Source organism: Pseudorasbora parva, chromosome 18, assembly GCF_024679245.1.
Source record: "Pseudorasbora parva isolate DD20220531a chromosome 18, ASM2467924v1, whole genome shotgun sequence".
NCBI classification, from domain to species: Eukaryota; Metazoa; Chordata; class Actinopteri; order Cypriniformes; family Gobionidae; genus Pseudorasbora; species Pseudorasbora parva.
Window position 1 is genome coordinate 9,513,257 of NC_090189.1, and position 72,089 is coordinate 9,585,345.

At 41.7% G+C, this 72,089-nt stretch overlaps 3 protein-coding genes and 1 long non-coding RNA gene across 5 annotated transcripts; 1 reads left to right on the top strand and 3 right to left on the bottom strand.

Moving 5' to 3' along the window:
• Positions 1–2,895: 2,895 nt before the first annotated feature.
• LOC137047073 (proteinase-activated receptor 1-like) lies at positions 2,896–4,933 on the bottom strand. Its single transcript, XM_067424615.1, has 2 exons — positions 4,498–4,933; positions 2,896–4,013 (listed from the first exon to the last, which is right to left on the bottom strand). Exons 1-2 carry the CDS (start codon positions 4,931–4,933, stop codon positions 2,896–2,898), a joined length of 1,554 nt encoding a protein of 517 aa, XP_067280716.1.
• A 1,921-nt stretch (positions 4,934–6,854) lies between these two features.
• LOC137046315 (uncharacterized) lies at positions 6,855–9,181 on the top strand. Of its 2 annotated transcripts, XR_010898934.1 has the most exons (4): positions 6,855–6,994; positions 7,270–7,414; positions 7,656–7,708; positions 8,653–9,181. It is a non-coding gene; the product is annotated as an uncharacterized lncRNA (long non-coding RNA). The 2 variants fall into 2 exon arrangements; XR_010898933.1 differs by lacking the exon at positions 6,855–6,994 and having other exon boundaries at positions 7,068–7,414.
• Positions 9,182–24,768: 15,587 nt separating this feature from the next.
• On the bottom strand, positions 24,769–36,464 carry LOC137046621 (proteinase-activated receptor 1-like). Its single transcript, XM_067423910.1, has 2 exons — positions 36,423–36,464; positions 24,769–27,054 (listed from the first exon to the last, which is right to left on the bottom strand). The coding sequence occupies exon 2, from the start codon at positions 26,978–26,980 to the stop codon at positions 25,973–25,975; it is 1,008 nt and encodes a 335-aa protein (XP_067280011.1). The 5' UTR covers positions 26,981–27,054; positions 36,423–36,464; the 3' UTR covers positions 24,769–25,972.
• A 17,219-nt stretch (positions 36,465–53,683) lies between these two features.
• Positions 53,684–60,095, bottom strand: LOC137046648 (proteinase-activated receptor 1-like). The gene is made up of 2 exons (XM_067423949.1): positions 60,012–60,095; positions 53,684–55,412 (listed from the first exon to the last, which is right to left on the bottom strand). The coding sequence occupies exon 2, from the start codon at positions 55,291–55,293 to the stop codon at positions 54,370–54,372; it is 924 nt and encodes a 307-aa protein (XP_067280050.1). The 5' UTR covers positions 55,294–55,412; positions 60,012–60,095; the 3' UTR covers positions 53,684–54,369.
• Positions 60,096–72,089: the final 11,994 nt, after the last annotated feature.

Below are 72,089 nucleotides of genomic sequence, written 5' to 3' on the forward strand. Positions count from 1 at the left end.
GGCCTGAGACGGGCGGTGGGGGTATGTGGCAGAGGGGGTGTGGTTCAGCGAGGTCTGCAGCGGGAGAGAGAGGCGGGAGGCGAGCGGTAAGTGAGTGGGTTGGACACAAACTACCAACACCTGTCTCTCATTCTAGTTATTGGCGCAGGGAGAGTATAAGAGCCATGGAGAGACGGAAGCCAGTGAGAGAGAGAAGGAATACTGACGTGTCCTCAGAGTTCCCGGATGATCACAACAAGGAAGTGATTACAACGAACGTTTTGATTTGAGCGTGCACTGTGGTGCAGAGAAACAGTTACCTTGAGTTTATTAATAAAACGTCAGTAGTCCAGCCGACCCCTGTGTCCTCTTCCTTACCCCACACACGATCCTCTACAGTTGTATTCTCGTTTCAGTCGCCATTTTGAATGGTCAGCACATGTATTTTTTCTGTGTGCGTTAAATTAGAGACGAATTATATCAAATTAATACATCAAGTGTAATGACATCTAATGTATTTTCTTCTGAAATATGATATTGAACACTTTATGGTCACTTGATAAATGTTTTTTGTGTTATACAGTGTCTAATTATTATTGTAAATTTATGTAAGATTCTAAATGCATGTGGACCTGCATATAAACATACATACATAATAATATGTACAAAGGCATGTTTTCATACACTTACTAAGTATTTTAATGGATTTGTTGTTTGTTAACTTGTCTTCCACCAAATGCACTTTGAGAGTGTTGAAGTTTTGAAATGTTGAATCGTTTTGAAGAGAAAAGAGATTTAAAGAGAAATTATCTGAGTAATAAACTGACTGCCGCTGTGGAAAGACATAACTGTTGTCCCTTTGTGTTTTTCACAGTTTATTCACCAATCCACAGTGCACACTGCCTGTGTATCATTTGCTGCCTGCCCAGATATCCCCTAGGTCTGAGGCTGTAAAAGCATAGTAAGCATTGGCTATTAATGCTTTTAAACCAAAATATTATAAAATGTTAAAAAATTATATAAAATTTTATAAAATGATAGCTATGTATTCATTTAGTCATCGTTAATCCCTTATAGTGCATTTTTTAAATTAATTTACATATATTCTATAAATACTGTGATATGTTTGATTATTCTCAAATGTAAGATCTTTTTGTGATTCTCCTGTGCTGTAAGATCAACCGGACGTGTTTTCCATCAGAATTGACGATGTGATTTACCTTGGTATCAAAAATACGTCTGCTTGCGCTTCTCCCAGGTTCATTAACAGATGATCCAGATCAGTCCGTGTGCCATTCTTCCGGCAATGTTTACTGAAAAGAATGCAATTTAAGTGTGTACAGTTTTCATCATGAATGTAAAGAGATTTAGCTCTATACTCACCGCCAGAGTCATGTGACCTCCCCTGGGACACGCCTTCCAGAACAGCGTGAACAAGCTTTGGTGTATCACATTTTGGTGTAATTCACTTTAGGAAATGCTTGATATCTAAAACGCATTAAACACAACGGCATATACTGGTATAAGCGCCTGCCAGAAAAATAAATGCTGATAGTTGTGTTGGTTAGACATATGGATTAACTCCATGAGCCACAGCCACTGTGTAATGGCAGAACCAAAATAATGTAAAATCAATGTTGAAATGGTAGGTATTACAGGTTTTATTTATTATGATTTATTAATATAGATGGATATGGGTGACACATTTTATATACACACACACATACACACATACAGTAGAGATCAAAATTAGAGAACAAAATATAATTTCCTAAATTTCAAGGTCAATTTCAGAGCTGAACACAGTAAGGATCTGTTTTGCCATACAGTGTCTTGTCATTTAAGCGAATTCAAACTGAATGCACACTCTGCAGTGACCAAACCTCTCATCAGCAGAAATAATCAAAAGGCTAGACTAACCTTTGCTGAGCAGCATGTTGTGTGAACAGAGGAGAACTGTTCCAAAGTTAATTTTAGTGATGAATGCAAGTTCAATTGATTTGTGTCTGATGGGAAACATGTTAGGCATCAAACTGGGGAAAGATTGAACCCAAAGTGTCCAAAGAAGTCAGTGAAAGATGGAAGAGGAAGTGGCATGGTTTTGGGGATGTTTCAGCAGCAGGAGTTGGGCCTGTTATACAGCTACATGGCAGAACCTCAGAACCTGTTTATCAGAACCTCCTTCGACAACACGTGGTTCCTTCACTGCGAGCATCTCCCAATCTGCCCACAATTTTTATGCAAGGCAATGCCCCCTATCACACTGCAAAACGGGTAAAGCAGTTCCTTGAACGTGAAAACATTGAAATAATGAAATGGCTAAGAACCCCACTACAGTTACCGAACTGTGGAAGAGACTGGAAGAAGAGTGGACCAAGATCTCACCGGAGCAGTGTGAGTATCTAGTGATGCCCTGTGGCCGCAGATATGCTGAGCTCATTCAATACTTCCTACTTAGTTTTGACTGCTGTAAGCATCACATTTTAGTTGTAATGTTTTTTTTTGTGGTGCATTGGTTATTGTTGTAAAATAAAGAAAAAAAAATTGTTTGACAAAATAAAGGTTTTTGTTGAAGTACCTTGGTATTTTGTTAAACATGCTAGCAGAACAATGTTATACCCACAGCTAATCTTCCTTCAAACTTAAAGCATGATAATATACAGATAATATTACAAACTCTTCTTTAAAAACTTCACTGACATAAGACAGTAGCTACTGTATATATTGGAAATATACGGCATGATATAGTAGTAAATAGAATAATATATGAGTGCATGGAGGGAAAATGAACATCTTACTCTAAATTGGTTACTGGCAGATAAACACAGTAAACTTGTCAAGCAAGAATATGGCAGTTGTTGTTGTAATAGAGATCCACTTCATTTTTGTTTTATTTGATACAGCTGTAAGAGCATTTTATGTGTTTGAAGATGTTTTCCCTCTTTTTGCCTTTCTGCACCAAAACAAAGATCTGATTTGCTTTCTGCACTGAGACGAGCCATAGTAGTACAGAAGAGGATCCAGAAAAACACTTGCGCTCCCCAAACACACAGCCAACAGGTAAGAAACATATGATGAATCTCCCTCACCTCCAGTAGCTAAACGAACACAGTGGTACAACAGGATGCCATTGGTTGGAGCGAAACACATCACAAACTCAACCAGCACGGCAATAGCCATAATCACAGCTCTCCTTCGGTTGCCTGAAGATGATGATGATGATGTTGCCAAGCGATTAGACTTTACACTGAGTACATATATGATAGTAAAGTAGCTCACTAAGGTGACAAGCATTGGCAGGAAGAAGTAGAGGCAGGAGAGGATGTAGAACAGGTACACATAATACAGCACTGAAGGGTCGTTACGGAGCAGTGCATCATGACAAGTGACGCCCACATCATTAACCTTGAGCGTTTGTCTCATTGAGAGAAGTGGCACCGTACCAGCGAGCGCCAGCAGCCAGACCAGTACACACACACACGTGGCTTTCCTTGGGCTCCTCCAGGTTAGAGAGGTGATGGGAAACGCCACGGCCAGCAGTCTGTCCACACTCATGCACATCATCAGCAGTATGGAGCAGTACATGTAGCAGTAGTAAGCTGCACTGAGCACACGACACGCCACCTCACCGAACACCCAATCTGAAGCGTTCAGCTGGTAGTGGATCTTCAGAGGCAGCAGCAGGGTGAAGAGCAGGTCCACACACGCCAGGTGAGACATGTAGATCACAGCTGGTTTCTTCTCTCGAATCCTACAGGTGAACGTCACCAAGGCCAAAGCGTTCAGGGGCAAACTAATGAGGATGATGAAGATGTAGAACGACGGCATAATGCGTGTGACCATCAAGCCTTTGAGAAAGACAGCAGATTTCACTGAGATGCCCAGTGTCTTGTGGATTACAGAGTTGTTTAATATCTCATGGATCACGGACGTGTTCGATGTCTTGTGGATTTTCGAGTAGTTCAATATCTGCAATATCTTGTGGGATATTTCAGGGATTTCCTCATATGCAATAAAGACGGTATTGATACTATCTGTAACCAGCACAAAACACAATGAAGGTCATGTACTACTAAAACATACAAATTATTAGAAAAAAATAGCATGAGATCCACCCCTAAACATTACTATCACTGGGGTGTAAGTGGAAAAATATTTAAAAAATCAGTATGAATGAAATTGTATGAATTTTGCAAAGAAGCCACAAATTTTGCAAAACACAAAGTTACAAATTGTGATGAGACTGTGTTGCATGTTACCTAAGTGAGGGGTCTTAATCCATATTTCATAACGAGGAAAACCTGTAATCAACATAAAAGACCATTAGTAAAAGCTCTCATAATACCACCAGAGAATTATTAAGAGACCCCTGAGATGTTTCTAATATATTATAAAAATGACATTCACACACACAATCAGTTACCCCACATAACATTATATATATTTACAGTACAGTTCTTTACTACAGTCTTAGCATTTTTTTCTTATTTCGAGTTAAAATGTCAAAGAATTCTTCACCACCACGTCCGTCTGTGACACCGCCTCCACTGCCATCTATGAGAGCGCCACCACTGCCGTCTGTGACACCGCCTCCACTGCCGTCTATGACACTGCCTCCACTGCCGTCAATGAGAGCGCCTCCACTTCCGTCTATGACACCGCCTGCACTGCCGTCAATGAGAGCGCCTCCACTTCCGTCTATGACACCGCCTCCACTGCCGTCAATGAGAGCGCCTCCACTGCAGTCTGTGACACTGTCTCCACTGCCGTCTGTGACACCGCCTCCACTGCCGTCTGTGACACCGCCTCCACTGCCGCCTGTGACTCCGCCTCCACTGCCGTCTGTGACACCGCCTCCACTGCCGTCTGTGACACCGTCTCCACTGACGTCTGTGAGAGCGCCTTCACTGCCGTCTGTGACACTGTCTCCTCTGCCATCTGGAAAGTTAAGCATTAAAACTTGGCTGATGTCTCTGCAGCTATATTTTATTTCCACCAAATAGCACAAATATTACTCCTATTTGGGAGAGAGAGGGAGAGAGAGTTGGACTGGGACTAGGCGGACACCCCTGAGCCTGAGACGATACCGAGTGGTACTGAAGAGTTTTACGCCCTCGTGCATGTTTGTGTTTACACGTTGTGTTTGAGAAATAAAGTTTCGCTAGTCCCAGCCATACCGACCCCGCCTTCTTCCTTCCCCACAAGCGAGTTAAAAACCACGAACCTGACTACAGCTATATTGTATCTAGGGCTTGTGAAGCTTTCAGGCTTTGCTTTATGTACTTCCAATGGTGTTGAAATCAGGAAAATATAAATGTATGGAAACCCAATTCCTGACCATTTGAAAGTCATTAAAATGTCAATGAACCGCACCATTTAATTTAAGTGAGTAAAAATTTGTTTTACGTCCATGGTTTTCACCTAACAGAGTTTCAGAATTGATAAACGTCTACGTTCTGCCAAAATAAGGAAGACTCGTTTGATTTGAGAGCCCTTGAGAGAACCTGGACACATTTGAGAAAAGGCTTTCTTTTTATCCAAAGCAAACTATAGTAGGGCTACTGAAACGTCTCAGGTTACTCACGTAAGTGTTCTCTGAATAGGGAACGAGACGCTGCGTAATGACGCATATGGGGTAAGACGGCTTGTCGGCAGTGCGGGGAGCTTGGCAGCATGCGCAGCGTCTCGTTCCCTATTCAGAGAACATAGGTTACGTGAGTAACCGGAGACGTTCTCTTTCATAGGTTCACTTTGACGCTGCATAATGACGCATATAGGGAACGGTATACATCACACGCCAAGCTAGAGAGCTGCCGTATCTGACACGAACGTCAGGTAGACCTGAACGGCTGGATTAAGCTGACAGAACATGCAAAACCGGAGCCATGTCAAGATCTAGACTATAAAATTTGTCAAAGGTATGCGGTGAGGACCATCCTGCCGCGACACAAATGTCCTCTAAGAGAGCCCCCTTGGAGAGTGCCAGAGAAGAGGCCACACCTCTAGTAGTGTGCTCTAATGCCCAGAGGTGAACGAACTCCGCACATCTCATAAGCTAAAGAGATAGCCTCCGTCACCCAATGTGAAATTCTCAGCTTCAACGCAGCAAGACCACGGCAGCCGGCTCCGAAACACACCTGCAACTGATTAGACTTCCTCCAACCACCCGAGCGATCAACATACAGCTTCAATGGCCTAACTGGGCAGAGCAAATGTAACCTCTCGTCCTCCGATGACACAAAAGGCAGAGGGTGGAAAAAATAGAGGATGGTGACCTGCGAGAGGAAGGATGTGGACAAAACCTTCAGCACATAACCCGGCCTGGGTCTCAGAGAGACCTTAACAAGGCTGGGTGCAAACTCCAAGCAAGCCTCGCTAACAGAGAGGACTTGCAAATCCCCCACTTGCTTTAACCTGATAAGCGTCACGAGGACGAGGACGTGCTGAAACTCTCTTTGCTTAAATTAGCTCAAAATTACTATCAGATGTAAGTAATTACCTTGACAAACTATACATCATTAAAAAGATCTAAGACTAAAGTTTAATTTTGTTACCTCTGTTTTATTCTCAAAGTCTTATAATGACCGTAATGTGTTAATATGTGCCAGGAGTTATGAATATGATCTTGGGCGTCGCTACCTTTTGATTGTAATATGCGCGTCATTTGCTCCCATTCATAAAAAACTCTTCTCTGGTCGTCATGAAGACACTCGACAAAACAACTTCCCTCAGGGCTTTTACTTCAAATGTGTGCAGATGTGGAGAAATATTGATAGATTCTCACATGTTTGAGTCAAATTTCTATACAGAGAAGTATTATTTATTCAATCTTTATCCAAAATCCGCGGATGTGTGATTATGAGAGCAGTCAATAATAACCAACTGCAGAACCGCAGAACCCATATACGTCACTCACAACGCTCTGAGGACAACAGCGCCATGCCACAGTCTCATGCCGGAAGTGGGCGGAGTTCACGAAAACTAAACAATCGGCACGGCGGAAGAAGAGAACACGGTAAACAGCTGTTTTGTGTTGTGATTTTAATCTATCAAGTTTATTTGTGTTGTGTATTTGATCCATCGTTGTTGTATTAACACTTTTTACAGAACGTGGCTCTATTTTTTTCTAATGTGCTCTGCTTTACGATGTCTATCGCGTCTGTTGATATGGTCTTGGTTTAAGTAACATAATTGTTTGTGATTTTATTTTGTTGTTGGCGCCGTATTTTTTATTTGCTTTTATCTGATACTGACCAGTGTTTTATGTGTTTTTCCCACTAATTTATTGAGGCATTACGATTTGGAGAGGATCAGCTTTACTTCATGTACATCAATGCAAGACATTCTGCAACAGTTTCTACTGCCCAGTGTTTTAAACTGACCAGATGGCACAGTACACCTTCAAATTCACTTCAAAAAGCAGCTGTCCATGGAGGTATGAAGGTTTTGAGTTATTTGTTTATACACAGTAGCAAGAAATAGTATTTATTTGTTGTCCCTTTTGAATTAGTTGGTAAAAAAGTTTCAAGTGTATATTATATATATATATATATATATATATATAGTGCTTAAGCTAACAAAATGCAAACACTATTTTATGTGTTTGAATGTGTCCCATTAAAATTAAATGAAGTACACAACCAAGCATTATATATATCTGTTTGATTTTGTTGCAGTAAATTGACAATCAGAATGTCACCCAGGATAATGGAAGCTGATCAAAAACAAGGTTAGTTTTAAAAGGCTCTAATAAAGACATAAGCTACTTATACAGATAGTGTGTTGTTATATGTCACATTTTCCAGGAATGTTCTTCTATTCTATAATGTTCGATTGTTTTAGACAGTCCCACAACAGTTGGATGGCTCTATTGACAGTAGGATCGTCATGTTAATGGTAAGAAAAAGAAGGAAAAGGTAATTTTTTTTTTTAAATACAAGCTTCCCTTCATTAGGATAAAAAACATTAGGGTTTTTCACACTTGAAATAGTAAACTCCGGGTATACAGAATCTTGGGTTATCTTGCTTCATGTTTCACACTGATCATCATTTACCTGAGATGAACAATTAATCCTGGGTATTCATACACTGCCGTTCCACACTGTACTTTAATAAACCATGGGATAACATATGTGCAGTATCAGGGTCACTGACAGACACTGCACTGCACACAATATGTTTTCATAAATGCTCAAGCTTTGCATGTCCTTGTATTACAAGTTTATCCTGAATGGACACTTCAGACTATACAATAATTTAAATGGTCTCTTCTTCGCTGCAATTGCGTTTTCTGTTTGCATTTGATGTTTTTCCTCTTCAATGCCGACTTTATTATTTATATTGAGTGCACAGTGTTTCAGTGACTGTCCAAAGCACGTAAATATAAAAGTGTGAAATGTTACTTTACCCGAGGTTAAAGGTGTGTTTAGAATGAAGATAAGCTCAGTGTGAGAAGCCCTATGAAGTGCTTGCCTTTAATTTCTGTATACATTTTGAACTGAAAATGGTTAATTAATTTGATTGTGACAGGGTATCATTTATGTCAGAAATTTAGACATGAGAAATTGAATTTCACAACTTTATTATACATGCTACATCCTGACTTCAACACACGATATTGTTAAAACACTTCCAACATTTCATCCTATTTGTTTGTACCCTTGTCTCATGAAGGAGCCACGGATCACAGAAGACCTCTGCACTGCAGTGTAAAGACTGTGGAACAACCAAAAGTTTTCAACAGTTTAGTGGAAGAGCCCTGATTTCTGAAATTTGAAAGTGGAAGACTAGGAAAAAGCCCTTCAACTTTCACAGGCTGAATGGTTGACCGACAGCTGGCCAAAGAGACAGTTGTCAATGTTTATAGAGGTTACATCTATTTTAAATTTAATTTGTCATGTACCTGCTGTGCAATTACTTTCAACTTAGCTCAATTTATTCCCCTTGGTCTGATTGTGTATTTTCTAAAGCAAACCCAAGCTAGTAAATGATGCCTTTGCTACTTAAGGGGATTTTTAAGGAACATTTTATAAAATTAAACAATTTCTGTGTGTTTTGGGGTTTGTTTGATTAATCTGAATCATGCATAACAGTGTAGAATTGTGTAATATATATTATGTACTATGAAAAAAAGGTTTATTCTGAGATGCTTGAGTAAAAAACAAATATATTGTGTCATAAAAATAAATGTTCAAATGCTCAATCTTTGTTTTCATTTTTTGTGTGTTAAGATTTGTGTTCAGTTTATCTAATATAATATTTAAGACATAATATAAATAAATAAAAAATAATAGCAACTTTTTACTTTAAAAACGTTACAATATTTTTTTTATAAATACATTTTTAACGTAAATTATTTTATGTTGTATTAATATCCAGTATTGTTTATTTTAAAACATATTTATTTGATTTAACTATGAGTGAGTATCTATCTAGCCTATCTATCATCTCTCTATCTATCTTCAATTAGAACTTATTAATTAAATACTTGACATTATTAACATCGTTTAAAATTTGGGCTTGAAACGCTCCAAATAGAGCAATGTATGCGAAGATAAATCAGCTCCGCCCACTTCCGGCATGAGACTGTGGCATGGCGCTGTTGTCCTCAGAGCGTTGTGAGTGACGTATATGGGTTCTGCGGTTCTGCAGTTAGACCTGTCTCAGAGCAGTAGACTGTGATATGCTGTGTTTTCAATTCATTCTGGCAGCCGGAGGGCGCTGGAAAGCTGTACTACTGAAAATTCACTCCCCTATGGAACAGATGAAGAACAGACACACCATGTGACATTCAGGAAGTATCTGACATGACCAAAGCTGCTTTCTAGCGATCGTCAGATGGCTATTTTATGCAGATAGACACGTTTTAAGACAATAAACACACAATCGCGGCAATATATGGTTGGTCTGTGTTCTTTATGCCATGTTGGGTGGTTTCATAATAGATGATATTTATAATGCAATGCTATTCCACATAGCTTTTAGCATTGTATATTTTCTGTCAGATTTTTTGACCCGAAGCTACATGAGATCACATATTGTTATATAAAACACTCGACTTATAAATTATAAAGTGATATGAAGCAAGTTTTGAATAAAACATGATTTTAATCGTATAAATTGTTGTTTTGCTGGTGTGCTAAGCTAACATGCTAGCTTGCCCTAGATGCACCTGCCACTGAGTAAATACTTTATTTTTATGAACATTTTCTAAATGTAAAACTACTGAAATGCTTATTTGGACGAAATGCATTCAATAGAGTCTCAGTGAGGGTAAAGTGAGAGGTTTGATTTAGAAATGAGGTTTGAATAGAACAGTTTGAATAGAGAATCGTTAGTAATTATAATGCAGACAAAAGAATAATAATTAGAGCCATAACCAGTCCGCAGAAGTGTGAATATGTGTTGGGGAGACAAACTGAATGGGGCAGTTTGCACCTCTAAACAATAGAGGCAAAATAGAGAATGAAAGCTGAGAAGATGTGGCAATAAACATCAGTTGATATTTCAGAGATATCTCAAAATAAAATCACATGAAACGATCTTGTAAAACGTTTAATAAAATTCAGAGTTTTAGACTGATCATCTTCAGATCTGAAATATAACATGGTCAGACTTGTGGCTTTAGCTGTAGTGCATTTCTAGATTTCTCCAAGGCCCACTTCAATTTTATTTTCATAAAGATATATCATACAAATACATTTCTAATAACTTTACAAAACTTTGAAGCTTATTATAGCTTTTTTTTTTATTATAAAAAATATTATCATTTTGACTTTACAGTAAACTGCCAGGTGTCTGCTTTCAAATGAGACCATAATTATGCTTTTAGTGCAAAGGATTCACAAACTGTATTTGTTTTAGTCTGAGTATACATTTCTTAGGATTTTTTCAAAATTTAGAAATCAGCTTAACAGGTTAAAGAAGTTAGAGCCAATAAAAGAGCAACTTTAAGAGTCAGAACGCGCTCCGGAGCTGCCTCTAATGGCTCAAAGGGAGCACTTGTCAAACCCTCCAGGATAGAGGTTAGATCGGGCTCAAAAAAATCAAGCCCGACCATACCCGAGCCCGTGCACGTTGTGTCTGAGCCCGGCCCGGCCCGACACATTAACTGTAATTATGAGCCCAAGCCCGATTTATACCCGACCATTTTTCAATACATGGGTGAAACCCTGGAGTATATTCAAATGATTGTGCTTTCCCCCCTCATATCCCCCTGAGACAAGAGATTTATGCATTTTATTTCTGGAAAAATTCCTCTTGTGACGCAAATTGACGATATTTGCGTCACCTTAGGAATGTTTGCCCAGAGGCTTAAGACTACAGCCAGCAGAAGGAGCCATTTCCTCATGTTTTCAACTCGCGCATGGGGAATGGAGATCACACTTACAGCACAGCTCAGCTACAGGCATTAATTTAAACGGATGCTGAGCAATGTAAGTGTTTAAACCTCTCAAATTAATTTCTATGAATGTTAAGCTTCCAAAGGCATGAACTGAAAACGCGTTGTGAATGTATGCCGCGAATGTGGTCGCGATTACCTCAGCTCTCATCACGAGAGCTCATCAGCTCATTTATGACGTTAAATGTAATCTGATTCCTAATCTGAGATAGTGCTGTGAGACTCACGAGGCAACTCGATCGTTATATTGAACACACACGTTCAGTATTTAATTGTACTTTCTGAACTCAGTCACTGTAATCCAGTAGCAGTGGCTTTGGGAATGGCCTCACAGGGCAGCGAAGCATTCTGGGAATTGTAGTCTTTCATCCCCATGAGACAAAAATACATTTTCTGTCTTTTCTCAGTCTAGAAGGCACCAAATTCAAAAATAGTTTCACATTGCTACTACATTAATGACCCAGTTTAAATACAGATTCATCTTCCCAGCGCTGAAGTACCCCTTTAAATGAGCTGATAACATCTGTTTTCTCCACAGCAACTGTACAGCTGAAACAAATTTTGTTGCAATATTTTCCTGTTTAACACTTTGAAGCTGCTTTGAAACAATCGTCATTGTAAAAGCGCTATATAAATAAAGTTGACTTGACTCCGCTCAATAATCCGCAGTCGCGCGCTCATGAACCGCTCAACGGTGAACTGATGTTTGCTCAAATCCAGCTCAGACATTTATCTGTAGCTTACTTTGTTGTAGTCATTAAACAATGTGTTTTTTCCTTCATATTTATGTTTAAATATTATAATATTATTTTTACATTTAATTTGATAATGATAAGTGAAAAGATGCGAGTGGGTCAGAAATTATTTTGGTGGTTATATTTAGTTAAATATTAAGTTTTGTTTTGTAGAAAGCATTTCTTTTGTTTTGTTTAATTGTAATTTTATAAAAAAAATTCTTAGGCCAATTGCCTGGATTTAATAAATAAAAAGCAAATAGCAGACTATAATCGTGACATGAAGTCGTAGGAGTGATGGCTTTAATTGCTCATGCACTGGAGCACGCGTCTCATAAATAAACCAAAACTCAGCAGGCTACTTGCCTCACAGACATGAGAAATATGTGTATAGAAAGCTTTAAATGTCCACTTTTAAACGAAACGATTCAAAGATATTTAATTACGCAAAGTGCAGTGTTCACGCGAGCAGCTTCTGTTTATAATGCTGCGCTCCATCACTGCAAGAGCTGTGAGTTTAACATGCATTTTTACTCTAATCCTGACTTGTGCAACTTTTTAGCCTACACATTTGTTTCTTAGTTGTTGTATTAGTTTTTACTTTGCTAAAAATATATATAATTTCTGATTATGGCATAGCTTTCTGCCCACCCAATTAGACTAGTAAAGTAGGCTAATGATAAATTTAAAAAAAACGCTTGATCAAGGGCCCAGCCCTACCCGGCCCGAGGATAGTGCCGGGAAATCTCGGCCCGACCGGGGCAGAGAATCTAAACTCTACTCCAGGGCGATAGATAAGTCCCAAGAGGGTACACCAGGGGAGCGAACTGGCCTCAGGCGCTTGACCCCTCTCATAAAAGAGGAGACTAAAGAAGGCTTCCCAAAAGGGTCTCATCCAACTCCCTGTGAGCAGCGATAGCCGCTACATACACTCTGAGTGTAGTAGCCGCCGCCCCGGCTGCAAACTTCTCCTGCAGAAACTTAAGAACTGAACAAATAGGGCAGTCGACTGGATTTCTACTGTGGGCCAAACACCATGTCCCCTAAAAAAGTGGTCTGTTGGGATGGTAAGAACACACTCTTAACAGTGTTCACAGGGCTGGGCTTGAAGCGGGCCAGACATGTCCTGATACTGGAAATCCGGGCAGGAGCCAGATGGGCCTGCATTGACATGGAATCCAGACAGACCCCTAAAACAAAGGTGGTCGGTCGGGATGGTAAGGGCACACTCTTGACGGTGTTCACTCTTAGGCCAAGGGAACAGACGTGACGAAGCACAGAGTCTCTGTGATCTTTCGCCATCTCTCTGGACTGGGCCAATAAGAGCCAATCGTCCAGGTAGTTGAGTATGCGGATGCCCTGGAGCCTTAGCGGGGCCAGAGCAGCATCCACACACTAAGTGAACGTCCTTGGCGCCAGAGCAAGGCCGAAGGGGAGCACCCTGTATTGGAAAACCGAAGGCAAACCTGAGGAACTTCCTGTGTCGCTGAATGACCTGAATATGGAAATATGCATCTTTCAGGTCTATCGACATGAACCAATCCCCTGCACGAACCTGGGCAATGATAGAATTCAGTGTCAACATCTTGAACCTCCCTCTGAGGAGGGAAAAGTTCAGACGTCGGAGGTCTAATATGAGCCGCAGACCGCCGTCCTTCTTTGGAACCAAGAAGTAACGGCTGAAAAATCCTCGCTCTACGTCCTTCATCACATCGCTCTCTTGAGAAGGAGGGAGGACAACTCCTGCTGTAGAACAGAAGTCTCTGGGGCACTGTTTTACTACAGTATGGAGGACCCCACTGAACAGTGTGTAGCCCAGCTGAATCGTGTGAAGCACCCAGGGTGACACTCCTGGAAGACGTTTCCACTCTTGGACGAAATGAGGAGTAGTGAAGTGCAGTGGGCATACCTGATTAGGGTGCCGATCTGGGGCTCCGTGGAGGGATCGTCTGGCTGCAACGGAAAGCCAACTGCGTCCATATGTGGCAAGGAGCCTGCGATGACCTGAGTGAGAAATGTAAGGTCCACTCACCACTGGAGAGAACAGACCGTCTCTCCTAGAAAACAGGCAATGGAAATGTGATCCGACGGAGAAAGCCTAAAGCGTCTCCATTCCCTGGCGTGGGAGTGGCGAGAGGTTGAGCCGACCCCGCCCCTCGAGATGCACTGGGCGGCAAGTGTGAAGGGGGTGGACTCGGAGAGCTGCCAGGGGCAGGCAAAAAAAAACCCTTGCGCAGTCTGACCCAGCCCCAAACGTTTGGCGCGACTCTTTTTCCTGCCCGGAGGGTCAGGAACAACTCGGCGGAGCAGGAGCGGAAAGCTACTGCCAGGCTGCTTCATCTGCAGGCGCCGATAAGGTCTTTGTCGTGGAAAGGGCGACCATGAGCTCCCCAAACCGTGGTAGGTGGGGGATGACTCTGGTCAATCCTACTTCTGGAGTACAATTTCTTTTTTAACCTTTTAAAATGTATTTTTGAAAAAAGCATTTTTGAATGGAGGGCGCTCTCTAGGCTGGGAAGGAGAGGTGCTAGAAGAAACTTTAGTTCTCCTAGGCATGAACTGCCTGAAACCACCGCTACTCTGAACTTGTCAACCACTTTGGTGTTGACAGTCCTCACCAAATAAATCCTCCTGAGAAATAGAGCGCGTTGAGGAGGAAAACCTTCTCCTTGTCGCAAATCTCAGTGAGGTTTAACCAAAGGTGGCATTCAGCGGCCACCAGATCAGCCATCGAGCGCCCTACCGTGCGTGTGGTGTGCTTAGTAGCCCGTAAGGCTAAAATCCTTGGCCATGCGGAGCTCTCTTACAGCCCTAGGCGTAACACCACTGAAAGATGAGAGGCCAGTGTGTCTTCGATCACCGGAATGCTGGAATAACCGCACTCCACAGTTAGTAAGGCGGGCGGAAGAAGGCTGCTTTCAGGATCTGGAGACCTAGTTGTGCAGATCGCTGAAAAAGGGCAGTTTTCTTATCACCGTGCAATTCGCACTAGCACACTTAGAATCTCTCATCAAGCTTACAAGATTGCGATTCGTAGGGAACATAAGGCCAATCGTTCGCAAGTCGACCAGCTCGGAGTAGGCTGCAAAAGGCCGCGCTTTTTCCTGGTCGCTAGACAGGAGAGCGTCGTCAAACGAGACAGGCCGTCGGACGCTGTCGTAAGCAAAATGTCAGCAGGGCCGAAAGAAACGATCTCACCTGCTTCCGGGCATGCGCTGGGGAATGATAGAGAAGGGAAATAGCCCGCTCACACTAGATGTCCTACAGCTAAACATCTGAACCCAAGGCCGCGGTCGAGGGAGGCCTGGCCGAGGCCGCCTCACGCGTGTGGGCAGGTCCATATATATGTATAATAAATATATAATGTTTACTTACCATGCGGGTCGTCGCTCGAAATAGAGCAAGTGCACGGCGGGGCAATGACGAATTATTCAGGGTAAGACAAAAACATGGTTTGAAAAATAGATTCACATTCTCATTATATAATTTTTGTAAATCTTGAAGACAAAAAACACTTACGGACAGTAACTTAAATTATATTAAACTAATCTGAATACCTCTTAAAGGGTTACTTCAGCGATTAGCATATGGCTTTGTATCAGTAGAAACCCTGGAGTATATTCAAATTATTGTGCTTTTCCCCCTCATATCTCCCTGAGACAAGAGATTTATGCATTTTATTTCTGGAAAAATTCCTCCTATGATGCAAATTGACGATTTTTGCATCATAGGAGGAATGTTTGCCCAAAGGCTAAAGACTACAGCCAGCAGAGGGAGCCATTTCCGCATGTTTTGAATCCGCGCATGGGGGATGGGAGATAACACTCAGCTTGCAGGGAGAGCTCAGCTGGCAGCTATACAGGCACTCATTTAAACGGAGCTATGGTGTGCAATGTAAGACTTTTAACTTCTCAAATTAATTTCTATGAAAGTTAAGCTTGTAAAGGCATGAACTGAAACACGCCAGACTGAACTCGCGTTGTGAATGTATGCCTCGAGTGTAGTCGCGATTACCTCAGGTCTCATCACTCCTGTAGTTAGTGCTCAGTGCTGTGATACTCGCGCGGTGACTCACTCATTATATTGAACAGACACGTTCAGTTTTTAATTGTAGTGTCTCCTCTAGCTCAGTCACTGTAATCAAGTTGGTGGCGTTGGGAATGGCACAGGGCAGCGAAGCATTCTGGGAATTGTAGTCTTTCATCCCCATGGGACAAAAATACATTTTCTGTCTTTTCTCAGTCTAGAAGGCACCAAATTCAAAAATAATTTCACATTTCTACTACATTGATGACCCAGTTTAAATACAGATTCATCTTCCCAGCGCTGAAGTACCCCTTTAAAGGGGGGGTGAAATGCTGTTTCATGCATACTGATCTTTTTACACTGTTAAAGACTTGGAATCCCATACTAAACATAGACAAAGTTTCAAAAGTTAAGGTGGACGTTTGATGGGAGTATTTCTTTGTCAAAAATACTACTTCCGGTTAGTCATAAGTTTCGGCAAGTTTTTTGAGATCATGCGTCCCCTTTGACGTTAATGGGGGCGGAATTTCCTTGTATGGGCCTTACGGACAATTCTACCGGAAGCGCGTGAGAGAGAGAGTGGGAGAGAGCGAAAGCAACAGGCTACGCCCATCAAAGCGCTGGCTCGTAGGCTGCTGGACAGGGGATGTGCACATAACAATGTCACCAAAAAAGTGCGTTTTTGGTTGCCAGACCAAGACAGTCCTGCACAGATTCCCCAAAACCCCCGCGTTAAGGCAACAGTGGATGTAATTTGCTTTTCCGGATCAGCAACTGAGTTGCGCGAATGTTTATATCTGTTCGCTGCATTTCGGTGCCGACTGTTTCATAAACAAGGTGCTGAAGGATGGAGCAGTCCCAACGATAAAGGTCCCAACGTTAGAACCGCAGGCTGTGAGTAAGAGTGCTTCAAATGTCTATGCTCATCAAGTAGCCCAAACATGATCACGTATAGTTAATTGATCAATGGAGCATGCGATGTGTAGTGAGTGTACATTTGTTTAGCTGGCCACTATATGTGTAACTTTATGTTTGTGTATTGTAAAAGCACTCCAAACAACAATACACAAAGAGTGGGGAAATATGTTGAACTAAATAAGCACGCTTCTTCATTCAAATGCGCTACTATTCCGTGTCTTTCTATGTAAACACTAGCCTGCGGTGCAAAACCAGTCCGCTTACTAACGTTACAATTGTCTAAACCACGCGTAAACACACAAACACACGTGCACAACTGCACTTCCCACATGTACACCTTCAAAGACAAAAATACGACGATATAATTCAAGTATAAATATGTAAATAACACAAGCCGCTAAGCATATTATATAGTTAGTGTATAACTTGTACCATATAGAGACGTCCTGCTCTAGTCGTTTTTGCTGCTGCTCCTGTTCAACTGCAGCCTCTGGGTCTGATTCCGGATCATAGATGTATGGCTGTATCTGATTAAAAGCCATATTTTTATTTTGAATAAAGTTTTTTTCCCGCTGTTAGGGATGACAGCTTTACGACGCACTCGACTCAACACAAAAGCAGCAGCGCACACGTCATTATTTAGCTCCGCTCACACGACACGCCCCCACCCGCTCGGCTTTTTTCGGAAAGACTCGGAACAGCGCATCTTTCTTATATAATTATAAAAAAAATAAAGACTTTTCGGAGATATGCAGGATGTAATGCTACTCTATAGGTACTCAAGATTGACATGACACTGACTGAAACTGAGTGTTTCACCCCCCCTTTAAGCAAACTAACCCTGGATCATGAGCTGCTCCGGAGTGGGTGGTTGAGTTGAGTGGTCTCTTAATTTTTTCCCGAGCTGTATATGATAGTAAAGTAGCTCACTAAGGTGACAACCAGTGACAAGAACATTTAGAGGCAGGAGAGGATGGAGAACAGGTACACATAATGCAGCATTGAAGGGTCGTTGCGGAGCAGTGCATCATGAAGTGATGCCCAGTCGACCATATTCTTAAACTTGAGCATTTGTCCTAACACTTAACACATAACACTTACAACACATCAACACTGCTCTGCCCTGATGAAGACCAATTTGGGTCGAAACATGTTGGCTCTTGTATTTTAAAATGATTTAAGCCATACCAAATAAAGGCTTTTTAATTATTTCCTCATCCTTTACTTAACTGAGTGCCTTGGACCTGCCTTTTTTGCCATTCGTCTTTTCCCTTTCCCAAGAGCACCGATTACAGACTATTTAAACTCCACCAGAGCGCCGGGTTGAATCTGTTACAGTACATCTGCCAGACATTTCTAGTCAAAATGATCAGATTCTTTCTTTAAGGGCTCATTTTGAGCTGATGTACTCACCCCAGATTGCAGTGCCATTCTGCACAGCCGTAATGAAAAGCAAGACAGTTTTCATTCCCATGATTGCAGATCAGCTGACAGTTTCTAACTTCTAAATAATCAAAGTTACAACAAATTGAAATTATACAAATTCTGAATCCTAAACAGCCACAGCCGCACAGTGTCCTTCTTGATTCCTGAGTGTGAATGACATCACTGGTGCCTTGAGCCTCATTCAAATGAAATGATAAATTATGATAAATGATGGTGGTTTTGTGGGCGTGTCTCCTGAAGCTATTTTTTTTCATCTACTAAATAGTACTGAGTATTTTCTTTTCAGACATAATGTAGTAATAATTATAATAATAATTATAAGTCCATAATAATTATAATAAAAAAAGACTGTTGACCTACTTGGCTGGACATATGAATAAACATCGCCACCAAGATGATTCATTTATCAGAAAATCCATGTAGTCATTTTGATTATAAGCAAAAATGCTGAAAAGGTATAGACTAAAACTAAAATGAAAAACAAGGCATAAACCTATTCATGACAAAAAAAAAAACTAAATTCAAGATATATTTTCTGGGGAAAAAAATCTAATAAATTTGCTTCTCATGCAAAGTGTTTAATTACCAATTAAGACAAATAATAATCACTTGCCTGCAGACAAATGAGATGTGAATCCTTCATTGAAGGAAAGAGATCTCACAATACCTAATATATTTCTATCTTCTGAACACCTTCTCTATTAGAGATTCCCTAGACAGAACAGCGTTTACTACAGTGTTTTTTTAACCTCTTAACACTCAGTATCTAATGGAGATGTCATCAGATGGTAACATGCATCCTAGCATTTAATCACTAGACCTTTCACTGGACATTTCAGCCTCTATTTGGAGTCCATTTAATGCCATTACTCAACCCAAAGCGCGCATGGGAGAGGATGCTAATAACATGCATCACTCACAGCTCTGAAAGAGGCGATGGTTTGAGAGTGTACAAAATCAGAATTTCATGGTGATGTATCAAAATCAAAGATTTGATGTTTTTGAAAGAATAAAAAAAGAAAAGAAATGCAGCATAATAAAATGCAGAGCATCTCCAGTATTTTAAACAATGCATTTATCTAGAATGTGCTGACTATGTGAACATATCACAGTAGCTGTAAAGCATGTGAAAGTTTACCAGTTAGACTGTAAACCCAGCCTGATCTGCCAGCAATTTGCCCTGCAGCTTAGGCTGGAAGCCTGTTCATTAATTTATCCTGCTTCTGTTACACTTTTGCGGGAACCAATCACAGACTGCTTATCCTCCTGCCGTGCTATTGGTGGGTTTAACATAAACTCTGATAGAGAAGCTATGGATCCTATAATATAAAACCTATAATCCTATAAAACCTATAATCTCCTTATATGTTTTCTCCTGTCTCAATTCATGCAAACACCCTTTCTACGATTGTTGATGTCACGTTATATGAATGCATCGTCTCACCTTTAGTGTGTGTTTGGTTTTGTGAGAGGCGTGGTTTCTGATGACTTAACTCTGATCACGGACACCTGCTTTACTCATCACCGGGGCTATAAGACAGTGGTTTTAACCGTTGTGGACAGGTTTTCGAAAATGGTTCATTTCATCCCATTGGCCAAATTATCTTCTGCCAAGGAGACAGCAGTGGCTGTCATCGACCACGTCTTTCGTTTCCATGGCCTTCCGATAGACGTGGTTACTAATGCTCCTTACACACAGCTCCTTACTAATGTCGGCCACGGGCCTATCTCCATTTAAGTCTACTTTAGGGTACCAGACACCTATTTTTCCTGGTCTGGAATCCGAGGTCGCGGTCTCCTCCGCTCACGCCTTTGTCCAGAGGTGTCCCCAGACCTGGAGTAGAGCCCGCGAGACTCTGCCCCGGGTGGGAGAGCACACCAAGAACCAAGCTGATCGCCACCGTTCTAAGCCTGCCGTCTACGTCGTGGGTCAAAAAGTGTGGCTTTCTACAAAGAACATTCCTTTGCGCTCCGTGAGTAATAAATTAGCCCCCAAATGTATTGGCCCGTTCACAATCACCAAGTTTATTAGTCTGGTGACTGTCCGCCTCAAACTGCCTCCTGCATACAAGAGGATACATCCCGCATTTCATGTTTCCAAACTGAAGCCTGTTTTTTTATTCTCGCATTAACCCGCCTGTCCCGGTTCCCCCACCGCCGCATCTCGTAGATGGGGAGCCTACTTATTCGGTAAATCGAATTCTGGACTCGAGACGGAGGGGCCGCGGATTCCAGTACTTGGTGGACTGGGAAGGTTATGGTCCAGAGGAGAGAAGTTGGGTTCCTGCTAGGGACATACTGGATCACTCTCTCATTGATGATTTCAATAGACAGGTAGGTCCTTCCGGGAACGCCAAGAGGCACTCCTAGAGGGAGGGGTACTGTCACGTTATATGAATGCATCGTCTCACCTTTAGTGTGTGTGTGGTTTTGTGGGAGGCGTGGTTTCTGATTACTTCACTCTGATCACAGACACCTTTACTCATCACCGGGGCTATTTATACAGGGTTCTCATCATGTTCTGTTGTCAGATTATTGCAGTTCGTTTGGTTCCTGTCTGTGTGGTGTTTCCTGTTCCTGTGTGTCTTGGAAGTTCCGCTCATTGCTCTGGAGTCCCGTCTCCCGTTGTTTTGGATAGCCCATTCGCAACCCTGCGTGTTTGATCTATCTGCCTGCCCAGCTGGTGCCTGATCTTCAGCCTGCCTGTTCTATGGTGTTCCTGAGTATTCGTCTCGCATCTTACAGCGCACTGTTTATGTTCTTTCTGAACTTGAGTATAATAAATACTTTGATTCTCGCTACTGGATTCTCTGTCTCTTTTCCACCAGCAGACGTAACAGAATAATCTGACCTACTCATCATGGATCCAGCGAGAATGGCAGAGCTACAGGAAGATTTGATTGTTAGTAGTCAATGGATGGACCAGCAAGAGGGACTGGTCTCTGCTACTACTCAGGCAGTACTACCCAGCTTTCTACCCAGATCCAACAACTAAGATCGGCCGCTGCGCCCAACACAATGCGTGTTCCCCTCAACCCGAGGGACAGTTCCCATCAGCACCAGCCCAGGATCCCTATGCCAGAGAGATACTCGGGAGAGCAAGAGATGTTTTGGTCTTTTCTGTTGAGATGCTCGTTGTTTTTCTCACTCCAATCAGTAACATTTTCAATGGTGACATAAGTGCTGAACCAACTGTCTGGACGTGCGGCTTGGAGAGTGGCGGTGTGGGAGAACAAGGATCCATGCTGTTCCTCGTTCCATGCACTCGAGGAGGAGATGAGATGGGTGTTTGACCCGGACGGTGGCGGGCCGCAAGGCGGCCTGGAAACTGTCCGATCTCCACCAAGGCAGTTCTGCACCCTGGCCACTGAGTGCTGCTGGAACGAGGAGGCTCAGTGGGACCGATTCCTGCATGGGCTGGCTGACCGTATCAACGTGCGTTTGACCTTCCCGAGAGCCTTAACCATGGAGTTACCACTACGGGTCGATTCTATGCTGGAGTTTAATTCATAATTACAGCCAACTAGCCACACCTCTGACCTTATTGACCTCCTCCAGGACGACGTTCAGGTGGTCTGGTGTAGCCGAAGCTACATTTTCCAAACTTAAGAGCCGCTTTGTTTTGGCTCCCATTCTCGTTGCCCCTGATGCATCACGTCAGTTCATGGTGGAGGTGGACTCATCAGAGGTGGGGGTAGGGGCGGTGCTGTCACAGCGCTCTTCTTTGGACGACAAGATGCATCCTTGCGCGTTCTTTACACATCGCTTATCTCCATCCGAGAGTAATAACGACATTGGTAACAAGGAATTGTTGGCAGTTAAGCTCACATTGGAAGAATGGCGCCACTGGTTAGAAGGTTCGGGGGTTCCTTTTATCATATGGACCGATCATACGAATCTGGAGTACAGATCTGCTAAAAGACTTAACTCTAGGCAGGCTCGGTGGGCACTTTTGATCGTATTGTCCGGGTTCTAAGAATATCAAATCCGATGCTTTATTGCATGTTTTTGACCGATCCGAGCGCCCGTCTACTCCCGAGTGTATTTTTCCAGAGAAACTCATCATCTCTACACTCACATGGGAGATCGAGTCGAAGGTCAGGACGGCCTTAGAAGGGATAACGCCTCCGCTTGGTGGCTCACCGAGTCGTTTATTTGTGTCTGAGGGGGTCCGGTCCGACGTCATTCAGTGGGGTCATGGTTCCAATGTGGCTTGTCACACAGAGGGTTAATAGAACTAGATTTCTAGTCAAGCAACGGTTTGGTGGCCAGGGATGGCATGCGGAATTCGGGAATTTGTTTTGGCGTGTTCAGTGTGTGCCATAGGTAAAACTTCCAATCGTTCACCAGATGGGTTACTCCAGCCGCTGTCTGTTCCTTTAAGACCCTGGTCCCATATCACTCTAGATTTTATTACCGCCCTCCTGCCCTCCCAGGGCAAGAGAGTGGTTTTAACCGTCGTGGACCGCTTTTCGAAAATGGTTTATTTCATACCATTGGCCAAATTACCTTCTGCCAAGGAGACAGCAGTGGCTGTCATCAACCACGTCTTTCGTTTTCATGGCCTTCCGATAGACGTGGTTTTTGACAGGGTGCCCCAATTTGTGTCCAAATTTTGGCAAGAGTTTTGTAGATTACTGGGAGCTACTGTGAGTCTGTCTTTGGGTTTCCGTCCCCAGAGCAATGGTCAGACCTAGCACGACAACCAGGATCTTGAGAGGGTGTTGCGATGTTTGGTCTTCAAGAACCCTTCCTCCTGGAGTCAACAGATTTCTTGGGTTGAGCACGCACACAGCTCCTTACTAATGTCGGCCACGGGCCTATCTCCGTTTAAGTCTAGTTTAGGGTACCAGACACCTATTTTTCCTGGTCTGGAATCTGGTCTCCTCTGCTCACGCCTTTGTCCAGAGGTGTCGCCAGACCTGGAGTAGAGCCCGCGAGACTCTGCCCCGGGTGGGAGAGCGCACCAAGACCCAAGCCGATCGCCACTGGTCTAAGCCTCCCGTCTACGTCGTGGGTCAAAAAGTGTGGCTTTCTAAAAAGAACATTCCTTTGCGCTCCGTGAGTAATAAATTAGCCCCCAATTTTTTTGGCCCGTTCACAGTCACCAACATTATTAGTCTGGTGACTGACCGCCTCAAGTTGCCTCCTGCATACAAGAGGATACATCCCGCATTTCATGTTTCCAAACTGAAAGCTGTTTTTTATTCTCGCATTAACCTGCCTGTCCCGGTTCCCCCACCGCCGCATCTCGTAGATGGGGAGCCTATTTATTCTGTAAATCGGATTTTGGATTCGAGACGGAGGGGCCGCGGATTCCAGTACTTGGTGGACTGGGAAGGTTATGGTTCAGAGGAGAGAAGTTGGGTTCCTGCTAGGGACATACTGGATCACTCTCTCATTGATGATTTCAATAGACAGGTAGGTCCTTCTGGGAACGCCAAGAGGCACTCCTAGAGGGAGGGGTACTGTCACGTTATATGAATACATCGTCTCACCTTTAGTGTGTGTGTGGTTTTGTGGGAGGCGTGGTTTCTGATTACTTCACTCTGATCACAGACACCTTTACTCATCACCGGGGCTATTTATACAGGGTTCTCACCATGTTCTGTTGTCAGATTATTGTAGTTTGTTTGCTTCCTGTCTGTGTGGTGTTTCCTGTTCCTGTGTGTCTTGGATGTTCTGCTCGTCACTCCGGAGTCCCGACTAAATGTGAGCATACATTTACTTATCTCACTTGCACACACACACAAAAAAAAACTGTATTCCTAAAAATTATTTAAATCAGTCAAATGCACAATCAGAATAATACACAAACCTCCAATAATTAAATATATTGTATAAAACAAATAATTGAATGCAATTAAACTTTTTTATGAATTTAATCTCACATTATTGACCAATGTACTTGCTTCTGACCTTCGATGATTCAGTTAAACCATAAGCAAAAATGACTTTATGAAAGTATAGGTGAAGGTATAGGGGGTTGATTTCGGATTCAGCCAAGGAGAATCAGTGGAAACAGGATTAACCCAATCTAAATTTTGAGTGTCATGGAAAAGGCTGTGTGAAGACTTATGAGATTTTTTTTTTTTTTTTTTTACATTTATTCATTTATTTAATATAAATTTGCAAAGATTTCAAACAAACTTCTTTTACAATGTCATTATGGGGTATTGTTTGTATTGAATAATGGAACATAATAAATTTAATACATTTTGGAATAAAGCTGTAACATTATTTCTGCCAGAAAGACTCGGGAGAATAAATACTGTGACAATAATCCATTTATTAACAATCCAGCAAGCAATAAAGTACTTTGGCATAGGCCCCGTCCGTAGCTCGCAATCAGAGGGTATGGACTCTGCATATCCTGCCTGAAGACGAAGGCAGAGGCGCAGCCGACCCCCCCGTGAGGTATGGAAGGGACCATCCTGGTGGTGGTGGTGGGGTGGAGTAGGGAAGGATTTGACTTGGAGGTGGTGGGGAGGATGGCGGTGAATTGGTGCGTCAGCATCTGCGAACTCAAACATGGGTAAGTACCGATCTTTTATACCCAAGTATTAGAATGTGATTGGATAGATAGAAGTTGAAGTGACGTAACAATTAAGTCTTCCTGGCAGAACTTGCTAAAGCTTTCATGTATATTTGGAAAAAGTTGAACACTGTGAATACTTTCCAGGTGCACTGTAAATGTTACATTTTCGTCTCCAGCATCCCATTCTTCTGAGTTAAAGATGAGATAAAACAAACAAAAATAATGACTTTATTAAAAAAATGTGTCTAGTGCGTGTCAGTCTCATATGCTGTTTATGCAGCGTTCCTTCGGCAGTCAAATCTGAAGCTGTTCATGTGAGCAGCACGCGGACGCAGGAGCTGGCCAATATGAACTGTGTAGAGACTGACACAGACGTGGATACATGGTGGAATATTTAATAAGAATAATCCAAAATCATAGTCCATACCAGGCAGAGGGTCAAGCACATATGGTGACCCTGGACCACAAAACCAGTCATAAGTTTCACGAGTATAGTGGGGTAACAGCCAACAATGCATTGTATGGGTCAAAATTATTGATTTTTATTTTATGACAAAAATCATTAGGATATTAAGTAAAGATTATGTTCCATGAAGATTTTGTAAATTTCCTACTGTGAATTTATAAATTATGTATTATTAAAATGCACTGCTAAGGGCGGACAACTTTAAAGGCAATTTTCCTCAATGTTTTGATTTTTTTTTTACACCCTCTGATTCCAGATCTTCAAATAGTTGTCTCTCTGCCAAATATTCAGAAATAGAATAATATATAAGTTCATACAGAGAAATTGAACACCAACAGTTCATTCCAAATCGGTTAATACTGGCAGATAAACACAGTGAACGTGTTAAGAAAGAATATGGCAGTTGTTGTTGTAATAAAGATCCTCATAATTTCTGTTTTGTTTGTTACAGCTGCACAATCATTTTATGTGTTTGAAGATGTTTTCACTCTTTTGTCTTTCTGCACCAAAAACACAGATCTGATTTGCTTTCTGCACTGAGACGAGCCATAGTAGTACAGAAGAGGATCCAGAAAAACACTTGCGCTCCCCAAACACACAGCCAACAGGTAAGCAGCGTATGATGAATCACCTTCAGTAGCTAAACGAACACAGTGGTAAAACAGGATGCCATTGGTTGGAGCAAAACACATCACAAACTCAATCAGCACGGCAATAGCCATAATCACAGCTCTCCTTCGGTTGCCTGAAGATGATGATGTTGCCAAGCGATCAGACTTTACACTGAGTACATATATGATTGTAAAGTAGCTCAATAAGGTGACAAGCATTGGCAGGAAGAAGTAGAGGCAGGAGAGGATGGAGAACAGGTACACATAATACAGCACTGAAGGGTCGTTACGGAGCAGTGCATCATGACAAGTGACGCCCACATCATTAACCTTGAGCGTTTGTCTCATTGAGAGAAGTGGCACCGTACCAGCGAGCGCCAGCAGCCAGACCAGCACACACACACACGTGGCTTTCCTTGCGCTCCTCCAGGTTAGAGAGGTGATGGGAAACGCCACGGCCAGCAGTCTGTCCACACTCATGCACATCATCAGCAGTATGGAGCAGTACATGTAGCAGTAGTAAGCTGCACTGAGCACACGACACGCCACCTCACCGAACACCCAATCTGAAGCGTTCAGCTGGTAGTGGATCTTCAGAGGCAGCAGCAGGGTGAAGAGCAGGTCCACACACGCCAGGTGAGACATGTAGATCACAGCTGGTTTCTTCTCTCGAATCCTACAGGTGAACGTCACCAAGGCCAAAGCGTTCAGAGGCAAACTAATGAGGATGATGAAGATGTAGAACGAGGGCATGACGCGTGTGAACATCAAGCCTTTGAGAAAGACAGCAGACTTCACTGAGATGTCCAGTGTCTCTGGGATTAGTGTAGTGTTGTGACTATATGCAGCTGTATCTGACATATTGCCCGGCTTTTTTGGTGCTCGAGACGTTGAAGGAAAGGTTAAAAACCCACCAGTCAGAAGGCAGTCAGAATCTGTAACCATCACAAAACACAAAGCGTGAAAGTTATTTATTATTAAGACATACAATTATTAGGGGAAAGTAAACATGAGAGCAACCCCTATACATTACCGTCACCGGGGTAAAAACAGATCGGGCAAACACTTTAAATTTGTTGGGTGCTGACCCTTTAAGAACGTTGTTTCAGCCACAGGAAAACAAACGGAACTGCACTCAGAGGTGAGCTAGAAAGCCATGTTGATCTTAAAATGCAGATTTGAACTCTTAGGGTGCGTTCACACTTGTAGTTCGGTTCGTTTGGTTCGTTTGGTCCGGACCAAAAAACAAAAAGAAACATAATAGTCCTGGTCCGCTTAGCGTTCACACAGGCATTTTTAACAGCGAACCTAAAGTTACCGAACCAAAGGCACAGGGAGACGGTCACAACCTGATTGGTCGGCTTATATGACGTAGGAGCTCGTTTACCGAACATTCAAAACAATGCTGTGTGCAGATTACACGTGCGGGCATTTTATGCGTGTACATATGGCATTATTTTTTACCAGAGAACTCATGAAGAGCTCATGAAATGTTCACAACATTCAAAACAACGCTGTGTGCTGGATTATGTAACAGATGGTTATTTCTTAACATGGAACATCACGACACATAAACAGCTCAGTCACTCCTGATAACTTTATTTCTTATTCCCCTATATTCTATACATAACTCTCGAGGCGTTAATGAACTGGTGTGCCCCCTAGTGTCACGTAGGTTCCCCTACATCCCCCCTTTTAGTCTTAAAGGGTCATGAAACCCCAAAACACTTTTTTTGAGATGTAATTTTTGAGAAACTTTTTTTGAGAGATAAACAGATATGTATAGGCTGCACATCATTGAAAACACTAAGGGTACTCATTAATGGTATGCATATGTGAAAATAGTTATTTTTGCATTTTTCAGAGCGATTTCTGTCTTCCGGTTTGAAAAGCTTAGTCGGAGCAACGTCACAAATGCTGACGTCGGCACGGCCTTTTCGGCCCAAGTATGGGATGCTGGGCACATGCTGACGTCGACCGCTCCGAGCGATTCTCGATATATATTCATGACATAAAGCTCATTCAGTCCAATCCCTGCGCTGTAGTATGCATACAAGATAATTTAGTTAATATGCATGAGACAGTCACTTCTGTCAGGCTCGTCTTCCATCATTATTGTAGAGATATGCTGGGGAAGTTTTGGAAGCAGCGTGCGGAAAAGTCACGGAGGAAAGCTAGGCGTTGTGCTGATACGAAATAACGTAAAGGGCGCCGAGCGAGCTGTAACCGGCGCCGTCTGTGGAAGCCTTTGTTACAAAGGCTCGGTAAAGTAAAATTCACTTGAGGAATCGCACGCCGAACCTGCAAGCGTTGACTATCTATGTCAGGAGTGCAAAATAACCAATCTGTAATCTGTAGGCTAATGAACAAAAGCCACGTCCTCTCCGTTTTATTTGTCGTCACAGCCATGCACTAAACCGCATGTGTTCGGGCTCTTAGTGAAACAGTGTGCTGCATATTTGGACAAATATAGATTTAGCTGCCGAGTGATAGACAGCGCGGATCGTCACGGCAATGCACGGTCGAGACTAGCCTCAAACCTCTTCGCTTTTACACCGATCTAGAATTACACATCTCTATCACATCGCATGTTGGGTGGTTCACGTTCTCTTATCACGTCGGCGCGTTGTTCATCTTGCCAAACAGCGTGCATATTTGGACAAATATAGTTTTATCACGTTTGCAAAATATTTCGTCATGCAGAATAACATTTATTTTCATTTCTCACTGAATTATGCTGGTTTGAACTTTGAAGAGCTGAATGATTTGCGATCTCTGCTGCACGCCACTCATAGCTCTCTCATTCGCTGTACTCATCCCTCATTTAATCTCTCTGTGGTAAACAATGCCAACGTGAACCAAGAACATGTCTCAGATCCGCTGTAACTGCTGCTGTTGGTATCGCTAATCTTAATGCACCTACTGACACTCCCCTATTTATGCAAACATTCCCTCTTTCCACACAATACCATCCCACCTTTTCACAGTCGACCACTCCCCTTTTAACAAGCTTTTTCAAATCGAAGGTGTGAAAAAACACCGCTGCAGCAGGGGGGTTTCATGACCCTTTAACACCCCTCTTTACTATTCTGTATACTTATATTCACATAGTTGCATATTTTTCTTTCTCAGCTGGAACGACAATCTCCACAACATATAATCTTGAACTTTCTATTCCTAAGCTGGAAGCAAGGGTAGACTGCCTGGACATTCCTGACTCTGCTGAAGGGATTATTCTGCCCTTTTCTTGACAGCAGGTCTTTCCTATTCCAATGTTCACTTATAAGTCCAGTCTTTCTGGTGGACGGGAAATCCTACCCGACCGTGTAACTGTTCCATGGACCCCTTGCTGAGTTGGTCCTGGAAGAACTGTAAGATGAGCTCTGTTTCTTCTCAAAGTTCCCACCTCAGTTTCTACCTGATACGATCTGGGTGTTGATACTTCTCCCTGAACTGTTCCAGTGGTCTTTGAAGTCCTTATCCACACTTTCTGTCCAGGTATGATGACTGGTAGATCTTTAGCTCTGTGGCGGGACCTGAATGTTTCCTTTTGTTTCTCTTTTAACATCCTGTCTTTCCTTCTGAACATTTTCAGGTCTGGCCATCTTGGCGTGAGAGATTTAGGTGTAACTGGAACCGTTGACCTTATTCTCCTCCCCATCATGAGTTCTGCAGACGAGATCCCATGAGCTAAGGGAGTTGATTCTTCCTTAGCATCTGTTTCACTGTTCGCACCTCTCTCTCTGCCTCTCCATTGCTCTGCGGATAACGTGGACTACTTGTAACATGTTCAAAATCGTAGTCTTGTGCAAACTCTGCAAACTCACATGATGCAAACTGTGGACCGTTATCTGTCACTAGTGTTTCAGGAATTCCAAACCTGGCAAAGATTACCTTCAGCCTTCCCGCTGTTGTTGCTGTTATGAGTTTTGGTAAGTTCGTAACCTCGATGTATCTTGAAAAGTAATCAATCACGACCAGATAATGGCCCCCTTCCCATTGAAAGATATCAGCTGCGACACGTTGCCAGGGTCTCGCTGGTAACGGTGTTGGCATCAACTGTTGTGTTTTCTGCTGTGAATGCTGACAGCAGATGTCGCACCTATCCACCAACTCTCTTACGTCTCTTATTACACCAGGCCACCATATAGATTGCTGTGCTCTCGCAATGCACTTCGTTCTTCCTTGATGACCCTGATGAAGTCTCTCAAGCATATCATTCCGCATGGGTTTTGGAATCAAAAGCCGTTCTCCTTTCAGTAAAATCCCATCAGCTACATGGATATCTGCTCTATGAGACCAGTATGGCATGAGATGTTCCGACACTGATTTCTGATGTTCTGGCCAGCCATTTAGTGTATACCGTTTCAGCTGTTGGCATGCAAGATCCTCATTCTGCATTTCCTGAATCTGTTTCAGTTTTGTTTTTGTCGCAGGGATTTGTTGAAATATGAGATCCACAAAAACTCTGCACTCATCCTCCAATTTTTCATTTTCTGTTAATTGTTCAGGTCCAGCTGGTGCTCGTGACAATGCATCTGCAGTGACCAGTTGTTTTCCAGGGACATGCATGATGTTGTACCTGAATCTGAGCAACCTCAGTCTGAACCGAAGAATTCTTGGAGGTAAGTCATCAATTGGTCTGCTGCCCAACAGAGATATTTGTGGTCGGTCTGCATCGTAAATTCCAATCCCAGCAGATATGCACTGAGCCGCTCACATGCCCATGTTACCGCAAGAGCTTCTTTTTCAAGTGTCTCTGTGGGTGTTAGACTTCTTGAGATATACACAACAGGCCTCCACTCTCCATTTTTCTGTTTCTGCATGAGCACCCCGCCAAGACCATAGGATGAAGCGTCGGCTGAAACTACAGTCTCATTGTTCGGACTATACTGTGCCAGTATAGCTGGTGAGCTGAGTTCTTTTTTTACCTTTTCAAATGCTTCTTTCTGCTGTGCATCCCATGTCCAGGTGCTGTCATTTTTTAACAGTTCTCTCAGTGGCTTTGTGAGAGTCAGCAGATGATGTGAAAACTTCCCGACATAATTAACCATTCCCATGAAGTGTCTCACTCCTTCCACATTCTGTGGCTCAGGCATGTTGATGACAGCTTTAATCTTGTCCTGGTCCGCTTCAATCCCTTGGGCACTTACAGTATGTCCTAGGAACTTCACTCTATTGACTGCAAACACACACTTGTCGTTCAGCGTCAGTCCTGCTTTTTCAAACTTTCTCAATACCTCATACAGTCTCTCATTGTGTTCTTTCTCGTCTTTTCCAAACACTAGGACATTGTCTGCATGACAAAGAGTTCCAATCGATCCTGCAACGATCTGTGCGATTCTGAGCTGGAAATACTTTGGGGCCAAAGATATCCCAAAAGGAAGACGCCGGAAGCAGTATCTACCTAAGGGTGTAATAAAAGTTGTTAACGGCTCCGAGTCTTCGTTTAAGGGTATTTGCCAGAACCCAGACGTGGCGTCTAATTTTGAAAACACAGCTGCTCCCTCTAGCTGCGCTAAAGTCTCATCCACAGCTGGCAGTATGTGTCTTTCTCTGCACACATTTTTGTTCAGCCTTGTAAAATCAACACAAATCCTGATATTTCCGTTCGGTTTTGACACGACGACCATTCCTGCGCACCAGGGGGTGGACTCTTCAATTCGTCTTATGACTCCCATTTCTTCCATTCTGTGGAGTTCCAATTTCACTCTCTCCATTAGCGGCAGAGGTACTCGTCGAGGGGCTGAAAGTGCATATGGAACAGCTCCTTCCGACAATTTGATCGTGTAGCTGCCCTCTAATTTCCCAAGACCCGAGAAGACTTTAGGAAACATTGCTTTGTACTGCTCACCAGGGTTCATGCATGTTGGCTACCTGCTGCAGTAACTGTAAGCCTTGGATTGCGGGCAATCCTAGTAACGGCATCACTAAATCCATTACCACATATACAGTATTGTTCAAAATAATAGCAGTACAATGTGACTAACCAGAATAATCAAGGTTTTTCGTATATTTTTTATTGCTACGTGGCAAACAAGTTACCAGTAGGTTCAGTAGATTCTCAGAAAACAAATGAGACCCAGCATTCATGATATGCACGCTCTTAAGGCTGTGCAATTGGGCAATTAGTTGAATTAGTTGAAAGGGGTGTTTTCAAAAAAATAGCAGTGTGGCATTCAATCACTGAGGTCATCAATTTTGTGAAGAAACAGGTGTGAATCAGGTGGCCCCTATTTAAGGATGAAGCCAACACTTGTTGAACATGCATTTGAAAGCTGAGGAAAATGGGTCGTTCAAGACATTGTTCAGAAGAACAGCGTACTTTGATTAAAAAGTTGATTAGAGAGGGGAAAACCTATAAAGAGGTGCAAAAAAATATAGGCTGTTCAGCTAAAATGATCTCCAATGCCTTAAAATGGAGAGCAAAACCAGAGAGACGTGGAAGAAAACAGAAGACAACCATCAAAATGGATAGAAGAATAACCAGAATGGCAAAGGCTCAGCCAATGATCACCTCCAGGATGATCAAAGACAGTCTGGAGTTACCTGTAAGTACTGTGACAGTTAGAAGACGTCTGTGTGAAGCTAATCTATTTTCAAGAATCCCCCGCAAAGTCCCTCTGTTAAAAAAAAGGCATGTGCAGAAGAGGTTACAATTTGCCAAAGAACACATCAACTGGCCTAAAGAGAAATGGAGGAACATTTTGTGGACTGATGAGAGTAAAATTGTTCTTTTTGGGTCCAAGGGCCACAGGCAGTTTGTGAGACGACCCCCAAACTCTGAATTCAAGCCACAGTACACAGTGAAGACAGTGAAGCATGGAGGTGCAAGCATCATGATATGGGCATGTTTCTCCTACTATGGTGTTGGGCCTATTTATCGCATACCAGGGATCATGGATCAGTTTGCATATGTTAAAATACTTGAAGAGGTCATGTTGCCCTATGCTGAAGAGGACACGCCCTTGAAACGGTTGTTTCAACAAGACAATGACCCAAAACACACTAGTAAACGGGCAAAGTCTTGGTTCCAAACCAACAAAATTAATGTTATGGAGTGGCCAGCCCAATCTCCAGACCTTAATACAATTGAGAACTTGTGGGGTGATATCAAAAATGCTGTTTCTGAAGCAAAACCAAGAAATGTGAATGAATTGTGGAATGTTGTTAAAGAATCATGGAGTGGAATAACAGCTGAGAGGTGCCACAAGTTGGTTGACTCCATGCCACACAGATGTCAAGCAGTTTTAAAAAACTGTGGTCATACAACTAAATATTAGTTTAGTGATTCACAGGATTGCTAAATCCCAGAAAAAAAAAATGTTTGTACAAAATAGTTTTGAGTTTGTACAGTCAAAGGTAGACACTGCTATTTTTTTGAACACACCCCTTTCAACTAATTGCCCAATTGCACAGCCTTAAGAGCGTGCATATCATGAATGCTGGGTCTTGTTTGTTTTCTGACAATCTACTGAACCTACTGGTAACTTGTTTGCCACGTAGCAATAAAAATATACTAAAAACCTTGATTATTCTGGTTAGTCACATTGTACTGCTATTATTTTGAACAATACTGTATATCCTGCCGAATCCTCTTTTTGTCCTTTTGCAGGCATGCACTGAATGTACCTATCACCTTCAAAGGAGTGTTGTTAGGGCCCAAGATCATCTTTTTAGAATCTTTGAGTTTCCCTTGCTTTGCAGCAGAATACATAGACGCCGGACTCGCTGTGACTGCCGCACCTGTATCAATTTTAAAGGTGATTTGTTCTTTATTCACCAGGATTTTCTGTTGCCACATATTTTCCTGTTTTTGGGTCTGGATCGCTCCCAAAAAAGCAGACTCATAAGAACTATCAACTATCGCTTCAAGTCTTGGAGCTGACCGGCAAACTGCAGCAAAATGTCCTTTTTTCCTGCATTTTCTGCATTCTGCTTCTCTGACTGGACATATTTTCAATGGGTGCTGTGGACTTTTCCCACATCTTTTACAGGAATCCATCTGTTTTATTTTCTGAGCTGCATCATGAGTACTTTGCATTCTTTGTAATGCCCCCTCAGCTCTCATTGTTGTCATTCTTGCTTTAGATGTTCTCTTTGTCATGACTGTATCAACGTTTACCTCTTTCACATCAGACTTTTCTCGTCTAATTACTGGCTGCTGACGTTTTATTTCTTCATTTTGTCTGACTTGGGTTATCATTTTTTCCAATGTCAAATTTGGATTGAGTTGCAGTTTTTCTGAGAGCTTTGCATCTCTTATGCCCACTACAATACGATCTCTGATCATTTCCTCGTGTAGATCACCATATTTGCAGTGTTCCGCGAGCTTATTCAAGTCCGTGATAAAACTCTCTGCTGATTCGCCAGGCTGTTGAAATCTGCTATTGAATTTCGCCCTCTCATAAATGACGTTATTTCTGCCAATAAAGTGCTCACTTAAAGCCTTCTTGACTCCTTCATAACTCTTTTTCTCTTCCTCACTTAGGGGCAACGTATTTAAAACATCGTCACTTTTCTCCCCCATAATGTAAAGAAGCGAGTTTACCTGGTAGGCAGAGGGTTTTTCTGCAAGCCCTGATGCTACTCTGAATCGCTCAAAATGGCGCATCCACTGTGGCCATGCACTGGGCTCGTCGAAATTAAAGCTTCCCGGAGGTGTCAGCGAAAATATTTGATCCATATTTTTCTGTTGACTCACTTTTAATCTCGGGCGCTAGCTTCTTGTTCCTTCAGGTTCTGAAAACCACTTCTGACACCATGTAACAGATGGTTATTTCTTAACATGGAACATCACGACACAAACAGCTCAGTCACTCCTGATAACTTTATTTCTTATTCCCCTATATTCTATACATAACTCTCTAGAGGCGTTAATGAACTGGTGTGCCCCCTAGTGTCACGTAGGTTCCACTACAGATTAAACGCGATCATTTTATGCGTGTAACACATATGGCATTATTTTTTACCAGAGAACTCATGAAGAGCTCATGAAATGTTCAAAACAACGCTGTGTGCTGGATTAAACGCGATCATTTTATGCGTGTAACACATATGACATTATTTTTTACCAGAGAACTCATGAAGAGCTCATGAAATGTTCAAAAGAATGCTGTGTGCTGGATTAAACGCGATCATTTTATGCGTGTACATGTGGCATTATTTTTACCCTCTGAGAACTCATGAAGAGGTCATAAAATGTTTAAAACATTCAAAACAGCAGCAGGATTTCCTCCGTTGTGCTGAAAAAAGAGGGGCGACTCTTATGCAAAAGAGACGGCCGTTCTGTCGTCTGTACCTGCTAATAATGGGCAACACAGGAACTTTGAAGAGAAGAGCCAGGTATGCTGTTTGTGTGTTTTTTCTAGCATTTTCGAAACATGCTCGTCTGACCAAATATTGATTAGGCACTTCCTCGTTGCTCCACGTTTGCCCTCTAACGTTAAAGTTACTCATTTTGGATACACCGGTCTTTCCGCGTTGTCAAATCAGCTGCATTATGCGTGGCATCTTGTGACATTACGTCCGGTTTTTGGTCCATTTACATGTCTTTGGTCCGTGTTGCGTTCATATATCAATCGAACCGCACCAGAGTTCGCTTGGAAGCGGACCGAGACCCATCTTTTTAGCGGTCTCGGTCCGCTTGTTTGGTGCGCACCAGGGTTCGGATGGCAGCGTTCACATATGTTCAAATGAACCGCACTAACCGAGCAACCGCATCAGGGTTCGTTTTAATCGAACCAAACATGACAAGTGTGAACGCACCCTTAATCCCAGATAAAACTATAATCTAACAATATATTCCCAGCGTGGTGAGTAATGTTTTGTTGTTTAAGATTGTGATGGTTTGTTTATCACTATGTAGATCGCTATTAGCGATTAGCGCCTAAAGTTATATTTGCTTTGTTGGTGTAGAAATTTAATGTTTAACTTATATTGCCTGTAAAATATATTGCATTTAGTTGATTAACAAAATGTAATGCTTAGTCCACAAAGCTGATGTTACAACAGAACCGTATTTGGTGAAGTGAACATTACCAAATGTTAATTGTGAATTATTTTGTGCTTGCAGTTTGACCACACACACACATAATTACTTAACTAAAAGTCAACTACAATAATAACAACGATCAAATGTGTACAGTGGGAGTTCTGCACAAGAGGAATACAAGTCAAAAAACAAAATCCAGATTAATGTTATCATTTCATGAGTAACAATATTGTAGGAATTTATACGAATAAGACACTAATTCGTCACCAAGCGTAAAATTGTTAATTGTGATTAGTTGTTTTATATTACCCGTTGTTGAAGAGTTAGTGTGGTTAATGCTGGTTCTGTAGGAAGGAGGCGGAACACAGTCAGAATCTGTAATCAACACAAAAAGACCATTAGTGAAAGCTCTCATAACACCACCAAAGAGTAATTAAACGAACCTGTCACATGCCTGTCCTGTCTTGTGTGCACATGTGGGTTTTGTCATGTCTTGCATGTGCTCCTGTCATTGTCTGATCCCTCCCCCTTGTTATCTGATTAGTGTTGATTTCTCCCACCTGTTCCCTCTTGATTTCTTCCCCTTTTAAGCTCCTTGTGTTTGTCAGTCTGTGTTGGATCCTTGTGTATGTTTCGTCTACGTCTCCCGGTTTCCCGTGGTTCCTTTGATATCTTTGAGTCTTTGGTTTATGTTTTATGATTATGTGTTTTTCCCCCCTCATGGGTAGTGATGTCCAAATAAGGCTTCCTGAACCACTGAGGCTTTCCAGCCCATTGGTTCACCAAAAGGATCATTTACCCGAAGCCTCATGAAACAGTGTGCTCCCTAGTGACACCTGCTGTGCAAAGCAATGCATCGCACACAAATCTATTCATCCTGAGCAACTAAATTGTCATAGTGTGGGCACAACCTTTTTCTAGTGCCTGTGTATTAATAAAGTATTTTACTCTGCTTGTATTAACCTATGTACACACAACTCACACAAACACACAACTTTGTGTTCAACTATTCAGTAGTTCTTTGGGTTAGTGATGAGTGAATGAGAATGATTGTAAATCAATTATTGTGTGTGCAGTGCTTATGGGGTTGCAATTGTGGAACAGCAGACTGCAACAGGGATGGGAAAAGCTTTCCCTAATACAGTCTAGTCTTATAATAATATTATTAATAATAATAATAGCAATAATATATATAATAATAACACTAGGCCTACTACTAATATAGTCAGTCTCTCTCTCTCTCTCTCTCTCTCTCTCTCTCTCTCTCTCTCTCTCTCTCTCTCTATATATATATATATATATATTATAATTACGAAGTATATACGAAGTATAGGTAGTACAACTAGATATAGGCTAATTTACTCTAATAATCTACTGAACTATGTATAATTTTCTCTAATAATCTACTGAACTATGTATAATTTACTTTAATAATCTACTACTCTCCATGCGTTGCTGAGGTGCCCTGCTCTCCGTGCGCCGCTGGGGCGTCCTGCTCTGCCTGGGCCGCTGAGGCGCCCTGCTCTCCGTGCGCCGCTGAGGCGCCCTGCTCTCCGTGCGCCGCTGAGGCGCCCTGCTCTGCCTGCTCTGCTGAGGCGCCCTGCTCTCCGTGCGCCGCTGAGGCGTCCTGCTCTGCCTGCTCTGCTGAGGCGCCCTGCTCTGCCTGCTCCGCTGAGGCGCCCTGCTCTGCCTGCTCCGCTGAGGCGCCCTGCTCTCCGTGCGCCGCTGAGGCGCCCTGCTCTCCGTGCGCCGCTGAGGCGTCCTGCTCTGCCTGCTCCGCCGAGGCGCCCTGCTCTCCGTGCGCCGCCGAGGCGCCCTGCTCTCCGTGCGCCTCTGAAGCGCCCTGCTCTGCCTGCGCCACTGAGGCGTCCCGCTCTCACCGCGCCTCCCTGGCGCCCTGCTCTGCCCGCGCCTCCCTGGCGCCCTGCTCTGCCCGCACCTCCCTGGTGACCTGCTCTACCCGTGCCACCGTGGCTGCTCTGCCTGCTCCGCTGAGGCGCCCTGCTCTCCGTGCGCCGCTGAGGCGCCCTGCTCTCCGTGCGCCGCTGAGGAGTCCTGCTCTGCCTGCGCCGCTGAGGCGTCCTGCTCTGCCTGCGCCGCTGAGGCGTCCTGCTCTGCCTGCGCCGCTGAGGCGCCCTGCTCTCCGTGCGCCGCTGAGGCGTCCTGCTCTGCCTGCGCCGCTGAGGCGCCCTGCTCTCCGTGCGCCTCTGAAGCGCCCTGCTCTGCCTGCGCCACTGAGGCGTCCCGCTCTCACCGCGCCTCCCTGGCGCCCTGCTCTGCTCGCGCCTCCCTGGCGCCCTGCTCTGCCCGCACCTCCCTGGTGACCTGCTCTACCCGCGCCACCGTGGCTGCCTGAACTCTACGGGCCGCTCCGGCTGCCTGAACTCTACAGGCCGCCCCGGCCGCTTGAACTTGGTGGGCCTCCCGAACTCGGCGGGCCACCCTGGCCATTCGAACTTTGGGGGCCACCATGGCTTCCTGAACTTTTTGTTTTCCTTGTCCCTCCCTTGTTTATCCCTCCCTTGTCCCTCCCTTGTTTATCCCTCCCTTGTCTGTTTCCCCTTTCCCTCCCGTGCCCCCCTGGTCTGTCCCTCCCGTGCCCCCCCTGGTCTGTCCCTCCCTTGCCCCCCCTGGTCTGTCCCTCCCTTGCCCCCCCTGGTCTGCACATATAAGGTAGAGGTAGGTCTAAGGTAGGTCTGAGGCACATATAAGGTCTGTCCCTCCCGTGCCCCCCCTGGTCTGTCCCTCCCGTGCCCCCCCCTGGTCTGTCCCTCCCGTGCCCCCCCCTGGTCTGTCCCTCCAGTGCCCCCCCCTGGTCTGTCCCTCCCGTGCCCCCCCCTGGTCTGTCCCTCCCGTGCCCCCCCTGGTCTGTCCCTGCCGTGCCCCCCCTGGTCTGTCCCTGCCGTGCCCCCCCCGGTCTGTCCCTGCCGTGCCCCCCCCGGTCTGTCCCTGCCGTGCCCCCCTGAGTCCTGCTCTGCCTGCGCCGCTGAGGCGTCCTGCTCTGCCTGCGCCGCTGAGGCGTCCTGCTCTGCCTGCGCCGCTGAGGCGCCCTGCTCTCCGTGCGCCGCTGAGGCGTCCTGCTCTGCCTGCGCCGCTGGGGCGTCCTGCTCTGCCTGGGCCGCTGAGGCGCCCTGCTCTCCGTGCGCCGCTGAGGCGCCCTGCTCTCCGTGCGCCGCTGAGGCGCCCTGCTCTGCCTGCTCTGCTGAGGCGCCCTGCTCTCCGTGCGCCGCTGAGGCGTCCTGCTCTGCCTGCTCTGCTGAGGCGCCCTGCTCTGCCTGCTCCGCTGAGGCGCCCTGCTCTGCCTGCTCCGCTGAGGCGCCCTGCTCTCCGTGCGCCGCTGAGGCGCCCTGCTCTCCGTGCGCCGCTGAGGCGTCCTGCTCTGCCTGCTCCGCCGAGGCGCCCTGCTCTCCGTGCGCCGCCGAGGCGCCCTGCTCTCCGTGCGCCTCTGAAGCGCCCTGCTCTGCCTGCGCCACTGAGGCGTCCCGCTCTCACCGCGCCTCCCTGGCGCCCTGCTCTGCCCGCGCCTCCCTGGCGCCCTGCTCTGCCCGCACCTCCCTGGTGACCTGCTCTACCCGTGCCACCGTGGCTGCTCTGCCTGCTCCGCTGAGGCGCCCTGCTCTCCGTGCGCCGCTGAGGCGCCCTGCTCTCCGTGCGCCGCTGAGGAGTCCTGCTCTGCCTGCGCCGCTGAGGCGTCCTGCTCTGCCTGCGCCGCTGAGGCGTCCTGCTCTGCCTGCGCCGCTGAGGCGCCCTGCTCTCCGTGCGCCGCTGAGGCGTCCTGCTCTGCCTGCGCCGCTGAGGCGCCCTGCTCTCCGTGCGCCTCTGAAGCGCCCTGCTCTGCCTGCGCCACTGAGGCGTCCCGCTCTCACCGCGCCTCCCTGGCGCCCTGCTCTGCCCGCGCCTCCCTGGCGCCCTGCTCTGCCCGCACCTCCCTGGTGACCTGCTCTACCCGCGCCACCGTGGCTGCCTGAACTCTACGGGCCGCTCCGGCTGCCTGAACTCTACAGGCCGCCCCGGCCGCTTGAACTTGGTGGGCCTCCCGAACTCGGCGGGCCACCCTGGCCATTCGAACTTTGGGGGCCACCATGGCTTCCTGAACTTTTTGTTTTCCTTGTCCCTCCCTTGTTTATCCCTCCCTTGTCCCTCCCTTGTTTATCCCTCCCTTGTCTGTTTCCCCTTTCCCTCCCGTGCCCCCCTGGTCTGTCCCTCCCGTGCCCCCCCTGGTCTGTCCCTCCCTTGCCCCCCCTGGTCTGTCCCTCCCTTGCCCCCCCTGGTCTGCACATATAAGGTAGAGGTAGGTCTAAGGTAGGTCTGAGGCACATATAAGGTCTGTCCCTCCCGTGCCCCCCCTGGTCTGTCCCTCCCGTGCCCCCCCCTGGTCTGTCCCTCCCGTGCCCCCCCCTGGTCTGTCCCTCCAGTGCCCCCCCCTGGTCTGTCCCTCCCGTGCCCCCCCCTGGTCTGTCCCTCCCGTGCCCCCCCTGGTCTGTCCCTGCCGTGCCCCCCCCGGTCTGTCCCTGCCGTGCCCCCCCCGGTCTGTCCCTGCCGTGCCCCCCCCGGTCTGTCCCTGCCGTGCCCCCCTGGTCTGTCCCTCCCGTCCCCCCCTTGGTCTGTCCCTCCCATCCCCCCCTGGTCTGTCCCTCCCGTCCCCCCCGGTCTGTCCCTCCCGTCCCTAGTAGAGCGTCTGGTAGCCGCTCCTTAAGGAGGGGGTAATGTCACATGCCTGTCCTGTCTTGTGTGCACATGTGGGTTTTGTCATGTCTTGCATGTGCTCCTGTAATTGTCTGATCCCTCCCCCTTGTTATCTGATTAGTGTTGATTTCTCCCACCTGTTCCCTCTTGATTTCTTCCCCTTATAAGCTCCTTGTGTTTGTCAGTATGTGTTGGATCCTTGTGTATGTCTCGTCTACGTCTCCCGGTTCCCCGTGATTCCTTTGATATCTTTGAGTCTTTGGTTTATGTTTTATGATTGTGTTTCCCCCCCCCTCGTGGGTTTTGTTTTGAGTTTGTTTTATTTTGTAATAAATTATCATTTTTCTGCACTTGAGTCCTCGCACCAGTTTTACTTTGTGTTTAGACTTGACAACCTGGACACATTTGAGAAAAGGCTATGAGGAAGACTGTTATATTGGAGGAATTTAATTGCAAACTTGGAGATATTTATTGCACGAATGGTCTACCTCTACCTTATATGTGCAGATAAACACAGAACCTCAACACACAGACACACATATTCACTCAAGCCTTTAAAAATGCTGCTTATGAGGGATGCTTGGTGTCTCCTCTGAATTTGCCTCACCGGCACGCCATCCTCAATAAACCCGTCTACGGCGCGATGACTCTGATCTTTCAAATATTCATACTCTTGTGTAATCGATGCGCCATCCTAAATATGCGTGATACCCAGAAATTATATGATTTAATATGATTTCTGACCTGTAAGGTTGCCAGAATAATAATCATACACTGTTTGATAATAGGCCAGAGGAGAACTGGCACCCCGACTGAGCCTGGTTTCTCCCAAGGTTTATTTTTCTCCATCATGCTCTGACGGAGTTTTGGTTCCTTGCCACTGTGGCTTTTGGCTTGGCTTGCTCAGTTGGGGACACAAAAATTATAACACTAAAATGATGATCTAAGTTATTCAACTAAATATACAAATACAATTAATGATTGGGTCTTATTTAATTCTATAAACTATAGTACTGATCTGCCAACATTGTTGCTCTATGATAAATTAAAATAAGCTGATAACATCACTGTATTCTCAAGAACGACTGTACAGTCAAATCAAATTTTGTTGCAATATTGTCTTGTTTAACACTGTGAAGCTGCTTTGAAACAATCGTCATTGTAAAAGCGCTATATAAGTAAGTTGATTGATTGATTGATGCTATGAAATATGATCTATAGCAAAAGTTGCAAAGTTGAAATTGAACTTATGCCACTGATAGAAACCAACGTTTTTAAAATGTACTTCTTCAATACAGTCATCCATCAGGCAATATTTTATACATTAACAACTACAGATCACCTTACAGTTCAACCCATACATAGCTGTTACTCTCATATTATAATAAATCAATTAAGATTTCTATCACCCATCTGTATTGTATGCAGAACTGTTAGTTATCATTAACTAAACATGTCTACAAACCGAAAGGTTGTTGGTTCAATCCCCGGTTCCACCTGACCAAGTGTCGAGGTGTCCATGAGCAAGACACCCAACCCCAGCTGCTCCGGGCGAGCTGGATGGTGCCTTACATGGCTGACATCGCCGTCGGTGTATGAATGGGTGAATGTGAGGCAAAAATGTAAAGCGCTTTGGATGGCCATAGGGTCTGTTAAAAGCGCTATATAAATGCAGTCCATTTACCATTTACCATAATACTGGAAAAAAATATCAACATTAGATGAAAATGTAAACAAAAACAAAAAAAAACCGTAAACAAAAATTTAACTGAAATAAAATAAGTTTGGGTACTAAAATGAATAAAGGCAAAGCTGAAATAAAAACGATTTCTATTAAAGTTAAATAGAAATAAATAAATAAAAAACGAATAAAAAGCATGTAAAATGACAAAAAATAAAATCTAATTCAAAATATTAATAAAATCTATAATTGTATATAAATAATAAACTAGCACATCAGCAATGTCTTAAAATGAAGCTCTCATGGTTGAGCTGATGTACTCACCCCAGACTGCTGTGCATGTCTGCGTTACTATCATTAAAAACAAGACAGTTTTCACTCCCATGATTACAGATCAGCTGAAAGTTTCTAGCTTCATAAAATGTAATTTAACAACTTAAAATTATACAATTTCTGAATCCTAAACAGCCACAGCCGCACAGTGTCCTTCTTGATTCCCAAGTGTGAATGACATCACTGCTAAATTATGAATAGCTGATTGTTGTTTTGTAGGCGTGTCTCCTGGAGCTATTTTCATTTTTTTCCTCTACTGGATGTTGCATCAGTTGCAATGATCCCCCATACGTTTGATCAGGGGCATGGCCATCTTTTCAGAAGGACGGGGACCGAAATGGCATGTGTAATAACATTTGTTTCTGACCTTTGTCTAATTGAGTGATTTAATTAATCTCATCTCTTGCTTTTAATTTGGTAAGATATCAAATACACTGCTGAACAATAACCAGTCATATCTAAAATATTTTTACATTATATTTTATGCCAATTATAGGATTGGTTTACTACTACACTTGTGCATTATGTCCCCATGGATTTCATGCCATGTAAAAAATGTTATCGATTTATATAAAGTTTGGAAAAATTACAATTAAATGTTTTTATAAGAAGTCTTCTGCTCACCGAGGATGCATTTATTTAATAAAAATGCAGTGAAAAGTAATACAGTGAAATACTATCCTAATGTAAAGCAGCTGTTAACTATATATATATATATATATATATATATATATATATATATATATATATATATATATATATATATATATATATATATATATATATATATATATATATATATAGTAAACAATTTATTCCTGTGATCAAAGCTGAATTTCCATTACTCCAGTCTTCAGTGTCACATAACATGATCCTCCCGAAATCATTCTAATATGCCTGATTTACTGCTTAAGAAACATTTATTATTATGTTATTAATGTTTTCAGCTCCGAAACTTACAGGATATTCTTATATCACAATGACCTTTATCAAAAACTTGTCGGTTTCTGATTCATGACCCTTTAAAAAATAAAATAGAGGAAGTAAAAACTATTCATTTTTTAAAAATACTGAATTAAAGATAAATGTATTTAGCTCCTTATGCAAAATGATTACCAATAAAGACAAATAACGCTCCCTAGCCTGGAGTCAAATAAACTGTGAATTCTCACAATACCTAATTGCTTTCTAAATCCTGGAAACCATCTCTACTATAGATTCCCAAGACAGACGGAAAAGTACTAAAGTGCTTCTTCACCCTCTTAATGTTCATTATCTTATGGTGATGCCAGGATGCGTTTTACCATCTGATGACATCACTGGACCTTTCAGCCTCTATCTGGAGTCCATTTGATGCCATTATTCAACCCAAAGGGCCCATGGGAGAGGATGCTGTAATTACATGTATCACTCACAGCTCTGAAAGAGGCGGTGGTTTGAGTGTGTACAAAATCAGAATTTCATGATCACTGCCTCAGTGTGTCATTTTAGAGTAAGAAATTAATACAATTTTACGAAGGTTTCAGATAAAAATATCAACATATTTCGGTAACATTTTAGAATAAAGATCCACTATTCATGATTAACCACACAGGAACAAGTGAGTGATGCAGAATTAACACTCTAGTAACTACTATTATCTAATCAGTAACTACTATTTTTTCATAGCTCACAGAGGACTACTAAGAAGTACTGTATAATTAATGAAAGTAATGCATAATGTATAATTAATTATAAACTGAAGGTCATGCGGTAACCCATTAGTAATGACTTATGGTATTATTGAATCCTCAAGGAACTACTAATTATTTGGATCAGTATTCTAAAGTGAAGATGATGATAACCCACTAGTAATTACTTAAAGAGATAAATGAAAATGATGTCTTCATTTACTCACCCTAAAGCTGTTCCAAACCTGTATACATTTCTTTCTACTGTTGGAGGAAGATATTTGGACGAATGTTTGTAATCAAGTAGATCTTGGCAGCCATTGACTACTATAGTATTGCCTATTTAGGAGTGTCTACATACACTATTTGCACTAGTTCTGCCTAACATTGCCTGGTTGGGCCAAACAAGATTTAGAAAGATGTCCAAACATCTTCAGCGTAGTCAGTAGAGCATAAGGCTGGTTTGAATTTGCCCTTTGCCATAAATAGCATCCACAGCTATTTATACTTAGGGCAAATAGCTGCTATATAGTAGTGGAGAGCAAGCCAAATAAGTTTAATGTTATATTTGATATTATATGAGCAAACAAACTTGTTAATTTAATAATATTTCATCAAAGTGATCTAATAGTTATCATCACAAAAAAACAAAAACAAAACAAAGTTATTGTCAAGTTATTGATACAGTCACAGCTCACAATGAGATGTTGCTTGCTTTGGATAAGTCTCCTCTTACGTAAAGTATCTTTATGAACTGTTTATTTGGAATGACATTATAATCTGATTTTGCACCATTAATATGAATACATGTTGCACATGAATGTAAATAAGCAAAAATACACTGTCCTTGTAATTGTGTGAGTGTTTTTACAATATAGCTCAGCCAGACATCCTAAACGCAATCTCATGCTGGGACCACCTAACAATCCCCTCCCCTGTTTCTGTTAATGGAACAAAAAATGTACAATGTACCCTCCAATACAAGCAAACTTCTTATTTACATACACTACATTGCCAAAAGTCGTAGGACGCCTGCCTTTACATGTAAATGAATTTTAACAACATCCTATTCTTATTCCATAGGGTTTAATAAGGAGTTGACTCACCCTTTGCAGCTATAACAGCTTCAACTCTTCTGTTCCACAAGGTTTAGGTGTGTGGTTATATATATATATATATATATATATATATATATATATATATATATATATATATATATATATATATATATATATATATATATATATATATTTTTTTTTTTTTTTTACTATTATTCTGGAATCGCATTTGTGAGGTCAGGCACTGATGTTGGACGAGAAGGCCTGGCCCGCAGTCTTTGCTCTAATTCATACCAAAGTTGTTCTTTCGGGTTGAGGCCAGGACTCTTTGTGCACACCAGTGTCACGGTTCATGGATTCCCTGTCTCACTCTTGGGTGCGTGTTGAATGTAGGTGAGGGCGGAGCCTGGGATTGGCTCATCACGCACCTGTGGCTGATCACCTGCACCAGCTGCAACTCATCACCTTCACCCTATTTAGTCTCTCTGTTTCTCTCTTGTCTTTGTCAGAGCGTTGTTGGATGTTTCCCCTTGTGTCTCCGTGTTGGTTGTCGTTTCCCCCTTCCGTGAAACGCTGGATCCCTTCCCGGATTACCTGTACCGACCTCCCGAGTCACAGCTGCTCACAGCCTGCCCGTGTCGCCAACAGAGCCTCTCTCACTGCTCCGTCTTATCCGGACTTCTTCTGTGTTCTGAGTTTTGGCTTCTGTGACACTTCTGTCAATAAACTGAGTTACTTGCAATTGAATCCTGCCTCTGTGAATCCGTTACAGAACGCTCTGACCTAGACAAGAGAGAAACAGAGAGACTAAATAGGGTGAAGGTGATGAGTTGCAGCTGGTGCAGGTGATCAGCCACAGGTGCGTGATGAGCCAATCCCAGGCTCCGCCCTCACCTACATTCAACACGCACCCAAGAGTGAGACAGGGAATCCATGAACCGTGACAGTAGACATGACAAAACCCACATGTGCACACAAGACAGGACAGGCATGTGACAACCAGTCAAGTTCTCACTCATCCATGACTTTATGGACTTTATGGACCTTGCTTTGTGCACTGGTGCGCAGCCATGTTGAAACAGGAATGGGCCATCCCCAAACGGTTCTCACAAAGTTGGTAGCATGACATTGTTCAAAATGTCTCAATATTCAAAAAAATGTAGAGCCCCTTTCACTGGAACTAAGGGGCCAAGCCCAATCCCTGAAAAACAACTCCACACCATAATCCCTCCTCCACCAAACCTTACACTTGGCACAATGCATGCAGGCAAGTACCATTCTCCTAGTAACCGCCAAACTCTGGGTCCAGCATCCATCTTGTCCATCGGATTGCCAGAATCATTAAATTAGGCTCCGTCCACACAAAGCTAGAGCTTTCCCAATCTGATTTCCGCCCCCCTCATTTCAAGATATATCTGCGTACACACAAGATCACTGAAACCAACTCAAAACAATGTAGTATACATGCCAGGCCAGTGTGTGGTGCTGTAATACTGCCACAAATACAGTTTGTGCCAGTTTGACCTTACCAGAATGATGGATGGGAACACTAGATGAGATTCATCTGGATATGAGGTAAAAAACAACACATAATGTTTAGTTTCTCACAGAAACTGATCGGTCCATGTGTTAAGACATCAATGTGTCTTCACGAACAGCAGGGTTTTTGTGCATTTTGACTAAGCTTTTTTTTACTTTCATAGATTTGTTGCCTATTCACATGCATTATGACTGGCAGACTGCAAAGGTTGAAGTAAAAACTCGTCATCTGTGTTCTACTGAAGAAACAAAGACACCTACATCTTGGAGGCACTGCAGATACAGCACATTTTAATTGTGGGTGAACCATCCCTTTAATGCTAAATCACTGAAGTAACCCTTTAAAAAAAAACAAAAAAACATGGATATGTTTTACCCATCGACAGCCGGTGAAGACATCAGTTTGTTTCCCTAATTATTGTAGTTCTATATTCATTTTGATCTGACTCTGTCTGAGCATAAACTTTACCAAACATATCTTGTTTGTTTAGATAGGTTTCCATATAATGAGCCAGTAGGCTACTGTTAATAGCTGTGCACTAGGTTTCATCTTCTTTTAAAAGGCAGACATTTTTTTTATAAAAAAAATGTTATGTAACAAATGACACATTGTGGCTTTGTTTTTGTTTTTTTTCATGACCAAAAAACAACAACTTATTCACAATGAGACGTCTACAGGTTACAAAACCACATTACTTTTTACATGGATCATTGTCAAGATTACTTCAAATCAACACATGCAAGTGACCACTAGGTGTTGCCATGGAGACACAATGCACATTTGCTGCAATGTTTCATTAAGCCTTGGTCTGCCCATCACTAAACACGGGTAAGTCAATGGCAGTAGATGGTAGTTGGTGAATTCACTGGTAACACAATGTTCTCTATGCAGGTGAAGGGCTGGTGAAACAGTAAACAGATGATCTTGGTTGGCACAAATAAATAAACATAGGCAAACTGAAGACAGATCAGGTAATTCAGGTAGGTCATATGTGTTGTCATAGCAAAGACCAGACACTGAGGCTACGTTACGAGGCTACATTAATCCAGATAGATTTGAAAACTCTCTGTCCACACTACACTGTAAAAAATACAAATGGAAAATGTACTGGTAATTTTCTGCCAGTACATTATCCAGTAATTTTACAAAAAATTCTGTTAACCCTTAAAGCACAAACTAATGCAATGTGTAATTCAAAACACAGGTAAAACACCTGTAAAAAAAAAAAAACAATACGGAAAATTATTTTTAAAACTATTTTTACAGACTTTTTTTTTTTTTTTTTTTTTTTTACAGTGCAGCGTTTTCAAAAAGTTTCTCTGCCACACTGAAACGACTATAAACGCCAACAACTCACTGCACATGTGTAAAAGCTCAAGCTATCACGCAATTCTTCTGGCAGGATAATTTTTTTTAGCAAAATATCTCACATTTACTGATGCTTCCAGGTCCAACTCAGTCAACCATTATGTTTGGTCTAAAACGCATCTCCACTCGTGTTTTGCCACAGGACAGCAAATGCGAGTACATTTTCTGTCATCCTTGCAGGACTGTGATATGAAGTGTGCAAAGTAACGTATTTGAGCAACTGTGTGAAAGTAAATAGCACATAACTGGCACAAATAGAGGTATAAACATGCATATCTATTTGTACAATCTGCGTCATATCACTAAACGTGTCATCATTTTCAAATACCACCGTCTTTACAGTCCATACTATGACTTGAAGGCAGCGGTTTCAAATGTATCTGCTTTGGAGAGCATTTTCAAAAAGCTACATTTTCATTGACTTAAAACAACGTCTCGGTGTTGACGGAAGGCCAAAATGGAGAGAAAAAGGATTTCAAACGAAAAAAGTATTAGTGTGGATATGGCCTGAAGTGCAGGGCACAGAGGCAGATAAAGGGTGAGTTGATGAGGGTGATGAGAAACAGGTGCAGGTGATTAAAACTGGTGACTATGATGGCTGACTAAAGCCTAGTTCACACTGCCCGATTTTTGCCCCGATTTTGAGTCGCCGACAGGTTTTGTGAAATCGCCGACAAATGCCCGAGATCATAGGCAAATCGGTGCTCGTGCACGCGAGTGACAATCACGCAGTGTGAATAATCAAAGACGCGATCAGAGAGAATCGCCGACAAGTCGCCGACGCCGGTGAGATATTTGGCATGCTAAATATCTGGACCTGTCGGCGATTGAAGCTCCTGCTGTGTGAACAGCGTTCTGACTGAAAATTACACCGACAGCCAATGAGAGAGTGAGATACAGCACAGCAGGAGGTTCAGGGAGGAGTTATAGAGCAGAATATCAGTATTTTAATAGATATATTTACAATTCTATCAAACAGAAACAAAGGCCAAACATTTGCACATCCAGCCACAGCAGCAGCACATTACAAAATAGTTTATTTACCTCAAACTGTCTTTGCAGAACACAATCCTGGCTCCCTCTGTCTCCAACAATTTCTTCTGCCATAATCTTTTTTGTTTTTCTCCACAAATCAGCGCACATACAATTTGAAGCAAACTTTGTGCAGTTTATCATTGTGAACTCCTCTGTCATCAAACCATCGTGCAGTGTGAACACAGCAGTGACTGAATGTTACCTCAGATAGTCATGCAGTGTGAATAGAGCAGTGACCCGACGAGTTTGAAAATCGTGCAGTCTGAACTAGGCTTAATGGTGCGTTCAAGTCCTCCTGGGATGTTTGTATTTAAGAGGTAAGAAGTCGTGTTTACAATATCATGTGTGTTCAAGTCTCTTTGGTCGGAGTAATGCCTGGCTCACACTACAGCAGTTTTAGGCCGATTTATGCCCGATTTTCCCCTCCCGAGACTCGGGGTTTATCTTTTCCAATGTTCGGCGCAGATTATATGGTAATGTGAGGCGTTCACAGAACAAATCTTGCACCTCCCGATCTGCTCTCACGCAAATCGGGGTCGCCCCGATCATATCAAACATGTTTGATATTTATCGGGATGAGCAAGATTGTAATAACGTCAGTACTGTCACAATAGCCAATATGAAATAAGTCTACGACGAGACGGACATTTCAAAATGGCGATCGCGAGTTAAGTTGCTGTAGTTTGCTGGAGAGAGAGAGAGAGAGAGAGAGAGAGAGAGAGAGAGAGAGAGAGAGAGAAGGAATATCACCATTTCAGCATTTCTTGCTTTTCATTTGACAGCACAAATCTATTACACTGTAACTGGTTACGATCGCTTTTGAACTAGGCAGCGGAAAACATTATAACGGTAAACATTCCAGCACACTATAGTGTGACCTAACGCTCGTGCAGGGTTCGCCTAAAATACTTAGAAATAAGAAAACAATAAATGACAGTCGTCTGAACGTTCCTTCACTTTATTCTTGGTCACACACGAAATAACCAGCCTGAAAAGTCGATCACGTGACACACTTCCTCTGGCACGATAATCTTAATAATATTTTGTAGTGTGTGATGCTCCTCGATTTCCAAATCTTGTAGTGTGAGCATGTTTAAGATTTGAGGGAAGAAAATCTGCAAAGATTCTCCTGAAGTGTGTGCTGCAATCAGATAGGATTTTAAAACTCCTGTAGTATGAGCCAGGCATAAGATGAGGGTGTACCTTCTTTTAATGAATTTCACGAAAATACAGCAAGGTTTGTTAACTCTGCTTATAGAAAATAAAGAACAAAGAATGCGCATCAGGTGAGTTTTAATTTTTTATATTTTTAATTAACCTATGAGGCCACTGTTAACGGTATTATATATATTAGTCTAATTGTTATATTATAATGCTAGCTTACTTTGTTGTAGATGACAACCTGACAGTGCCACTGCTATACCCGTTATATTCAACTACAGATGTTGCGTCCATTGATTCCGCCATGTTTCTCACTGACACGCCCCCAACACGTACAGATCTGGGCTTAAAGAAAACCCGAACTTCCAACTGGTATTTACGACTTTGTGGCGGAAATACAATCTTTACGACATGACTCTGAATAAAACTAAAACTGAACTATAAAACTGAAGTTTTATAAACTAATAATTTCGGTATTCTCGGTTCGGGGCAAAAATTTCGGAGTCCGGACGCCAAATACGCATAATCTATACTCTTTTTAAATGATGCAAGTGTGAACTTGTGAATGTATCATAAATGCAGGTGGTGAGCAGGAAGGATGCTGGGAAGTAGGGGTGTCCATGGTTAACCGATTAACCGTTAAAAAGTGCGTAACCCAGTGAAACATTTTGCACGGTTAAGTGGCGTCAATGACGTACTTTGAATTTAGTTGTTATATATTTTTGCACCACTAGAGACCGCCAGAGCACTCCCAGACATTTGTAATATCCACAAGAAGAAGTCATGACCAGCTTTCTAACATGAAGCAGGCAAAGAAAAGTACAGCGTGGGAGCACTTTAAAATTGAGAGTGACGGGGCAAAATGCAAGTATTGCAATGCAGTGCTTACCGCATTTTTCAGGCTATAAGTCGCTCCGGAGTATAAGTCGCATCAGTCAAAAAATGCGTCATGAAGAGGAAAATAACATAAGTCGCACTGGACTATAAGTTGCATTAGGGCAGAAGCAGAGCGGGAGCTGCGCGAGCTGTGCATAACGGATCAGAAGAAAGAAAGTTTGAAGTGAGAAACTTGTGAGGGACTAGCGAAAAGCAGACGTTACTTTAACTGTAATGAAGAAAACAAAAAAAGCTAATCGCGGACTGAAAGCAAGATGGCCAGAGCTGAAGGAACGAGTCCACAGATGCTTGAACTCTCTGCCGGGAGAGGCTCGGCCGCGCGAGTCAAACGCTGTGTGAATCATTCTCCGCTGCATATTTTACTACATGCTCTAATCATGCAGGCGCCCTCGCGGCCACTTGCATTGCTCGTGAACTGGAGCGCATCTCATCCTAATTTAACGAAACTCAGCGTACGCCTCGCAGACATGAAATATATCTTAAGAAAGCTTGAAATGTCTTTTAACAATTTAAACCAAAAAGAAATAGGCTACTCTCTGATTATGTAATCCATGATGTGCATTTCTCTCTATATGCGCGTTCACTACAGAGATGGCGGTCGTCAAATTAATAAACTAAAAATAATAACCCTGACGCACACTATGGTTAACCGAGTATTAACCGCTAAGGGCCTCGGTTAACGGTTAATGAAAAACTTGAAAACGTGCAGCCCTACTGGGAATAGTAGTGCAGATCTGACAGGTGACTTTGACACTGATTAGGTCTGCAAAACAAATTACAGAGAGCACAAGCAATACTGTAAATACACTGTAAACAATTAAGCACTTCTGTTAACAATACACATTGAAAACAATAAATGGGAGAGTAAATGGATTTGAGGACTAGCGGTCTGAAACACTGCACTCAGACCATACATTGATGCATGTGGTTGGGACATAAATCTTCACAGAATGTTTAAGAGCTCAAATGATCTTGAAACTTAATGCTTATTAAAGACCCTTTGAGGATCCATTAATGTCTAGTGGGAAATGGACGTTTAGGGATGTCCTAAGATTATCTGCATGTTCACACCCTCTGCGCTCCAGTAAGACAAAGGCCGCATTTACGCTGCAGGTCTTGATGCAGAATTCTGATTTGGTGACTATATTACATTTTTTGACTATCCGCTTACATCATCTTTTAAAAGCTACCCGCATTCGATATTTGCATTTACGTTACACTGGCGAAACAGACAAGATGTTCTGACCCAGAAAAGGGAGTGATATGCAAGGGATGCTGATCTGATTCATATTGGGTTTATTACCACATATGAGTGAGGCCTGAATCCGATCTTAGGATATCGGAATTCAAGCATTTTTTCCCTGTTTACGCATTCATATGATGTGAAATATGACGCATTCACCTCATATCCGATCTGTGACACATGAGAGGGAAAAATTGGGTCACTTGAACCATGCAGTGTATTTGGGACCAAAGAAATAAGACAGCTCAATCAAAAGTTTTAGGACATAGTACAGTTTAGTAATTGAAATTCATAACTGCCAATAATGTCAAGTAGCCACGCTGTAAATGTGACTCAAAAAGGAAGCATAGGCTACTAAAGTACATTTCTGAAAGGTGTTTTGTCTATATTGTGATACACCAAAGGTTAACATGCAACGACCCGTGGACGTGTTTGGGGGTGTCTGTACTGTAATGACCTTTGTTTTTTAAACAAATATTCAATCAACTCTCATGAACTATGCATCATTTGAAAGCTAAAACACTCAAGAATCATGTTCTCAACTTATATTTGCAATGAATATACTGGAGAGGAAAGGGTTTAATTAAATGCTGAAGGACTGGCCATGTAAACATCAACAAAATAAATGGCAGTGCTTATCTTTCATCTTCTGTGGTTGAGATGAGATAGGACGAATCCAACAAACACCACCATGCATTTCAATGTAAGGGTCCACGCTTCAAAACGCTTCCCACTTTTTAATGCAAAAGATCCTCCTTTGTTTACATGAGTTCAGAGTTATTCATCATGTCCATTTTCAATGAAGTATCGATTCTAGTCCGTATTCCAACATTTCCGCCTGTAGTTGAGACCTGCATCCTGTAGCCAAAAAAACATGCTTGTATCATATTTTGCTGCTGCTAGGGGTGTACGCTCCCCCCCCCCCCCCCCAATATATATCATTCAATGGATTTAAAATTGGTTACAGCGACATGCTTGCTGCAAATATGTCCTTGCTTGCTGCGGCTTGGGGTGATGCTTCCCCTATAAGATTGGGAAAACCAAAAAACATGCTTGTATCACCTCACGCATGACAGAGGGAGCTCGCGGGTATAAGGGTTCCAGATTGCAAATTGTAAGTAAAAAAAAAAGTTTCTTTTTTTAATGAGAAAAAAATTCAGTTTTTTTCTCATTAATGTACAAACAGCACCCCATATTGACAGAAAAACACAGAATTGTTGACATTTTTGAACATTTATAAAAAATAAATAAATTAAAAACTAAATATCACATGTTCCTAAGTATTCAGACCCTTTGCTCAGTATTTAGTAGAAGAACCCTTTTGATCTAATACATGCATGCCATGACTCTTTTTACATGACTGACTTAAGCTGAATAACGCGTTTAAAGTTGCTTTACGGCAGAATTTGTTATTAAGAACCTTCCACCACAGATAAACAGGATACATAATAATGCATATAATGTACTGAAACTGGCAAACAGGAAAAACACATACCAGATCATTAAAAAAAACTTAAAAAAAATCTCAGTCTTTATTGCAAGCCTGGTTTTAGTGACAGATGTGGACTTCATTGCTGTGTTCCTTTATGTGGTTGGCTTTTTTGCCTTTTCCCTCCTCAACACAGATCTGATTTGTTGTCTGCACTGAGACGAGCCGTAGTAGTACAGAAAAGGATCCAGAAAAACACTTGCGCTCCCCAAACACACAGCCAACAGGTAAGCAGTGTATGATGAATCTCCATCCTCTCCAGTAGCTAGACGAACACAGTGGTACAACAGGATGCCATTGGTTGGAGCGAAACACATCACAAACTCAATCAGCACGGCAATAGCCATAATCACAGCTCTCCTTCGGTGGCCTGAAGATGATGATGATGATGATGATGATGTTGCCAAGCGATCAGACTTTACACTGAGTACATATATGATAGTAAAGTAGCTCACTAAGGTGACAAGCATTGGCAGGAAGAAGTAGAGGCAGGAGAGGATGGAGAACAGGTACACATAATACAGCACTGAAGGGTCGTTACGGAGCAGTGCATCATGACAAGTGACGCCCACATCATTAACCTTGAGCGTTTGTCTCATTAAGAGAAGTGGCACCGTACCAGCAAGAGCCAGCAGCCAGACCAGCACACACACACACGTGGCTTTCCTTGCGCTCCTCCAGTTTAGAGAGGTGATGGGAAACGCCACGGCCAGCAGTCTGTCCACACTCATGCACATCATCAGCAGTAAGGAGCAGTACATGTAGCAGTAGTAAGCTGCACTGAGCACACGACACGCCACCTCACCGAACACCCAATCTGAAGCGTTCAGCTGGTAGTGGATCTTCAGAGGCAGCAGCAGGGTGAAGAGCAGGTCCACACACGCCAGGTGAGACATGTAGATCACAGCTGGTTTCTTCTCTCGAATCCTACAGGTGAACGTCACCAAGGCCAAAGCGTTCAGGGGCAAACTAATGAGGACGATGAAGATGTAGAACGAGGGCATGACGCGTGTGACCATCAAGCCTTTGAGAAAGAGAGAAGCCTCTTCTGAGATATTCAGTGAAGAACAGTTGATTGGTGCTTGGTCTGGAGTAAATATGTTTGTTTCAACAATATAACTGCACAAGATGCTGTCATCTGTTGATGAACATACAAAAGCACAAAACCATTATGAAAGTTCATACAACAGGGTCTTTCTTTTCTTTTTAATGACACCCCTCCCCCAACCCCCATCAAAATAGTGTCCCCATATTGTGATACTATTACGAATATATAGACATAAATTAGTCTTTTGTCATTTACAATCTGAATGCAATAAAGTGCTGCTTCATCACTGACAAACAGATGGCGTGGCTGGGAAACATTTCTCTGCACTGTGTCATAGTTTGGACAGACATTCAGTTTACAGCAGAGAGCGCAGAGGATCTCATTGCCTTATGTGGTTTGTCTAATTTTGTTATGTGGATGTATCTCTTGGATGCACGATTTTTTGATTACAGTAATTTTGACAATGCAGACTATGCAGGGGAGACCATGGATGAATGTAACACCTTTTGTTTGAGCATTGGTAACTCAGTAATTGATTGTGCTAGACCTCTCAAAAATTGATATGTTACCTACATTTGTCTACTACAAATAGAACTTGCTTGGATGTGTACTACACAGTCACAGGTTATGTAAGTTAATTTCAAACACAAATAGTTCCGTTAGCAACCTACACTACTTGGGTGAGTTGTAACAGTCAGGGGATAGATGTAAAAATGACAGCTAATATGCTGAAATAAGATCCACACAGTCTAAATTTATGCAAGAATATTATTGAAGAATAAATAATAAACATTTTGAAGTGAATTGTATTGTTATACTTTTATTATTCAGCAAAAAAAAAAAAAAAACGTGGTGTGTTTGTGTCTGTATCTGTAGGGGCGAAACGGTACATAAAACTGACGGTTCGCTACATAGCTCGGTTTTAAATTTACGGTACAGTACAATTTCGGTACGGCAGTTTTACAAAATTGCTTTTAATTTATTTTTATTCAACACTGGTCTGTCCTTAAATTAATTCAATTGTAACTAAAAGTTTTTTTTTTAAAGATAATGCTGTAGTGTAAACTATACAGAGAGCCCTTACTTACACATTGCTATATATTAAAGGTTAACAACAGAGCCCAAACTACTAGCCTAAATTCAGTTGCTATTTATTTTTAAATATAATAATCAACACTCAAAGCAACTCTCTCTATTGACTTTGTATTGTGTGAAGTAACCTCCTTGCCATTTCTGACTTATAACAAAAAAACAAAACACTAACAATGTCTAAAAGCTAAAATGTGTCTAACTAAAATCTAAAAGAAGTTTTTACAAGCTGTTGACTCAAAAAACAAGCGTTTAAGGACATAAAAGTGGATACAAACAATAGAGACAGAGTGTGACATGCTATATTGCACTGAGAACTACGCCCTGGAGGGGAATGTAATCAGCGACAGGAAATATAAGGATCCCGTAATCTTAATTTTTGTAAATGTTTTGTGTGTTATTTGGAAATCAGATATAGAATATCAAGAAAAAACAAAACAAAACACAACACACGTCGTCCTTGTCATCACAGAATCTGACCATTGAGAATAAAGTGTGTCATCATCAAAGCTTTCACAGCCGATTTTGAGCGAGTGCAGTGTCTGGACCTATGTGGCTGGTCTCGATTTGCTCTTGCGGTGTTTTGATGGCACATGTGATCGTTAGGCGGCTGCAGTGCAGATCAAAGTTGGATACATTTTCTAACCAGAATTCACAGCTTTTGTCAAGCGGCAGCTGAGCTTTGCGGCACTGCATGAAGTCAAACAAGCCTTTAAATACAGGACTACAGAGATCACATGACAAAAACAACTAATAAGAACAAGACACATAAGAGACATGATCATGGCTGCGTCCGAAAACCTGGGCAGCTGACTCCTTGCCTCGCTGCTTCATCAGACAATGACTCTACAGGCAGCGTTTTGTGCATGAAGGAACCTCACGAAACTAATTTCGGACAGAATTCTAAGGCAGTGTAACAGTTTAATGATCTACAGTAATATAGTAATATATATATTACTCTCTGTCTCTCACTCTCTCTGAAATAGATGTAATGATTTTAATAATTAATAATATTAATTGACATGTATGAGTGTGAAAAAAATTATGCCCAGATAAATATAAAGATAAATAATTAATAAATATAGTATTTAGTTTTGTTCACAAAATTCTATGATAATTAAGAATTTCAAAATCCATTTGACCTGAACAAAATATACATCTATTACTTAAATGTAAGAACATAGTAGTTAAGGCCACCTAATATAAAGTGGGTTCAATTACAATATATATGTTTAAATTTCAGTGCTAGATTAATTCATAGATTCATTTAGTTTGTATATGATTATAATGTACTTTGTAAGAGAGAAGCATCGATCAACAGGAAGACAGCTACTGTGTAAGTGTATGTAAACTTTTCTCATTTGATTTTTTGTTCAGCTGTTGTTAGATAAGTTTGTTTGTGTAGTGTATTGTCATGTATTAGTAGTTCTGGTGTATTCTCGCAGTGTGTGGTGAGTTAGCGTTTGTTCTTACGTGTGTAAACAAGTTTGTTAAAAATGTTGTACATGGTACACAACTCTAGCCGTCTTTTTTTGCGTTTTTGTTAAATAAACACATTGTGAAAAATGTTTTTGTTTACATGTTTTGGGTAAGATTAGGCTGGGTTATGGCTCAGTTTTGGTGTTTCTGGTTAAAGGGTGGTGCTGATATGGTTAACTTGTAGCTGAGAATTCGTACAGATAATAAACCTGTTTTGGCCCAGTTCAGGGCCAGTTAAGGCTGATTAACTGGCTGAGATTTGGGCCAGTTATGGCCCATTTGTGACCCTGGTCTGTAATCCAGTTCTGGGCCACCTTAGAGCCGTCATTCTTTGCACAATTTGGGCTGAGGGAAAAGTGCTTATGTGGCCCGGAGCTGGGCCAGAAAACATTTGATAAACACAGAACCTCCATACACAGACACATATTCACTCATGCCTGTAAAAATGCTGCTTATGAGTGATGCTATGAAATATGATCTACCGCAATAGCGTGTCCTTTGCAATGATGAAATGAAACTTATGCCACTGATAGAAACAAACTTTTTGTGAAATATACTTCAATGCAATCATCCATCAAGCAACATTTTATACATTAACACATACTTTATTGCTTTAAACAAAGTTTATTGCTTCTTAGTTCATGTGTAGGAATGTAGAATTTGTTCATTCTTCATAGAGCAGGACAAGGAAGTGAACACAAGACAGTATCATGCAGGAGATGATAAAATGATTAGATGATAATCTAATCACAAGATGATTCACAGCTTTAGACAATGAGGGTGTGATGACATATCTGATGCAAATCAGGAAGAGGAGAGAGAGAGAGAGAGAGAGAGAGAGAGAGAGAGAGAGAGAGAGAGAGAGAGAGAGAGAGAGAGAGAGAGAGAGAGAGAGAGAGAGAGAGAGAGAGAGAGCTTTGATCATTTTTTAAAAATGCCTTGTTGGTCGCTGCAAGATGCAGATGCCTAAGAGTTTTATTCATATCAGATGAAACAATAAAGATACTGTATTCTTCTCCCAGTTTACCAGCCACTTTTATGTAGGCCTATTTCCGGAATTTTTTTTTAATTTACATGATCCGACAGATCCTCTGAACTGAACTCATGACGCTTTATATAAAAAAGTTTTTAAATGACAAGACACATTCACTTATTTGACAATAGGAATAATATTTTACAATATAGTAAATAAGGTTGTGAATATTTTTAATAAAAACAAAAAAAATGAATAAATTTGATACATCTGTCTGTATGGCTACATGACATATCACCAAGGAAATAAAACATTCTAAAAGGATCTTCTAAACTAGTAACTGTCGCCTCTAAAAACTCACGCTGGGGGGTAAAATATAGAGCACCTAAAGATACCCAAACTCTTGTATATTTCATTTGTATAGAGAGTCTGGCCACTCTCCATTGACAAGTGTTAACTTCCTTGAAGGCGGGTTCTCTTAAAACTATTGAACTTTCATGGCTACTTGAAAATAAAACTTGAGCAAAAGTAAGTAAGAGGGCGGAGCTAGGCTAGATACCCCCAGCCCACAGAAAGTTTTTCCATTTGCGGTTTTGCACCCACACAGAAGACTGCTTGCACTACATACTTCTTGAATTAGGTCTTTCGACACAAACACGACCAACAATCATCCCTAATATGTTGTTTATTCTGATTAAAGGACCCAATTCGTAAGGGAAACTCCTATCATTTAAACGTCTTCACACTACTTTTTTATATTTTCGCTTATGTGCTCCTGACAGGTGCTTCTTTCCATCCATCGTGATCTTTTTTTGTGTGTGGTTAACACGTCATGCGCTGTATTTTGGCCAGAGCGTGTTCAAGTTCACTTCTTATCCAACATTCACAGATTTTCTTTAATTTTTTTTTTTTTTTTCTTTTTTTTTTTTTTTTTTCTTTAATTTTAAAGATTTTTCTTTTGATTTTCTTTAATTTTAATACAATATTATTAGTTATTATTAGTGTTTGTGTATGTAAGAAAAAATGAAGTCATGATGCCCCCTAGCATCCTGGACCCATATGCCTGGCATACTCTGCACCCCCCAATAACAGTGCCCCTGGGTACAGGTCTGACTTCATTTTACCCAGATCAGTGTTGTTATACTCACTTCTTTTAGGAGGTTTCCCTGAATAAAATTCATCAGATGTCTGGTCTGAAAGATCATTGTCATCGATTGGATTATCAGCCTCTTTAAAGCAGTTTACAGAACTCTCTGTAACCAAACATGACAAAACAATATCAGTGAAAGCACATTAACTGCTTAAGACAATTTGGTCTCATTTTCAAAAAGGCCTTGATTAGGATGTCCAGCTAATTAATTTCCTGTTATCAGTGCGCACTATTAGCAGCCCATCTCTTAGCAATCGGATCTCTGTCATAAAGATTCACAGATAAAACAGAAAAAATAAACTCTCAAGACATGCAGGCACATAGAAAGCATTGCTAAGAGTCTAGTGCTCACAGGAAATGGCCATAAGATGCAGAGGGAACAGATGCAATGAAGGCCCTTTATGTAAAACATAATGTAAAAAATGACCTAATGACATAACAGCAACACTTTACAACTTAAAGGGTTAGTTCACCCAAAAATGAAATTGATGTCATTAATGACTCACCCTGTCGTTTCACACCAATAAGACCTCTGTTGATCTTCAGAACACAATCTTTTTTTGAGGATTGAACAAAAACGTGGAAGAGAACAATGCTGAATAAAGTCGTAGTTTTTGTTATTTTTGGACCAAAATGTATTTTTGATGCTTCAAGAAATTCTAATTAACTAACTGATGTCACATATGGACTACTTTGATAATGTTTGTATTCCCTTTCTGGACATGGACAGTATAGTGTGCATACACTTTCATACGCTATCAGACTAAATATAAAATATCTTAAACTGTGTTCCGAAGATGAACGGAGGTGTTACGGGTGAGGAACGACATGATTAGGGCGAGTCATGCATAAAAAGAGACACTAGCATGCAATAATATTCTAAAGAAAGTTGGTAACCAAAATGTTTTGGTTATCATTTAATTCCATTATATGGAGATTTTTCAAAATATCTTTTTTTATTGCAAAAAAGAAAGACAGGCACACAGGTTATCAATGACATGATGTTGAGTAAATTATGACAGAATCTCCCTTAAGTGTGCAGTTTATCCTTGTTCATTTAAGGCACATAGCTCAAATTCAAATTTCACTTAAATTAAATTTGTTGTATACACTTTTTATTTAGAACCACATTTATATTAACCCATTAACATTGAAATGGTATTGCTGTGCTTTTTTGTACCATGTTAATATGTTATTTGAAATAGTATACAATGGTAAACCCAATGGTAAATACCATGGTACTGCCACTGTACTTTTTTGAAACAAGAAAAATAAACCAATTTGGATTCATGTAGAAAAACAGCAAACGTGTACATTTTAAGCCATTAAAATATTTAAATAAGAAATCTGTACAAAACAAGCTTCTAATATGAGGCTATCAAGATTTCAGTAATCCATCTGCATAAGTTAAACCCAAACAAAAAGACTAAAATGAAAAGTCAAAGTTATTTCATGCAAAACTGGACTGATGTACTTACCGTTAGAGGTAACAGTGCATGTATGCATAAAAATAAGTGAAAGCAAGATAGTTTTGACCCCCATGAGTTTGACTACCGATCAGGGTTCACTTAAAAATCCAAGAATCTCTGTATAGACAGTGCTTCTTCAGTCTCTGCGTGCTCAGTCTCTTCTGTGTGGAGATGCTAGGATTTGTATATGGTGACATCACTGGACCGGCCAACCTTACTTGAGCCCATTTGGCTGCTATACAACCTACAGAGTGCATATGAAATCATGCTGTAATGGACAACATCACAGCTCACAATGAGCAATAGATTGATCATGATGGTTAAATTGCGCCCTTTCCCTAAAGCTGTAACAGTATTTCCTTATATAATGTCTTGATGTGCAAAAAAAACGTCTCGGTTACGTATGTAACCCTCGTTCCCTGAGGAGGGAACGGAGACGTAACGTCAGTGACTGACGAATGGGGGTTTCACCTAGAAGCCAATCATCTTCAAGATCTTAGAAAGCACCCAATGGCAGTGCCAATGCCATGGGCATGCGAGATTTGCATGCGTAACTCCGCCTACCCACATGGGTATATAAGGAAGAAGCTGGCATGATCGCATTATGTTACCTGCTGAGGAGCCAAGACTGAACTCTCGGCCGTTCCAGCGGTACAGCACGTTACGTCTCCGTTCCCTCCTCAGGGAACGAGGGTTATATACCGTACGTAACCGAGACGTTCCCTTTCGTTCAGTCACTCCGACGTAACGTCAGTGACTGACGAATGGGGGTCCCAATGTAATCACGCCACTCGGCTGTCTTCCAGTACCCTGTGCAAGCGTGAGTGCCCTGATGCAAGACAGTACGGTCGAAGGCCTCCACTTAACACAGGAATACCAAGGTACACTGGGAGGCATATTCCAGGTGGAGATATGCGCCATAGTGCCTACCTGTAGGGAGGACTTAAAAACACAAATATGACCCGCTAAGGGCTGCATATGGAAGATCACTGGGGTACCAGCCGCAGGTGGATTTTTAACCCCAGGAGGTGGCAGGCTTGCCAAGGGAAGACACCCGCTCAGGGAGGCTTCAGGTGGAAATACACATGTGGGGGTCACCGGAGGGGAACCATGCACATGGGGCACCTGGCCGGACACGAGTGTCTGGGCTGAATAGGGCAGACTTACTGGCTTCGGCATCATAAGTGCTGGAGGAGCTCAGGGGTTCCGGAGAAGCTCACCTGAGAAGAATATTGCACGTATCCAGTCCGTGGAGTGGAATGGCGAGCAAGCGAAGACATCTGAGCCAATCCATTACCGGCCACTTGTAGAGGCGAGTACATAGTCGGATACAGGCTCCACTCGGAGATTGTAAAATCTGGCGAATGTGTTCGGTGTCACCCAGCCTGCAGCTCTGCAGATGGCTTTAGCGCAGAAATTATACATTGGTTGTAAGTAAATATTACACTACACCCAGTGCATTTTTGTTTGCATTAAAAGTATTACGTTTTAACAGTGACCAGCTAGTACTTTCTTTGCGAGTAAACCTCACTCTAGCGACGGACTTTAGGGGTTGCAGCCTTTAGCCTTCTTGTTAGAGCGTCCAACTCTCATGCTGGTGGACCCGGTTTGAGTTCTGCTTAGAGCGGGTGATTCAAACAGGAGAGGTTATATACAGAGTGAGAAACCACTCAGATCAATCAGTGTGAAATTATTCAAACCCGTTTGACCGAATCATTGAAACTCAAAAGAGATTTCTTCACGAGTCGGGCATTGCTTATTCTGATTCTAAACAGTTGACGAAAACATGTTTGAAATGAATGCATCCAAAACCAGAAAAAAATGCTGTCTTGTGCAAACAGTATCATATACACTGTGGATGGGGAAGGCTTCAAAGCCCGATAGTATCCAGCTGTAAAACTACAGCACTAGCAGTTTCAGACCCACTATGTCCTGAATCGCTCCTATACCCTTAAAGAAGTTACATACTCTGCAAGAACAGAGAAAAAAGTTCTCACAGTCCTGGTTTGGGAGTTCTCGCAGCTTGTTCTCGACACATCGTCTGAGAAGAACTATTGGTAACACTTTGCAATATGGGTGCACAAATACGCATTAATTCATGCTTAACTAATGCACAGATAATCATGAGTTAATGTATTATTAATGGTGAACTAACCCATTTATTGATGATTACTGCATCAGCAACTAATAAAGATTCTACATCATTAATATATTAAGTAATCATTAAATTGTTATTAGTTAAATATGTCAACATGTATTAATTCCTTAATAACATATTATCTAATCATTAAAATTAACGTGTTAATTACCACAAGGGGTCAAAGCCATGCATTTCAACTTAGTTGTCTGCTTTAATTTATCATTAGCTAATGATTTATAAAGGTATCATTATGTTATGACTTTACTTGTTGGGGCACATGAATATGAACTAATTGATTAAGTAATATGTAATTGTGGTTATTGGTTTTTAATTAATTTTGAATTAGTTAATAGTTAACTTTTTTTCTTGTGGATGTCCGAGAATTAATGTGTTAATGTGGAGAAATGTTCTGTACCTTCTTTTCTCGTGAAGTAAGGAATGTAGGCTACTGGCCAGAAAGAACTTTGTTCTTATTCTTGCCACCTCAAAAAAAAAAAAAATGTACCCCCACTTTCAACAAAATGTATTTTCGTCCCCCGAACTTTTACTGGGTTTCACCGATAGTAGTCGACCCGCTCTGAGCGGGATTTGAACCGGCGTTACCTGCGCGGGAGGCGGCCACGTTAACAAGGATGCTAAAGAAAGCCTTCTCCAACCTCGGTTGATAGTGCGCTTCTTGAGGTCATGGCCCACGGGCAAGTGTATAGAAACCAATGTGAATACATCAAATTCAGGGACAAAAAATAATCTATGCATGACGTGTCATTCTATTCGTAAATTTGAGGAGGGCGCTCTCTCACAGAGTCCAAAAGCGGATTCGTAGAAGTAATGCCCTGTGATTTATTTGCACTTATTAAATAAAATATTATCTTTTGTAATATTAAAAATATCAATTCAGCATGTCTAAAAAAGATCAGAAAAAGATCAGTTTAGCATGTCTAATCAATAAAAGTATTAATTGATCTCTTTTTTAATTTTACCACAAATGTTTGAATGGTATGGTGGTTTCCACAAAAATGAAGCAGCACCATGAGCAGCACAACTGTTTTCAACACTGATAATCATCATAAATGTGTGTTGATCATCAGATCCTCATTTGAGAATGATTAGTGAATGATCATGTGACACTGCCTAGAGTAATGATAAATTCACTGGAATAAATCGCACTATATATTCACATAGAGAACAGCTGATTTACTAATATTTCACTGTATTACCTTTTTTACTATAACTTTTTTTTTTTTTTACATTGCATAAAATCTATGGAGAATGCACAAATGTTTGTAGTAGGCTACATAAACCAATAATAAAATTGGCATAACATATAGGAGAAAAAAAATATATTAGTGGTCATTGTTCAGCAGCATTGTATTTGAAATAATACTGAATTAAAAGCAAGAGATGCGATAAATTATATCGGTCAAAAAAAAAAAAAAAAAAAAAAAAGGTAACAACATTTCTGTCCCCCTCACTTCTGAAAAGATGGCTGTACACGCCCCTGATAGTATTTTTAAACTATTTATTGATTATATCCAAAATTATATCCAGCATAAAAAGGAGTTGACAGGAGCACATTCTGCTTTGCTGTTGATAAAGGGCAACATGACACCAAAGTCTGGTATGTGTTTGGAATTTGGACAGACATGTGGTTTGGCTAATACGTGAGTGTATGCAACCTCTGAATTCTTGAATAGGCTAATTGCTTTTTTAATTAGGCCTACAGCTATTTTTTCAGTGCATGAAACTATCACCTATATTTTTAAGGTAGCCTACGAAACTCATGATAAAATAATACAACTATTAAATTATATAAAAAAAGTAATTCCTATAATACTATCAATGCATCACACTGTGTAAAGTTAAGCATCAGCAAGACATCAAATTAAAAGGTACTTTTTATGCATAACTGACGATCTACTTACCGCAAATGGTGGCAGTGCAGGTTTGTGCAAATACAACTGAAAGCAAGATTGTTTTAATCCTCATGACGACCAGATGCTCTAACTCCAGACGGAAGGTTTAATCCAAAATCTAGGCACTGGTGGATTAACGACGTCCGATTTCATTCATTTGAATCTTTTTACGGAATTAGATGAACCGACTGAGCCGGAAAAAACGGGAATGTCCGACCCAAGTAAAGGTTTAAAGCCAACAACTCTGCCTGTAAAGAAAAAGTCCCTTTTAAACAACAAAGTTATTTTGAAATGTAGACGCCCGGTGAGGTGAGGCGATAAGCATTCAGTTATAACAGCACGTCTCACAAATGACTAATTTAAATATGATTCGAGCTCATTAGATCACGCTGTTTCTAAAACAGAAGGTTGCATCCCACGAAGGCGAAGGCTGCATATCTTAGCTCTGCCTTGTCAAGTTCAGCTGAAGGCCATCTGAATTTGAAGGATCCTTAGAAGGCAGCTTCTGAGTTTCACATACCGGTACTTCACTTCAGTTTTGAAGAACTGTATCCTTCGCAGCCTTAAATAACCCACAAACCTTTGCGCACATTTAAATTCAAGAAAATAAACTACTGAGTTCGTCTGAGTTTAGTCTATAAAATGTAAGACAATTTTTTTTTTTCAGAGATGAAAGCATTGTTTTGCTGTAAATTAACCCCTAACACTAAACTGTATTAAGCCACTGAGACCACAGACAGCGGCCATTCACTGTATTGCATTATTAGAAAGCCAGTTAAAGATTTGTAATACAAACTATTTTTCCAAAATTAAGTTTTAATAGTATTTTCATGACGTGGCTGTGGGGGGCGGGAACATGTGTGACATGCACACATGTTTATATGATATTAGACCTTGTGTTTCACGTGTCTGCACTGCAAAAAAAAAAAATGCTTTTCTTAATTATTAGTATTGTTGTCTTGTTTCTTGTCATAATATCTAAAACTTCTTACATTAAGAAACATTTACTAGACAACCACAATTAATTCATCAATGCAAAGGAATGCAAGAAGTGCTGCACAGGGTGTAAAGTCTCGGTGCTCTTTGGTTATGTGGGAAAATTAAGTCTAAAAGCAAAAGTAGTCCAAGGCACTCGATGGGTATATTGGGAAAGTTAAAAAGCCTTTATTTGTTCATGGCTTAAGCAATTAAAATTTGTTGACAGATACACCTACGCGTTGCGGCTTTACATGCCTTCATCAGGGTGTGTATAACATCTCAAGCTCATTTCTAACCAACCATTAATTGATCTAATTACAGATTTTTCTTTTTTAATAAATCTGCAAAAATGTCAACAATTCTGTTTTTCTGTCAATATGGGGTGCTGTGTGTACATTAATGAGAAAAAAATAAACTTAAATGATTTTAGCAAATGGCTGAAATATAACAAAGTGTGAACATTTCAGGGAGTCTGAATAATTTCCGTACCCACTTTTCAGTTCTCAAAACTGTATATTTATTTAACAAATTGACTAGAAGCCTTGTCAAATGACTATCGTTTCAACTTAGATGGTGGAGAAGGTGACAAGGATCGAGTTAGCGATCTGTAAGCAAATAAACAGTAGAAGTAAATGTAGTTAGCTTCTGGGTTATATGTTGATGATGAAGTTTAGGCTAGTTTAGATTTCAATTCGTCAAAAGGGATCGACATACGTATCTACTGTTGTATTTTATGATAACACGGGCAGGAAATAATATTGACCTTAGTCATTTGACAAACTGTAATGTGTGCTACTTGGAGTTTCCAAATGTACTAGCATTTTGTGTTGGATCTAGACAACACAGGGGATTTTATAGAATTTGTCTTGCTAAGAAACTTTCAATTTAATCAGAAATGGGTTCGACAGGTTCGACAGAATCGGCCCTTTCTTCCAACCCAGGCTCATTGAAAATAAGTGACTCTGCCTACATTCCCTAATTATGTACCTCCAGGTACGTTTACCTGCACTTTTTGGGTGAAACGTCCACCGGAGGCGCTAAGTGGTAATATTTTTTCTCCATTCCCAGACTGATCTTATGAAATGGCGTATGACACACCAATTCGTATGCCATTTTAAGACGCATAATCGCTTTTTAGGGTGTTTATCAACGGTGTTTCATTCTATCCCCCTACACTGCCACTACCCCTAAACCTACCCATCACACACACACAGCCCCTAAACCTACCCATCACAAGAAACATTCTGCATTTTTACATTTCCAAAAAAACATAATTTAGTATGTTTATAAATCCATTTATCTTGTGGACACACACACACACACACATATTCAGACACATTTTGAAAGCGTAACTCAATCCCTTCCCTAAACCTACCCATTTGCGTATTATAAAAAACAGGATATAACAGGCAGATATGACTGCATACATAATTTATTCAGAAAGTACAAATATTCCAAGTGTTCCGAGGCGATCAGTAACGACAAAAGCGATCAGTAACGTCGAATCCATCCATCAAAGATTAATAATACATTTCAAATATTGCCGCCGGAAGAAACGTCACGTTAGTTTTGTCGTGTGTCTTGTGACCAATTGCGTCATTACGTCAGCTTTGATTGTAAAATGCCATTGGTTCTCGTGTGTCTCGTGACCAATCGCGTCATTCTAATCTTGTCCTGTGTATCATTTGACTCAGAAATATGAATGAACAAGTGCGTTTGTTCTGTTCGCAAAGGAGCGCGATCATCATTTCAATGACTAAAACATCAAGATCAACTCGGTTCTTCACATGAAGATATCGTATGACTTCAGAAGACTTGGAATGCAACATGAGTTAATACTTTTATACAGTTTTTTGGTCAGTTTTTGCAATAAATACATGTGACTGTACATTTATTTGCCTGTTACGTGTTTTATATTGTTGAGAGTTTGTAGATTTAGGGTACCAGGAGACACACCAAACATGTGGAAGAAGGTGCTCTGGCCAGATGAAACCAAAATTGAACTTTTTGGCAACAATTCAAAACGTTATGTTTGGCGTAAAAGCAACACAGCTCATCACCCTGAACACACCATCCCCACTGTCAAACATGGTGGTGGCAGCATCATGGTTTGGGCCTGCTTTTCTTCAGAAGGGACAGGGAAGATGGTTAAAATTGATGGGAAGATGGATAGAGCCAAATACAGGACCATTCTGGAAGAAAACCTCATGGAGTCTGCAAAAGACCTGAGACTGGGAAGGAGATTTGTCTTCCAACAAGACAATGATCCAAAACATAAAGCAAAATCTACAATGTAATGGTTCAAAAATAAACATATCCAGGTGTTAGAATGACCAAGTCAAAGTCCAGACCTGAATCCAATCGAGAATCTGTGGAAAGAACTGAAAACTGCTGTTCACAAACGCTCTCCATCCAACCTCACTGAGCTCGAGCTATTCTGCAAGGAGGAATGGGAAAAAATGTCAGTCTCTCGATGTGCAAAACTGTTTGATATATCCAAAAAGTTTGATATATCCAATAAACCTGGACCACTCTTAGCTATACTTTATCACTATTAAAAGTTCATTCCACTAGTGGCCACCACTGTGAAAAAAGCTTCTGTATATGTCAATCTATACGAATATAATTCTGAAGTTGTAATATACACACAGTGCTCAATTAGGCTAGTTGAAAGTTTTTGTTTTTGTTTTTTGGGGGGGGGGGTTAATGCAAGGATTAAAAATTTAATTGCAAACACTAATGGTTGTTAGCTTTTTAATTATCCAAAGGTACATCAGCTGGCAAACCATTAGACAGAAAAGGCTTAGGAGCCTATTTAAAGAGAATGATTGTGGAGGGGAGTTTAGTCAAACTTAGGCAGGAGGCAGTGAATAGAATTGTGCTAAATCAAAGACGGCGCCGTCCACGGAGCCTTTTAGTTGTGAAAACTTTAGTCCCCTGGCTACCATGTCAGAAGCTGCTATTAAAAATACATTTCGCCTACCACGAAAGCAAATTCAGCAGCTTTTATATCTTGTTGGACCAACTTTTTTGAGACAAACTGGACGGAGCTCAGCTACCCCCTCAGCCCTGAAATCAGCTGCTGGCGGCTCTCCTCTTTCTTTATTTTTTCTCTGCAAATAGTAGCGGCTGATTATATGTTTTTTATTGACTAGGCCATCTAATAATATAAATTAGTCATTTACACAATAATGTGATGCAGCTGCTGCATGGGCAATCATCCCTGGTTGTGGAGTAAATCAAGACACTCTATGGAAAATATATTGTAATAATTTAAATGACGCTTGCTCATGATGCGGTTGAGCATGAGATTGCTGGTTTGTGCACTCATTTCAGAATTATGTAAAATTTAGGTGCAATTTTTAAGGATAAATATAAATAAAGAACATACTTTGTTTCACATAACGCAGTGAAACAGTCCCTGCATAGAGTAAATAAAAAAATTCTTGAGCCATCGATATAAGCCCATTCAGCACCCGCTAATGTCATACTTAAGAAGGCAGCCTCCTAAGGTATAGTTCGGGGAACACGCCTAGAAATGGGATACCTTCAGTTAAGTTATACCTTTAGAGTCTTCGTAGCGCGCTAAGAGACGTTATCGGGAAATGCAGCCCAGATTTGTGCAGTATACGACTGATTGTTGTCCTATGGACAGAGTCTCCCACCTCAGCTGTAGATCTCTGCACTTCATCCAGAGTGATCATGGGCCTCTTGGCTGCATCTCTGATCAGGCTTCTCCTTGTATGAGCTGAAAGTTTAAAGGGACGGCCAGGTCTTGGTAGATTTGGAGTGGTCTGATACTCCTTCCATTTCAATATTATCGCTTGCACAGTGCTCCTTGGGATGTTTAAAGCTTGGGAAATCTTTTTGTATCCAAATCCGGCTTTAAACTTCTCCACAACAGTTTCTCGGACCTGCCTGGTGTGTTCCTTGTTCTTCATGATGCTCTCTGCGCTTTAAACGGACCTCTGAGACTATCACAGTGCAGGTGCATTTATACGGAGACTTGATTACACACAGGTGAATTCTATTTATCATCATTGGTCATTTAGGTCAACATTGGATCATTCAGAGATCCTCACTGAACTTCTGGAGAGAGTTTGCTGCACTGAAAGTAAAGGGGCCGAAGAATTTTGCACGCCCAATTTTTCAGTTTTTGATTTGTTAAAAAAGTTTGAAATATCCAATAAATTTCGTTTCACTTCATGATTGTGTCCCACTTGTTGTTGATTCTTCACAAAAAAAATGACAGTTTCAGTTTGAAGCCTGAAATGTGACAAAAGCTTGCAAAGTTCAAGGGGGCCGAATACTTCCGCAAGGCACTATATATATATATATATATATATATATATATATATATATATATATATATATATATATATATATATATATATAATATATATACACTCACCTAAAGGATTATTAGGAACACCACTAATAATACTGTGTTTGTTCGGGTTCGGTTTATTTATAATGGCCGAGGCCAACCAAAGTGCTGTACAGCAAATTCAGGAAAATTGTACATAAAGTATAAAAGATAAAATAAATAAATAATAAAAAAAAATTATATCCACATCTATAAATATACACGCATAAATAACACCACATACATAAATACCTCAAATAACTACATATTATGCACCAAATGCGAGAGAGAAAAGATGAGTTTTAAGACATGATTTAAACTTAGATAAACTGGAAGCCATTCTAACAGGGTCTGGAAGATTGTTCCAAAGCGAGGGGCCAGCCACTTCAAAAGCTTGATTTCCCCTTGTCTTTAGGCGGGTTCTAGGGATCTTTAAGAGGAATTTTCCCTCTGATCTCAGGCCTCTAACAGGAATGTAAGGGTGAAGAAGATCAGTGAGATAGGAGGGAGCCAGATTATTTAGAGATTTATAAACAAGTAGTAAAATGTTGTATTCAATTCTAAACTGGGTAGGCAACCAGTGAAGAGATCTCAGCAGGGGCGTAATGTGATCGAATTTATTACGCCTCTTAAGAAATCTAGCTGAAGCATTTTGAACTACTTGTAGCCTGGAAATTTGTGCCTTAGAGATCCCGTAATAAAGGGAATTGCAATAGTCCAGTCGCGATGTTATGAAGGCATGGATAGCAGTCTCTAGAGAGCCCTCAGAAAGGAAAGATTTAATTTTAGAGAGAGAGCGAAGATAGAAAAAACTAGAACCGACAACAGTGCTTATTTGCTTATCAAATTTCAAGCAATTGTCAAAAACCACTCCCAAATTCCTCACTTTGGGAGAGATAAATGAACTTAAAGGGATCCCATGGTGTTGAGACTTGTATGGCTTAATATAACATAAATGATGTCTCTTACTGAATTATGTGGTAGAAAACCCATGAAAGATCTACGTTATTTAAAAAATCGATTTTATATTTGGACCATGGGCGGCGCCATTTTGTTTGTGTTCTAGGTTGATGACGTAGAGTGGTTGAACTCCTCAATCAGCTGGCGTTACCCGTAGCTATTTTTACCACAACGCAACTCGAAAATTGTTTCAGAGTTAAACAAAACAAATGAATTGCTTTGTAATTGTACTTAAAACACACTCAAACAT

Coding starts and splice junctions, on each gene's coding strand:
- LOC137046648 (XM_067423949.1), bottom strand. CDS start 55,293: ATGGTCACACGCGTCATGCCCTCGTTCTACATCTTCATCGTCCTCATT.
- LOC137046621 (XM_067423910.1), bottom strand. CDS start 26,980: ATGTCAGATACAGCTGCATATAGTCACAACACTACACTAATCCCAGAG.
- LOC137047073 (XM_067424615.1), bottom strand. CDS start 4,933: ATGCTTAACTTTCCAGATGGCAGAGGAGACAGTGTCACAGACGGCAGT. Junction 4,014..4,497: donor TGTCACAGACGGACGTGGTG/GTGAAGAATTCT, acceptor TGCTGGTTACAG/ATAGTATCAATACCGTCTTT.